Genomic DNA, 72089 nt, shown 5'->3' on the forward strand with positions numbered 1-72089 from the left:
ACCTTAGTCTTGATTCTCATGAAATCAAGTGGCCAAGGTATTTCAATCCGTCCCTTACCTTGGGTATCCGGATGGGGCGCAGGCTTCTGCTCCTCCCCAGGTGTTGCCGCACCGGCTCTAACATTAGGTGGCTCACCACCCTTCGATGCCGTAGAGGCATCCGACGCTTTCTGCTGTGAGCGCTCTGAGCTTTCGCTCAGAATTCTCATCGCAGCAGGCGATTTGACCCCGGTCGTTGGACGACCGGATTGGGCAGAAGATTGTTTCTGGGGAGGAGGGTCCTTCCTGGCGGCCTTGGCAGCCGAAGTTTTTTTCCAGATCGTCTCCTTGCCTTTTGAGCAGCTTGGAGAAGGATCATGGAATTCTCTTGGCGGAGTCCTGAAAAGCAAACAAGGGTAAGTATACCCAACCGGCAAGCAAAATATATATATATATATATATATATATATATATATATATATATATATATATATATATATATGCAAACACATAAAGTCAGGCGGTCTTACCCCGCCTTTCTTGGAGTCTTTGGCTTCGACGGCTGCCTTCTTGGCAAGTGCCGCCTCTTTGCGCAGCAGCGCCGCAGACTTAGCCGGAGTCTTCGCCGGGTCGACCATTCTCAAGGTGTCGGCTGCAAGAACAAGAATTCATGGTTAGAAAAAATTATGGCAAGTTTGCAATAAAAATAAAATAACAATCATTCCGGATGAGAAGTATTCTACCCCTGGGAAACATGGTACTCAGCCCGCAGGCGGACAAGAAACACTCGTCCTTGAAGAAGTCCGGATGGGGGATCCAGTTCTTGGGAACTATGATGTGAGCTTAGTTGAGAGCTTCTCTCTCTAGTTTTAGGGTTAGTTTAGGAGTAGATTTTAGAGAGAGAAAGTGAGGAATTTCAATGGTGATTGAGAGATTAAAGATTCAATGGTGACAATTGTGTTGGAGATCTTCTTTATTATCAATGAGCATTCTTAACTCTATCTCATTTTATTTCTTTGTTTGATTTCATATTTGTTTGGTTTGATTTTGATGTTTGATTGTTGATTAGTGTAATTGTTCTCTATATTTTGATGATTCTTGATTTCTTTAGTTGTTTGTGACTAGATGATGATGTTTGAAGAGTTGTTTGGCTAGGGATAGGGTGAAACTTGTATGATTGATTGATTGTGCTTAATTTGGGGGTTGTGTTGATTAATTGTTGAGATTAAAGTGATTAATGGAAGTTTGCATGTGTGTAATTCGATTAGGCCTTGAGAATTATGCTAGATTGCATTGTAGTTTCTAATGATACAGACCATTGATTTAGGAATTGCAATTATCGATTGAGCTTGATTAGTGATGCTCCTAGTTAGAGTCTCTCGTAGTTGGCGCTAGTTTGACCTCTAGGAGATAGCTTGTTGGCTCTTTTGATTGAGCTTGCCATTAGTCTTCGCAACCATTGATTTGCATATTGTTTCCGAGTTGCTTCAATTGTCATGATTACTTGTAGATCCCCGTTCCTAGTGCTTTATTTGTTTGGTTCTTCATTTTGTTAGTTGGTTATAGTGTTTACCTTTTATCCTTAGACTTCGACCTAGCTTAGGCGCATAATTGAGAGCGCTTAAACATTACCGTTCCTTTGGGTTTGACCCTTGACTTGCCTCTATACTTGTATATAGGTTTGTTAAGTGTTTACAAATTTAGTTTGACCGAGGGAGGATTAGTTTCAACGACCTAGTTCCACCCCTCGTCAACAATGAACTCCATCGAAGTCCATACAAGGGCTATCCGTTTCCAAAAATCGATTAGCAAAGATTTAAAGCGGTTTCCAGAGAACGAATCCCGATAGTATAGAGGAGAGAGAAAGGGGGTAAAATTATTAGTAAATCTAACACAAGACACCTGGATAAAAGATAGCCTCCACGAATACGAGCTCCATTCCAGACATTTATAAAGACTATGTAATGTTCGAAGGAGATTAGTCGTCTTTGACCGTCGCCGGACGCCGGAGATGACCGGGAGAAAAGAGATAGAAAAGGATTAAGCAAACCCTAAGAGAGAGTAATTAGCATCAATAATCTTAAGATCAAATTATTTTTTTTAAGTTTCTAATTATTTCATTTTCTAATATATGTAAATAACAAAATCTAATTTGAAAGTGATTTTCAATATTTTGGAAAATTATACAAATAAATTTTGGAAAATAAAAAAAAAAGGGATTTTTTTTTGTGGCCATGAAGATGACACCTCATTAGGCCCACTTTTGCCTTATGATGATCAAATTTTTTTTTATTACTATAAAATCATGGAAATTTTGTGTAGAACTACCCTAAAGATAGAGTTATTTGTGAACAACTACCCATTTTTTTTTATTTGTTTAGAATTACCCGCAAGTTTGGAAAAGTTTGGGTAGCACTACCCACTAACATTTTTCGTCCAATTAAAATGTTATATTGTCCCAAATTTTCACTTTTTTCAATTATAATGGCCAATTAATGCTAAAATAAGCAAAAACCCCAATTCAATTAAACCCCCAAACCTTAGAAATAAAAATCCCCAAATAATACTAAACTCATGAACCCTAAAATGAATTATAATTCAAACCCTAATTAGGTTAATTAAGGTAAATTAAAACCTTTATATAAATTGGGAGAGTTAATTGGGTGAAAAAGTGAAAAAAGTGGGCTCTGATAACGTCTTAATTGAACGGAACATGTTAATGGGTAGTGCTACCCAAACGTTTTCAAATTTGTGGGTAATTCTATACAAATTTTAAAAAAAATGATAGTTGTTTACAAATGACCCTGTCTTTAGCATAGTTTTACACAAAATTCCCTAAAATCATCCTTTGTCATTTATATATATATATATATATATATATATATATATATATATATATATATATATATATATATATATATATATATATATATATATATATATATATATATATATATATAAAATCATTTCTATAGTAAAAAACCAAAAAAAAAAATCTAATATAAAATTGTAGAGTAAGTGAATGAGGAGCCTCCAAAACCTCATTCCACAACTCATGCTTTTTTTTTTTTTTTTTTTAATTTTTAATTTTTATTTTTTATTTTTAAGGAAAAAATAACTACCAATCCCACTATTTTATTTTTAATCATTTAAAAAAAAAAAAAATCAATAACTACCAATTCACTATTTTTTTTAATGGGACTATTCAATTTTTTTTTTTTTTTTTTTTTTTTTTTTTTTTTTTTTTGTGTACGTAGTATAACATATCACATGCATTAGCACGAGTATACAATTCCTTTATCAACAATTCACTATATCACTCAAGATTCCCAATATTTCACTTTTTTTTAAACACTACGCACTAACATTTCACTTTGTTTTACGAGTATATTTTTTGGTACATAGTATAGTATATGTCATGCATTAGCACGAGTATACAATTCCTTTATCAACATTTCACTAAAGTACTCTAAATCTCCAACCCATCTATTATATGCTTTTTTTTAGGGAGTACCCTTCAAACATTTTCCTCCTCTTTAATCAACAAAAAAAAAAAAAAAAAAAAAAAAAAGAAGTACAACACGTTTTTGTGTAACTGGCCTCAGCGAATAACTACTTGCAACAGAACAAAGTACGTAACTTCTAGAGCAGGACACTAACCCATATGACAGTAACTGAGTAACACGGGTAACCCCAATAACATTGAACGGGTAACCTCTATGACTTTGAAAAATTAAACCCCATAATAGCATTGTGTGGCCACCGACATAAAAGAGTAAGACCCTTTTTTTTGAGCTTCTAAGCAAAGCTTGGAACATCATATTTCAACATAGCACATTAGGTGTCAGCACATTATTAATACGAATATTATTAATACTCAATCCAAAACCGACCATTACAGCTCAAGTCTAAATTACTAACATCAAAATCAACTTTTCATATTTAAAATACGAAATATATTTTTTCAATATTGGAGCCTTTCACGCACCCCTCCCTGCCTCTTTTTTCCACTGAAGAAATTACACTGAATATTCCATTGAAGCGGCATGTGAGATTTCTCTGCTTCACTGAACCATAGGTAAGATGTTTTTCCATTCATCGAATAACATTTTCACAATCTAGGGTTCTTATAAGGTTATGGAACTATTGGTTATATTTTAATCACTAAAATGCTAGAATTTTGGTAATTGTATTTTTGTATTCATAAACAACAATAATTTAGCTGGATTAATTTGTGCTAATTTGTTGCAAAACCCTTGAGTGTTAGAACTGAACTATGATTATGGGCCTGTTTGATGAATTTAGTCTTTTTTTTTTAAAATTATTTTTATTGTTGCAGTGTTTGTTATGAAGAAATTTCTTTGAATTTATCATATCCCTGCTGAATTTGGTATTTGGCATCTGGTTAATGGCAGGCAATGGCCTGCCAACATTGGGCCGCGTAAAGCTTTCTGATCTTGTAGCCAAGGAAGGCATCCCTTCTGATTCCTACAAAGTATCGGTATCGACTTTATGTCAGTCACTAGCCCAGTATTCTGCTGCCATTGTTCAGCTTCCTGTTGGGGATGGTGCTCTATTACGATCTTGTATGGAATCTGCGCATCTTTACTTTCACCATAGACCATCATATCCCTCTGAAGATATGATTCATACCAATGAGTCTAGAGAATGGTGCAAAACATCTGGTTATTATGCAGATCCTCAGCTCTGGCAAGAAAGTTATGACTTTCGACCTGGGTTGACACCGACAGAATTAGGAAACGAAATTGATTTTTCTCCAGCTGGTTTGGTTGATATTTTTGCGCTGCTAGGAAAAGCAGCTAGAGAAATATTAGATGCCATAAGCTTCAATTTGAGCTTGCGCAGCTCACCTTTTACTGAGATTCTTGATAATGTACCTCTGAGAAACAGAGAAGTATCCTCCTCCGTCCTGTCTGTCTGCTGTCAAGCTAGGCCTACATTCCACGGAGCACAACATCATAATTTGACAAGCCAAGAAGATGGTAGTTTGATCATGTTTTCTGAGCATGAACATCCCGCAGATAAGAGTTTAATATCTATTGTGAAGTCAGATAAGGCAGGTTTGCATATAAGGGATTTCCAGGGTCAATGGGTTCTTGTGGATGGAGATCTTGGTCCACAAGAGGCAGTGATTTATCCTGGACTAGCATTGTATCAGGCAACTGCTGGTTACATCAACCCTGCACTTCATAGGATTGAGATCAATAATCCCCAGAGTAACATTCATGGGCGATGCTCTGTAACATTTAAACTTATGCCAAAATCAATGACCAATCTTAGTTGTTCAGAGATGAGAGCTGCTGGTCATGGAGTTGAAGCACAGTTCCAGCTTCCAATACCAGTAGATGATTTTATGCAAAGATCACACCCTACCGATAATCATGTGAACCGACAAAGTGTGCCAAGTTTTAATTTCCCACATGCCCATGACGGTAATTATTCTGATTTAATATCCAGTATATTGCATTCATGATTTCTAGTATATTCGCTTTTCCGAAAGTTTGACTCAATTACTATATAGACTTATTTCCAGCAAAGTTTGAAAAAGTGGTTAATTGAATAAAAAACGTAGTAAATAAGTTAAGAGAGATAGAATAAAAAGTAAGTGGATGTAAGAAATAAAGCCAAATTTTTATTTTGGTAATACATGGGAGTATGTGATGTTTAATCCATGAACAATTAAATCAATATATGTTGAAATTGCACACTTTTAAAGAGTCTATTTTAGGGTTTTTGTGCTATGAGGGGGAAATAAAAAAGTAGAAAATGGGTAAATCTTGCCTCAATTACCACAAAGTTTGAGAGAACAAGGTTAAAATCTCAATAATTATAAATATCACCCAAAATTCAAACCTGATTATAGATTGATTAATCATATTAGGATCTGCTTAGCTCACCTTATTCTTGCTTAATTATTTTTCTATCTGATTTGACCGTTTGACCTTATATATGTTGATCCTTAAGGACAAAAAATATATCAAATGGGGTCTTATTGAATTTTTAATAATGTGTATTATCCAAAGATGTTTTTGTAGAAAACAATTCATTACATAATTAAAGATATTTAGTAATAAAATGTCACACATAAAACGATAAAGTATGACTTGAACTTATATCACTAAGTATCTTTCTTAAATGGAATTGACCTCATTAAGTGACAACTAAACCGTTACACAACATGTCGAATTTGACATAGTTATTGTGAATCATAAAACTTTAATTAACAACTTATATTCATTTAACATATCCACCCACCCAGTTAAATGTCCTAACCACAAACTTGATGAGTGTATCAACCTAGCCACAGTCACCTAGGGAAAGAGACTTCATTGTAGAATCCAAGTAACAAGGATCAATACCATATTCGACTAGATCATAACCAACTTTACATGCATGGGACTGGTTAAACACTACTTGTTTCCATTCTCTCCATAAGAAGTATAAGGACTACTAATGCAACCAAACAAAGAAAGCTACGTAGCATTCAATTTTTTTTTTTTTTTTTTTTATTTGTTATTTGTTTTTTGTTTTTGCGTCACTATCATGCTTTGTTTGGAGCCTAAACACGTTCAAGATCATTGATTGATGCAAGGGAATTAATGATACTTAGTTTGTGGCATACAATCAAAGAAGCTTTGATATTGTCATATGAAACAACAATAAGTGATTGTTCCCGTGATTGATCACAAACTTCCTTGTTACATTCTTTTCTACCCATTGATGTTGTGTCTATAAACAAGGTTGCCTTACTCTTCTTCGTCGACATACTTATGAAAATGAAGAGTAACAGACCCACATTAGCTTAAATGACCGACTCTTCAAAGGGTTCCGGTTTAACCTCTTTCTTAATATCTCGTTGAATACTATCTTTTTTGGCATTAGGGATTTTTGTAGCATTATAATTTCATGGAATCATTTCCTTTGAGACTTAGAGCTATTAAACCCTTTTGTACAACAACTGTGTTAGTCTTATTCTCATATGATGAAGATTCTCCATCCGAAGTGGATTTCTAAGGGGTTTTGATCTTATCATGCTTCAAAATTTAACACATTTTTGCATAATAGGATTAAAAATTTCATGAGCATGAATTTCCACCTTTTGGCTAAGTTTCATCTTATTCCGACCAATATATCTAGTAGTGATCTTTTGGGGTCTCATCAATGTCACATTTAATAGAAATCCTTTCAATCTTCCTATTGTAGCTCATAATTAATTGACCCTTGCAAGGGCATTCAATCTGTTTTGGGTGTTTTTGTCCCTCGGAAGAGTTACGTCACAAAGTCTGGTCCGGCGTGTGTACCTGCAAAACAACGGAGACTTCGGGTGGTTGGAGCTCCGCCTCCGACGATTAAGTTAGTAACTTGAATATGAGTAAAAAGGAACGGAAATTTAGGTGGGTATCTGCTCGGATTCCAAGCTCGAGATGTCTCTTTCAAAGAGTAAATGTGTAATAAATGGTAAAACGTGCCTCTAAATGGAGGAAATCTCCCGATTTATAGGGTCCTTGGGAATTGTGCCCCTGATTAGGTCATCAAGCCCTAATTATTGGTGGGCTGCGCCGCATTGCGGCTTTCTCGGGATTTGGGCCATGAAGGCCGCCTTTTTCCCATTTCTTTGGAATGACATGTGTCAAACAGGTTGGTCCATTTTGGACTAACCCTAGGGTGACACGTGTCACTTTCTGGTTGGACCATGTGGCAGGGTAAAATTACCCCAAACACAATCTATGCAAATAGTATATAGGCACAATTGCACAATAGCCTTATGCTTATGTTTGTCTAAGTTCTTAATAGTCGTGGTCTTTCTTTCATCCTAGGATTTCTTAGGTTATAATAGCATAGAGAAAGTTTTTTATTTATTTATTTTTTATTTTTTTTCCAATGATGGCTATTATCTAGACTCCTAACTGAATGAAGAAATTGATTAAGATCGAGATTACCTTTAAATTTTGGTTGCTTGAACTTGATGTTTTATAATAATGATCACTATGAGGAATCCTTGAAGGGCTTATGGACTGAGGAGAGTAATGGCCTTACTTATCATAGTGTTCACCTTTACTTTGGCTCCCACTTCTTCTAGAGCTTTCCCATAAGCTTTTGTCCTCTATTGCTATAAGAATTTTATCAGCCTTCCTTTCTCTGTTTTGCGCCTTAGGTGGTTCTTTAAGTCATATTGATACACATATCTATCTCTTATATTACTATGGAATTTAGAAATTACAGCTTGGTAGAAAAAGATGAAAGTTGTAAACTTAATGGAACTAAAGGTAAAAGCATTAGGTAAATTTAAGAGGAGAGAAAGAAAAAGAGAAAGAGAAATGAGATAAAGAGAAAACTAAAGAGTGAAATTCAAAGATTTAACAATTAACAAAGGATCTTTTTCTATGTCAATAATCTACTATTTTGATTTGAAATCATCAACAAATTAATTAACATATTACAAAGTGGTTTGGCTTTTGTTTTTAAGTATAAAAGTCATAAAATGATAACATGAACGAGCAAAATTAGGTAAATCTTGACTCATTAATCACAAAGTTTGAAGATAACTAGGTTTCTATAGCTAATCTCACACAAAGTTTGGTTATAAATTGTTTAATTACAAGGGTAAAGTTTGGCTAGGAATCACATAGAATTTTAAGCAAAGCAGAAAGAAAATGACACCCCAAATTGATAGATTGTATTGCAGATGAGAGTAATCAACAATACAACTCCTTTCATTCGAGAGGAAAGGATTCCCTCCCAAGGAATGACTCCTCTATATTTTTTTATGCCTTTCCCTCCCTACAACTTCTCTATTTATTACAAAAAACAAACCAACAAACTTCTTGCTAACAAACTCAGCTCATAAAACAAGTAATAACAAACCAAATAACAAACTAGCCCCTGAATTACTCATTTTCCCCTCCACAGCTAACTTCCAGCTCATTATCAGTTTCCAGACTTCATTTTGGGCCTTCTTTGAGCATATGTGAAACGCACCGGGCTGATATCTTGCAATACCCCCCACCCAAAGAAGAACCTTGTCCTCAAGGTGGATGAGGGGAAATCTGCCGTCAATCTCATCATATTCCTCCAATGTAGACTCAAAATCTTGCAGTTACTCCTCTCTCCCGGTGTTAACAGAAGTGAGCTAATTAGGCAGATGGGTGGGTTGCAGCCCAGTTTCCACTGCCTTTTTCTGTTGAGAAATGTGAAAAACTGGGTGGATTTTAGCATGTGGGGGTAATTGCTTCTTATATCATATTTTCCCAATGAGTTGTAGCTGTGGGTATGGACCTAGAATTGAGGGGACAACTTCTCACCTGCCTCCTAGCTAGGGATTGCTGCCTATAAGGCTGGAACTTGAGGTGGACCAAGTCACCTACCTCAAGTAGCCCATCTCTTCTTGCCTTATTCTCACATTGTTGCATGTACACCTGAGCTTGCAGATGATACTTTAGGTCATCCAAAATAGCATCCCATTCCTGTAACTAATCCTCTAGAGATGAAAGGAAAGTGCTGTCAGCAGTAAACCTGATCAAGTGTGGAGGGTCCCTCCCATAGAGAGCCTTGAATGGAGTGCAGTGTGTTGCCCATGGGTCTAACAAGCCCAGCTGTTGGGTTTTCCATTCACAATACATTGCAAACATGACTCCACCCCTTTGTTAACAACCTCATTTGCCCTTTTGTCTGCGGATGTTAAGCTGTGCTTCTCATGGATTCCCTGACGTCTGAATAACTTTTTCTAGAAAATGCAAGAAAAAATTTATTTGTATCATAGACAATGGAAAAAGGATCCCCCTTTTAGAAAACATTGAGTTACGGTCTAAACTTTCATACATATATTATTATTTTTCTTTCCTACTAACCCCATTGATAAAACTAAAATTAAAATTGAATATTTGCCTTAAATAAATCCTCACTAACTATACTTCATATTATAAAATTCATCCGATAATCCCTACCCTATACATTTCCTAAAGCTTTGTGCAAGGCCTACTATTGCGATTATTACGAAATAGGGAGAGTATAAAACTAAGTTACAAGGAGATAACCTCTTTGATTTCTAGAACACTATGCGTAGTATATACAATTCCTTTATAGGTAATTAGATAAAAAAAAAAGTCAAAGTTCTTCCCCTATTGAGAAAATTGTTGCACCATATTCCTCGTTGGGAATATCATAGTAGTTACATCATTTCTTAAGGAAGTATTTCTTGACAAAAGACCATAATGCCCATAAGCGAACTTAACTAAACTATCACAACCATGGAAAAAAATCGCGGTCGCGTTCGCGGTGACGGACGCGTTGTCGCGGAAGCAGCTGGTAACGGTCAAATAGAATGGATCACGGAATTCGCAACGTGATTTTTTTCAAAAACTTCACATAAGTCATTTTTTGAGCTTTTAAATTCTTTTTTATTTATTTTTACGATATTATTGCCAAAACTACCTTATGTAAAGACCCCAATATATGAGATATGGCATTTATAAATTATTTTAACATTATTTGAGCTTTATTTTTTGTCACACTCAAATAAAATAAGGGCTACAGGCACCATAGTACAGTGTATAGTACTCCAAAGTCCAAACAGTAAGAAAAAGCTAACCTTCAAACCACAAATAAACTTAAAAATAAAAGAAAAGAAAAGAAAGAATTGAGATAAGGCCACGTGATAAGAAAGAAAAAGGTAGAAAAGAGAGAACAAGCAAGGAAGCCAGCTGCATTAGTGAGGAGAGAAAATAGGACCTGCGACTGCAAATAGTCTTCGTCGGGAAAGAAATTTGGCCGAAGTGCAAACTGCTTTCACCTTGTTTCATTCCCACGACTTAAAGCCCTAATATCTTTCTTCCTTTTATGACTAGTCTAGTTGTTAATCAATATATCTAGGGTTTTATTTTCAAACCTTAGATCTGGAAATTGGGCTTAATATGGATCGATTTTCTACATTTAACGGCCGCTACAATTATAGAACGAGTATATAACGCCGTTCTACCGTAACGTAACGGCCGTCGCGGAGAGTTTGGTGTGATTTTTAATGCTTTTTGCGGAACGGTAAGTCCCAAACCCGTTACAAAGCGGCCGTTATAGAACGGAACAGCCGCTTTTTAATTCCATGATCACAACGTTCAAAGAGAATGAGGTTACAATCACTAATCTCACACAAAGCTTGATTACAGGTTGATTAATCACAAATATTTAGTTATTTCATAAAGAAATGCTCACAATGACGTTGTAAAAGAGAGAAAATCTCATCAATTCATAATATATCAAAAAATATACTTCTACAACCTTGAGAGAATCTTATATGAAGAGGTACAAGTGAATAAAGTAAAACCCTAGATAATAAACCCTTGGATTACAAATTAGTGGTCAAGATCAAGTAATTAATACTAGGAAAAGCCGAGAATTCGTAGCTGAACTATATTCGAGCAAAATTGCTTTATTTAGGGGAACAAGTCCCAAATCTTTGCAAGTAAATATCCCTTGAGCCTTCCCAATATTTCATCACATACTTCCTCTTATGCCTCAATCATACTCGTTAGGCTTCATCCATTATCCTTGATTTTCTAAAGACCCCTTTTTCACCAACTTCCTCCCCACATCCCTTATTACCACAAGTTACTAGCGCCAACCTTGTTGCAGCGGTAATGGGGTTGCCAGCCTGGAATCTGCAGTATTGCTCTATTAGTCTACAATGAATATAAATTTGTCTGATCTGCTTAAAAATATTAGACATCTCCATACGATTTTAACAAAAGAAACAAAAGGTATCATGTTAAACTTGAGATGTTCGTCGGAAAATAGCATTCCTCTATATATTCTTTAATGTTATTGCTTCTTGCTTCATGAGAACTTAAACCCCACCCTTCCCCTCCCCTAACACTCCAGATTACCTTTTAGTGAGCAGTTTATAACAGCAGGTTCTTGGATGGATGACATGCTGGTGCAGGATCAATGAAGCCTTTAATTAAGAGAAGGAAGAATGACACAAAGTGCAAACCATTGCCACCTTCTAAGAGGTTAAGGCTTGAGGCACAAAGAGTTCTCAAAGAGAGAGTTCAAGACATTGCAGATAAAAAGGGCATCAAGATGAGATTCTGTAGCCTGAAAGAGTGTGAAAGTCATATTCATTCACTCGACAGTCCTTGTGCTAATATAAGAATGGAGATTGGGTGGCCTCCAGGGGTTCCATTTGTTCATCCTCATGATCTGCCTAACAAAGCAAAGATAGGTTTTCTTGAAGCTTATGAACCTGGTTGGACAATAACGCATGACATGGAGCTGAGTCTCATAGATCCTGGGCAGTCAACTCAACATTCTGGTCACTGTAAGTGCATCAATTATCTCACTTTGACGAGTTCACTGCTTTTGAACAATTTGAATTTTGTTTATATTAAATGCATACGAGTAAAAATAAAATTAGTATATTTAACTTAAGTTATTTTCTTCATACAACAGTCATGTCTAGGGGAGAGCATGGGACGGGTACCCGTTCCAATAACGTTATTGGTTCGGTTACCCGATAATCGCTAAGGATAAAACCGATACCCGAAACCGTTCCGATAAGGTTTGGGTACCTGTTAATTCGGGTACCCAAAAATAGGGGTACCTGAACCAAATATCCGAACTGAACCAATAAGCTTATTTTTTATTTTTTTGGTCTTTTTTATTTATTTAACACCTGCTCTACAATTGTATTTTAGATGCTTTTTACTATTTTTTTTTACTAGCTTTTTTGAACTATAAATATTCAACCTAATACCTGAACAATACCTGAAAAAATCCATAATAATAAATATAACCACCTGATGGCTGATACATAACCTAAAAAATAAAGTACATGAATTTAAAAATTAACAACCTGATGATAGGCTGGTATTGAACCTGAAATACAAACATACAGTTCCTTAAAAAAAGTCCATAGTTTTAAAAATATCAAACTAATACATAAACTTTAAAAAAAAAAGTCTGATTACAAAAAAAAAAAAAAAAAAAAAAAAAAAAAAAAACAGCCTTAGGCTTTATAACAGTTGCTGCCTTTAGTAATCAGAATTCAGAAAAATCTTCCAAGTCTTCAATAACTTCAGCAGTTCAATCACCACCAACCTTCACGCTTTTAACAGATGAAGCCTCTAATCATCATCAACAAAGAGGGATTGTTCCTCACCAAGAGGTAACATTTCTTCAAAAAAATAAAAATAAAAATATAAGGAATAATTAACAGGAACGAAGATAATAAGACTAAAAAAAAGAGAACATATTTAAATGTTACCTGATTCAATTTTTTCCATATCTTCAAGTCTCTCCTCAAGTATAAGAGGACCTTGAGATGTACGTAACCAATCTTGTGCACAAATCAAGGCCTCAACCAGCTTAGTTGAAAGTGAGCTGCTAAATGAATCAAGCACTCGACCACCAGTGCTAAAAGCTAATTTGGAAGCGACTGTTAACACGGGAATGACAAGTACATTTCTAGCCATGAGAGCTATTGTGGGATATCTTTTACCATATTTTTTCCATCACCCCAAACAATCAAAGCTTTTACCGGCAGGATTAACTTCTCTATCATTTTCTAAATACTTGGCCAACTCATTTTTCCCTTGTACTCCAACACATGAACCCACATCCTTTTCAAACTCTAATTTCACAATATCTATATCAGAATCCATATCTTCTACTTCCTCCGCCAAATCAGAATTTTTAGGGGGAATGAACTCATTAAGAGGGTTTTCAGAAACATAAAGTTCATACATGTCATTCAAAGTTTGCATCACTTTAGCACACAAGTACTTAGCTTTTTCAGAATCATATTGTTGTTTAATTGCCCATATAGTATATCCCATTTTCCGCCTAGGATCAAGAATGACAGCAATATACAACAAAAGATTCACATTATCAACATTTTCCTAATACTTGTCATGCTTTTTCTATATTCCACTAGCCATTAAACTCACCCCCGCATCATTACTTAACATTTTTTTTCTTGATTAACACACTAATCCCAACAAGTTCTTGTAAATACACATTAGAGGTGATATACAATGAGCAAGAAACTCGTAGAGTAGCATCATAGAATATTTTAAGAAAAGGAAGAAAAGAGGCAACACGATTCCAATCACTAGGTTCAGGCACCCCATTTGACTTATTTAACTCATACCTAAATTTACCACCATTTACCACCATCTGAACATTCAAGCAAATCAAAAGCCCTACGATATGCCAAAGCACCTTCCAACATTAAATAAATGGAATTCCACCTAGTTTCCACATCTAAACAAAGAAAGCGTTTTGACTCCCACTTTTCTTGTTAAACACAACTCATAAATTTTTGCAATCTAGCACCCGATGATCTTACATACCTAACAGCACAACGAATTCTTTTTATTGACACATCACTTTCTTTCAATCCTTCTTTAACGGTTAAACTTAATATGTGAGCACAACACCTCATGTGTAAAAACCGACCACCCAAAAGTAATGTCTTCCAACTTTCAAACCTCCTTTTCAAATATTGAATGCCGACATCATTTGAACTTGCATTATCCACAGTGACAGTCATAACTCTAGAAATACCCCATTGAAGTAGACACTTTTGGACAGATTTACCAATTGTTTCACCAAAATGACCAGAAATTATACAAAAGTTAATTATTTTTTTGTGCAATTTCCAATTTTGGTCAATAAAATGAGCGGTTAAACACATGTAATTCATGTTTTTGCAAGAAGTCCAAGTATAAGTGGTGAGACTTATACGTGAAGTGCACTTGCTAAAAAAGCTCTTTAAACTTTTTTTCTCATCCAAATAAATCCTAAAACAATCTCTAGTCACTGTCCATCGAGAAGGAATAATGAAAAAGGGTTGTGTTACCTTCATGAAGTTGCGAAAACCTTCATGCTCGACCGTTCTAAAAGACATTTCATCCATAATCACCATCTTTGCCAGAGCTTTCCTACTATCTTCTTGATTGAATTTCCACAACTCAAGTCGACCTTTTTTTTGATCCACCAGATTCGCATCAAGAGTTTGTTGACTAAGGGCCAACAGTTGCTGATTTTGATCAATGTTTGGAGGGTATTCCTTACACCGCTTTATGTGGTTCTTCATGCCGGAGGTACCTTGAATTGATGCACAACCAATATATGTATGACTATAGATACACTCAGCCTTGTTTTCTCCATCCTTCTTTATAAAATGCTCCCAATGAGGAGAGCGTCTTTTTCTTGTCTTTTTTGAAGTTTTGCTTTAGGGGGCAGCAGCATCAACACCTTCAGAAGGTTGGTTTGATTGATTTGTTGCTCAAAGGGGTCATTATTTTCCGTCATTGGACAAGGGTAATACTCCCAAGGCTCGGGAGGAGGACTTGGAATTAGAGTAGCTTGATTTGTAGCCGATGAGTCTTCCATTTCCCCACTACTTCCAAATTCCATACACTCCTACAAATGAAAAAACAAATAAGTTCAATCATGTATACATAAAAAACAAGAAACACATCAATAAGCCACTAAGTTGGTAGATTAAACACATCAATAAGCCACTAAGTTGGCAGATTAAACACATCAATAAGTTGCCAGATTAAACAAGAAATTATTAATGTATATAAAGACCTATAAAAAGCTGCATTTGCACCTAAAGATTGCAAATAGTTGAAATATTGAATGTATACAACTTATAATCTTATGTGCACCTCATTTCCTTAGAGTATAGACAATTAATGAATTAAACACTTACTAGTATAGACAATCTTATGTGCAAAGAAACAAAGAATGCAAATAGTGGCTATATAATCCTCTAGAATTTGTTGAGCTGTTGATGTCAATTCAGATTTTCCTGATTAAACACTTCCAGACAAACACCTAGTTCAGCAACCCTACCATCAAACACATGCTTGCATATATTGCATTTAGCTTTACTACCAAACATAGAGGAAAATATCGCAAGTCAAGCTATGTCCCTATTTTGATATAAATCAAGTTAAGGGAATAACAGTCATAAAGTACATAAACTCATATAAATTATTTATTACTCAATGAATAACAGTCATAATACTCATAAACTCATACTTCGTATAAATTATCACCAAACTTCCATGATTCCTTGTATCCAAAAGTCTAAAACCATGATTAGCACCTTAGCATTACTTGTAAACATTAACTAAAAGAGCACTATCATTGCAAAATAAGTAAGGAAACATCAAGTCAAGAGTATTAAAGTTGGCTTGAAAAATAACAATAACTTCTTCCGGCAAAAAATAAAAATTATAAAAAAAAAAAAATTGAATAGAAAAATTCTAACAACAAATATCGCTGGTTTCAGTTGTTCATAACTTTAGCAATTTACCAATAGTTTAATAATCCACCTTAGGAAATCCCTAAATTGACTACACTGAATTTAATTGACGATAAAGCCTAGAATGCGAAAAGAAAAACATCTTACCTTAGAATGAAGCTGCCTCAAATCTCAATGGAGTAGAGAAAGCTCACAAGCTCCCAAGTCGTTTCAATGGAGACATCAGAGTACGCTTCAATGGAGGAGAAATAGGAACACCACGGTAAACGACGATGAGGCCGTGCGTGAGTCGTGAGGATACTGAGAAACAAAGTTAACAAATAATTAGAGGAAAAATTGAATTCATATATTGCAAATAATTAGAGGAAAATTTGAATTCATATAGTGCAAATAATTAGATCTGGAAAAGGAATCATTACCTCAGATAACCGGAACCGGATAACTGCTGATATAGAATAGACTTAGAGAACCAGAGATTAGAAAAGAAGAAGAGGAGGAGGAGGAGAGAGAGGGGGATGGAGGCTGAGTGAGTGAGAATGAGAAAAGAACGATCGATGAGCATAGGGTTCGTTTGTTTTGTTTGTCTTTTTTTTATTAAAAAAAATGGCATTTTTCCTTTTTTCAAAATTTTTCTGTTTCTATTTTATTAAAAAAAAAGCTGACATTCTTTATTTTCGGGTAATTAGGGTACCCAAAACCTAGGTTGCACAGACTCGGATACGGTTACAAAAACGGGTACGGATACGGGGACGAAAAACGGCAAAATAAAAATTCCATAAAACGGGTACGGCAAAAAAAATTAAAAAAATTAAAATTCAGAAAAATGTTTATAAAAATTAAAATAAAAAAACCATACAATTTTTTTTTTTTCTTTTTGAGGAAATCCATGCAATGTTTATAAAAAGACAAATACTCCTAAATTCTACTGAGTACAAATAAAAGTAATAGAAAAGTAAGACTATAAAAATTATAAAAAAATAAAAGGAGAGTGAAAAAAGTTACAGAATTACAGCTAATTACCTTTTTTTTTCTTCTTACAATTACAACTAATTTACTTTTTACCAATTGAAATGTTAGATAATTAAATAATTTATTTATTTATTTATTTATTTTTAAAAAACCATCTTCTTTCTCTTCTCTCTCGAACGGTTCAATAATGGCTGCCTGGAGATCGCTAGCCGCTAGTGTCACGGTGGTCGCCTCCAAGGAATCGAGGGTTGAAATGTTGTAGGTGACTTCTTCAATTTTTAGGGTTTTCGAGAAATCAAAATCAGATAAGTAAGGGTTCGTTTGGCATTGTTGCGGTTTTCAGTTTTTTGGTTTTTTGTATTTTAAAAGTGTATGATATATGTCATATAATGAATAAAAAATTAGTCAAACTTATTAAAATCATGATAATTTTGAAAACTGACAACAGAAAAGTGAAAACACCTTTTTCTTGTTTCCTGTTTTTGGTTTTTTGTTTTTAAAAAAACTAAAAACTGAAAACAAAAAACAATGCCAAACAAGCCCTAAAATTTTGGGTTTTTTTTTTTAAAAAAAAGTGGGTTGGGCTTCTATTGGGGATGTTGGAAAAGGACATGATCCTAACCCAGCCACCTCTCTGCACTACCACTGTATCCTTGTCCATAATTCCACATCATCTCCTCTCATTTGTCCTTGTTAGATTTCCTGCCTTTATCACCTGGCTTTTCCTCCACCATGAATGACCCAATCTTTTTTTTCTAAAAATAAGTAATAATAATGTTGTGGTTAGTGCTCTGCCCTTTACTCCGCCATGGACGCCCCTTCCTTTTTTTTTTTTTTTAACTTGATGGCAGGAGTGGGTGGTTGCCAGCGTGGGGTGGTTAGATACGAGGGGTCCACAGAGAGAGAGAGATAGAGATTATGGTTGGGTGGTGGTCAAGTGATGTGGAGAGGGGAGAGAGAAGGGAGAAAGAGAGTAAAATAACCTCCCCCTCCGCGTGGGGTGGTTAGATAATGTTGTTGAATTGCTTTGGCAACACCGATAAAAAAAAAATTGCCAGCTTAAAAAGAAGGAAATTTTGTCAGCAACTATCAATTAAAGCACGTGTTTTGAAAACAAATACCTATTAATTTTTTTTTAAAAGAACTACCGCAATGTTTTAAAAAGTTTAAGTAGCGGCTAGAATTTTAAATATTTGGGTCTCACTTTTTATCACTTTTTACCTTTATGAAGGGTAATTTAGTCAATTTAGATGGTGATTTATGAGGTAAAGGGAAAAAGTACGACCTACATGCCAAATATTCTAGATGAAATTATTAGAGAGTGGTAATGCTTTTCAAACTTTTTACAATTTAGTGGTAGTTCTTTTAATTTTTTTTTTAATAGGTAGTTGTTTTCAAAATACGTGCTTTAATTGAAAGTTCTCAACAAAATTTCCTAAAAAGAACGATGTAAATATCAAGTAATTCTTAAAAAAAGATTTTACAAAACAGGGGAAAGATCCATGTGATCGGTTACTAGGTTTCTTCAAATTTAGGGGGATATGGGGTTTCTCTCTCCTCTTGTTTTTAGGTAAATTTAAGTGTTGCAAAGTCATTTGGCATCTAAAAATCATCTTACTCTTAAGCTTTTAACGCCTCACAACACAAGGCACAATATAAGGCGCAAGAAGAAGCCCCGGAAAAAACGCATAGGTGCACTTCTTTTGTAGGTCTTTGTGCAGGCCTAAGGTGCGAACTCTAGTGCCTTTGTAGAGCCACCAGTGCAATATTTGATATAAATGGCATTAACGCATTTCACCGTGTGCCATGTTTGATATAAATGACATTAACACACTTCACTCACATAAAGTGTGTTTTTTTAGGAACATCCCAAACTTAGCCAAATGTCTTACACATTCCTCGCTCCCAAGCTTTCCTCCCTCATTGCAATACACACCTTTCCCCATGCTATATACTCTAGTTTGGAGCTAAAATCAGCTCTCATTATTAGTGGGGTAGCTAAGCAGAAGATGCCATGAAGAATTTCGCATAGGTCAACTCACCTGAGTTTCTTGCCCTATGTAAGTGGGGGGGGGGGGGTAAGAGAATCCCCTTCCCCAAAGTGCTTGTTGGGTTTTACCACTAGACTCGGTTATTTTAAGAACCTTTTTTGGAAATACAAATACCTAAGCCCAGCTTGCATGGATCCTGTTATCAAGTTGCAACCATTATGGAAAGGAAAAATCGTCTAGGACTCCATTATGGATTCTTCCCAGCATCTTATCAATCAATGACAATCAGAGGTTTAAAAAAGATAGGCAGGGTGAAGTTTCCTTCAACTAAACCTAAAAAAACTATAATCTTCTTTACCTGATCATCCTAGCACAATACATAACAAAAATTTGATATTTGCTCTTAGCACAGATTTGGGAGAAAAGCTCGAACCCTTAAAGCAACATATGGATTTTGTAAAAAAATCTCCCTTATTAAATTTGATCATAGCATTAGCAAAGTGTAAAGTTGTAAACAAATAAGCTTAGTTGAACCACATCTTGGATGGCATGTAAATCCATGCATACCCCCACCTTTTTTAGAATCTTAAGTTACTTTATTAAAATTCCCATAATTGGAACCAATTGCAATAGGGTTCTTTAAATCTGAACCGGAATGCCGCTGATTCCAAGCATTTTATATAATTCCTCCATTGTTTTTTATAAGTGCAACATGTAGGGGAAGTACAATCTTTTGTAAAGAATAGAAAGATAAAAAAAGTGGTCCCATGTGATGATGAGAGAGAGAGAGAGAGAAACCATTTCCGTGAGTAGTGATCGTGCACTTATTATGCGACTTCCAAAAAAGGGGAAACACTACATTTATCTTAAAACTAAGTACTTAAACTGATGTTAAATTTCCTTTTTTTTTAATAAAAAATGTATTATATGCTTTGACCTTGGATGGTTTATGATTTTGGCTTTAATTGTTATTCTTCCTTTTTTTTTTCTCTAAAGGGGGATTGGATTGATTTATGATTAGAGCTCAAAAAACATTTTTGCATGGCTAGGTACCTAGTATTGGAACTTTTGTTAACGAAGTACCTTATAGGTTTGAATCGCTTGAGTTTGAAATTTTGAGAACCGAAACTAAAAGTTTTGCAACATGTTCCCAATTGTATTACCCGTTATTAGTAGGCTCGTAGCTACCGTTTCTAAGCACCTTAATTCTTTTCTCACCTCTCATACATACTACAAAGAGTAGCGAGAGATGATCACCTTGTTTAAAACCTCTCTTAAATTCTAAGAATTCGTGGTAGATCCATATATCTTTAGATATAAACTAGTAGTTGTTTTGGGTGTTTTTGTCCCTCAGAAGAGTTACGTCACAAAGTCTGGTTCGGCGTGAGCTGTACCTGCAAAACAACGGAGACTCCGGGTGGTTGGAGCTCCGCCTCCGACGATCAAGTTAGTAACTTGAATAGGAGTAAAAAGGTGCGGAAATTTTGGTGGGTATCTACTCGGATTCCAAGCTCGTGATGTCTCTTTCGAAAAGTAAATGTGTAATAAAAATGGTAAAGCGTGCCTCCAATGGAGGAAATCTCCCTATTTATAGGGTCTTTGGGAATTGTGCCCCTGATTAGGTCATTAAGCCCTAATCATTGGTGGGCTGCGCCGCATTGCGGCTTTCTCGGGATTTGGGCCATGAAGGCCGCCTTTTTTCCCATTTCTTTGGGATGACACGTGTCAAACAGGGGTTGGTCCATTTTGGACTAACCCTAGGGTGACACATGTCACTTTCTGATTGGACCACGTGGCAGGGTAAAATTACCCCAAACATTTGCCCCTCACAGATATGACGTGGCATTCTACGTGGCATCTGGTGTTACTCTTCCATTGGGGGGTGATTTTACCGCTAATTTTTGATTGTTCACCTTCTGCGGAAATTACGGAGGTACCCCTGAATTTACCCCCTATATATAGCCGTTTACCCTCATTATTTTTTACGTTTACCAAAACTTTAAGAGAGATAAACCTAGAGAGAGAGAGAGAGAGAGTCTGCTTTTACGTCTGTGTCAAGCGCAAGCAATCAAGCTCATTCCCGTCTGCCACAGCTAGTTCCGTCTTACCTGTAGATATTAATTCTAAAGGTACCGCCTCTGTCTCTCTCAGCTTTTTTCATTTTTTTCCCGCTTATATATATTTCTTGCAATAAATGGATGCATCACCAACACACACGGCACAACCTAGGTTAGAGTCCAGTCGGTCTCCTGGTACGGCTGAGTCTAGGGCTAGGAGTGCCGCCTCGGGGGTGTTGGGACCACCCTTATGCTTGGAATCCGACCAGCTATGTGTCTGGCAGGACACAATGGCTCGGACAATGCAGACGGCCATAGATCCTGATTATAGGAGCGAGGGCTTGCCCTGAGGAGGAGACGTCCGGTAGGGAAAACCCGACGGCTGCTGAGAGGTCTCCTACGCGTGCCCCTTCAACCCCTGCAGATTCCTTCCTTGATGAATGCGACCAGGGAGACGGTGAGGAGTTCGTCTCTATGCCCTGCTCGCAGGATGAGGAGTCATCCGGAGAGAGATCTGCCTCCAGCAGTGACGAACCTATGTCACCGCTTAAGGATAGTGAGGTGGAGGAGAGGAAAAAATGGAGTGAGAAGGACGACCCCTTCAAGATCCAAGTCTCTGCCAAAGATAGGGCAAACATGGACAAAGACTTACAGAATTTCAAACTTATCCGCCCCCTAGCCGGTAATTATAGCATCCGGGTACCGCCTGCAGAAGGCTCTTGGAAAGATGACTAGAGGAACGCCAATGCCTACTTTGGCTGTTATGAGGCGGCGTTTCTAGTCGGGCTGAGATTTCCACTTCACGAGGCGGTGAAGGCAATTTTGAGAGGCTATGGCCTTGGAGTGTGGCAACTTACCCCCAATTCCTGGGCTAACATCTTGGGGTATGTTGCCGCCTGCGAGTTCCAAGGGCTGCATCCCGGCTGGGAGGCCTTTGCCCATATGCATTACCTGAGTCGCAACCCAGGCGGCTGGAGGGCGTGGTATACGTTGACCACACTCCCTCAGTACATGATAACTTTGGACAAAGTGTCCAAATGTGACGGCTGGAAGCACCGCTTCTATTTGCTGTCTGCACCTAGCCGGCGGGAGAATTTTGAACTGCGCCGGTATAATAAGAAGCCCGAACTTCTGGGCCGGAAGTGTTGTCTTCCCCGGATTCCGGATGAGGACTACGACAAAATAATTGAGACCAACTTTTTTTGTCTTCAGACTGCTACCTTGTCAACCACGGAAACAATAAGAGTTCCAAAGAACTGGATCCCAAAAAGCGCTTGATTCGGAGACGAGGCCTTTTTATCCGCCCGTGGGCTCAGCACAATGTTTACCAAACGTATACGCCTAGCATTTTGTCCGTCTGGGCTATTTTCACTATTTCCATGTCAGATGTGCAAATACTGATATTTTTGCTCGTTTTGCAAAAGAAGCTTTAGCCATGCTCCTAGACGAGAAGACACCCAAAGGGTTCTCAGCCACCATCCGCAGAGATATTGCGGAGAAGTAGGCGTCCGCGATCAAGGCCAAGGTAAGACGCCTGACCCCCTTTTCTTTTACTTCACAAGTTTTATTTCCGGATGCATAACTAACTTGTATCCTCTTTGCTGGGAGGCGAAATCCCAAAAACGTTTGAGAAGTCTCTCAAACGGGCAAGGGATGACTCCGTCTATAGCCCCTCCAAATCCAAGAAGTCTGCCTCCTCTTTGATTCCTGGAGCCAAAGCCGGGAAGACTTAGATGCGCATAGGAGGGAAGATGCAGGAGGTTGGCGACTTCGGCCTTGACCTTGCCAACCCCCTATCTGTAGGCGGAGGTCTTATAGCGTTGCCGGTGGTTCTCGCCACGCCGCCTCTGAAGGTAAGGCAAACCTATTTGAGTCCCCGCCAGAGTTAGGGTGGCCTTTGCGAGTGAAATCCCACTCCAAACAGACTTCTTCCTCGGACGGTCGGCAACAAATTGGTGCCGCCTGTATTTCGCACTCCTCAAATGTTGATTGTGGTGCAGATCACTCTCCTCGCTGCGAGACGTCCAGAAGCATTCCAAGGCCATGCTTGATGCCGTCCGGAAGAGGGATAAAGACAACATCCCTGGGATAGAGACGTTCAATCTGGAACGCATTCTATCCCTTCTGGCTGGGTGAGGTGTAAATAAAGTAAAGAAGATAAACTTCAAATCTTACTCCGCCTGCAATCTAACCTGATTCGTTCTATGCAGGCTTTTTTGCGGGTAGACGGTCTTAAACGTCCCTACTCCCGCAAGCGGGAAGAGGTAAAGAGAGCCAACAAATCAGCCAGAGACGCTGAAAACGTTGCTCTATACTCTTGTACAATAAATGGACCTGAGACTAAAGCCACAATAATGACGTAGGCGTCGAAGATTGAGCAGCTCGAGAAGGACCTGGAGGCGTTCAAGCAGAAAGCCGGGGATGCTGAGACGGAGTTTGACTCTCTCAAGGGGGTCTCCCAAGAGAACACCGACCTCAAGGCCAAGGTCAAAGAGCTGGAGGAGGCGGCTGCCAGGCGCAGCTGAACTTTGCGGCAACCCTGGAGGCGGAACAAGAGCGCCTGGTTGCCGAGAGTGAGGTTGACAACGATGTCCGGATGAAGATTGCCTGGAACGCCTTGTATCCAAATAAGGAGTACGGCGTCTGGCTCACAAATATGCTGAAGAGGTTATATTCTTGAAGGAGAAGGGCGAGCCAGAGCCGGAGTCGTTTGAAGCCTGGTCTAACACTGAGCTGCCGGAACTTGGGCACCCCGTCCAAAGTCAAGCGCATGAGATTCCTTCTGATGAAGAAGATGAAGGGGACAATGACCAGGTGGATCCGTCTGCACCTTAGCAATGATTCTTTGCGGCAGTATGCCATTTTTATTTTTTCTGATTCAGCGGCTGTATGCCAAATTACTTTCTTTCCGGCCTGCGTGCCGAGTATATGTTTTCTTTACCGGCTGAGTAGCCGGGTTAATTAACAATTTGCATCACTTTCCCGAACAGGGTCCGGTTAACAATGGTCTACCACAACTGTTTGGTTGGGTAGTCTTTTAATGAATGTGCCGACTGAGTCGGTTTTGATTATTTTGCGCTTGAGTTTTGCATTTTTAGTTTTTCAAGTATGCATGATTTTTTTGCTTTTGCCTAACTTATAAAAAGCATGCGGCAATTGATAGTCCGAATGCTCTTGCCCCTGGCGGCTGTGTGGTTGGTTTCACCTTAGAATCGATTGATTGGCTTTGAAATGTCTGATACTATAAAGAGCATGATATGTTTGCAAGTCAATCAATCACAACAGTGATTGCCCCAAACCAAGTACATAGCCGCACATATAACAGGCGTTCCGGATTTATCAGACGGAAAAAGGCCGTCTGAGAATCAGATAAAAGGCGAAGAGCCGCCTGCCCTATCATAAGACAGGAGGTAGATGTCCGCCTGGGAGTTTGCAATCCAATTATACATTCCAGTCCTTTATCGCATTGGGTAGACGTATAATTTCGGAGGGTAATTCAGATTACCCAGGTGGCGACAATGAGTTGAACCATGCCGCCTGTATGTGTAGGTGCACTTTTTGGTAGTGCTTGTGATGATTGCACCCGGGGGGGTGTTACCGGTTGCCTTATTACTCATTGGAGCAGGCGAAATTCGAATAACCATCCGGCCATCGGCCTCATATCCTTTAAGGACGGTTGCGTAGCCGTTGCACAACCCTTTTTGCCCAATGGGAGAGTCCGTGCAACTTTGGAATGAAAAGCTTAAGAACTTCGGTCGGTCACCGACTGATGTCTTGAGACATCCGGTATTTCGAAAACTTAATCTTTCTTTAAACTGTTTTAGTCAAACGACTATGAGTTGACCGATTTGGTCGTTCAATCTTTGTCGTCTGCATAGGTACGTAGAGCAAACAGGTAGGCTGCTCTCTGCGATGATCGCACCCGGAGGGGTGTCGCCGGACGCCTTTGTCCATGTTAGGACAGGCGATTTTATAAAACAGACAACCATCCGGCCATTGGCCTTTAGGTGGAGACCGGTCGTATAGACACTAAGCGGTTTTGTGCCTAGTTTAGTTATCTGGCAGTGGCCTCATGTAAAATGAAGGTTGAATTGTCTACTAAGTTTCAAACTTAGAGAGTTCAACAATTGGGCCGTCATTGGATTGCCTAGACGACATTAACGCTTGAAAAAGGAAAAATTTAATTGAAAACAAAAAGCGATTTCTCATTAATAGACTTTTTGCTTACAATATTTTACAACTCGGAAGTAGTACTTTTTCAAATTGTCTACATTCCAAGTCCTAGGCAGGCGCCCAGGGTTTCTAGGCGGTAGGTGCCGTCTCTAATTTCCTCATAGATCCGGTAGGGGCCTTCCCAATTTGGAGTCAGCTTTCCAAGCTCATTGGCCCTACCGGTTGCCTCCATTTTACGTAACACGAAGTCGCCAACTTTGGGTTTTCTGCTCAAAACAATCCTACATTTTCGAAATCCCAAAACAATCCCACCTTTGACCCCCATCTGCTCAAAATGAGTCTTTTACCGGTTTGTCAAATTAGTAACCTATTAAAGAAGGTGACATAACACGTGTCACCTTCTAATTGGTTTTTGTTTTTTTATAATAATTTTCTTAAAAAAAGATAATTAAAAAAAAATTAAAACCCCATTCCCATTCCCACTCCCCCGATCCCCCCCTGCCGGAACTAATCCCCTCATCTCGCCGGAGCCAACTCTATCACCTTTCCTCCTTCCTTATCCTTTACCCCTTCCCTTCCTTCGTCCATTGATTCAAGCCAAGAGGCAGCAACCCACTCTTTCCCTAAAAAACGACCACCACCACCCTAAAACACCCACGACCTGCCACCTCATCCCCGAAACACCCTACCCCACCGACATCCTCCTCGGAAACGAAGTATCCAGCCTAACCCCACCGTAAAACACCCCACTTGGAAATGGCTAACTTGCTAGTGGAGGATGCAAAAGCAATGTTAAGTATCTTGCATATATGAAGCACTTTAGAAAAAATCATCAAATTGAGATTTGATTAAATTGCCTTCCCCTAAGTTGAAAATCCATGCCTCTGATTTTTCAAAATACGTGTCACGTCACGCCATAACCTGCTAATAATTGACTAATTGTTATTTAACAACTTCATGGAGAAAATGTTTGGTAAAGAAAGAGGAAATTTGGAAACTCTAATATGGATTTTTTATTTGTTTACAATTTAAGTCATCACCGCGAACGTGTTTTGTACTTGGAGAAGAGGGGGGGCAGATTCGGGTGGGAATTAGAGAATAGGGTGGTACGCTGGTGGCTGTGGAGGGGGGGTTTCATGGCTGGCTGGGTTGGTCGTGTTTAGGGGGCGAGTTTGAGGCTGACTTGGCTAGTGTGGTCAAGGTTAGGAGAGAGAAAAAAGGTGGTGGGGGTGGCGGTTAAGTGGTGGTGCTTAGGGAAGGATGGTGGTGGTTAAGGTGGGTAGCCATGGTAGAGTGTGCTAAGGTGGGAGATGAGAGATTGAAAAAAAAATAATAAAAATATATTAAAATTTAACCGGTTAAAGAGGTTGTAGGTTGAAAGGCTTGTTTTGAGCAGATGGGGGTTAAAGGTAGGATTGTTTTGGGATTTCGAAAAGGTGGGATTGTTTTGAGCAGAAAACCCAAAGGTGGGATTATTATTTTCCATTTTTCCTATAAAATTTCAGAATTTTTTTGAATTTTTTAGCTATTAATCTGGCAGAATTTTTAAAGCAGCGCAGAAAAGGGGCAAATCCGGGAAGGCATATTTGAACAGAAGTTTTCTCCCTCATACGAAGAGCTTTTGAGGAGTTTCTTTTTTTCAAATTGATTGTTTTGATCTAAATTTTCTGAATTTGTAAGCCTTTGAAAGTCTCGAGGCCATTTTCATTTTGCTTTTTGTCTCAATTTTCAGCGGTTTTTCACTCCTTGTAATTGTAATAGTCTAGCAAAATAGTGGAAAATCATGGCTAGTGAGGAGGTTGCTAGAATGTTGAAAACAATTACTGAAAAATTGGAGATTTGGAGAAAAAAACAGAAGAAAGTGAGGAGGAGAAGGCTAGGCAGAATACTAGGATGGATGCAATTGCCGAAATGGTGTTGCAAACTGATCACGGGTTAGATAGGTCGTTAAGCTATTACCCTAACCAAATTAATCATTTATAATACCTAAACCTACACTAAACTAGTTAGTGGCAAGTAAAGGGTCGAACCACTAGGGAAGCACGCTAGTTCAACATCAAATATCACTAATGCAAGAGTGAAAAGGGGATTGTTTTTGTTGGTTTTGTTGAGTAAGAACACTAAAACTACAAGTGAGCAAGAAAATGATGATTAAAATCAATAGAAAATGACGTTAGGGATACGGGGGTGTCCAATATGATTAGAGAGAGGAGAATAATGGTGATTATCATGAAACATGTGCCAAAGAACACAAGATTCTACCTAAACAATTCATTCTCATGCAATAGTCAAGGCAAATCAATGAAAGAGGTCCACACTAATAAGGATCATTCTCATGCATCCTATTAGTTACAATCAAATCAAGAGAATAAAGGAGCACAATCCATAAAAACTCCACTTTAATAACTCATTCTCATGCAATCATTAAAATAGAGATGATCCTAATCTAGTTCAAATCACTTTCATGCATTTAAACTAGAAAACATCAAATAGAGTGTAACAATAATCCCAAGCTAATAGAAATCATGTCTTTCATCAATATATGGCATAAGTTCAATCCAACCATCATCATTCATCCAATATCAAATCATATCTTCCACCCCCTTCCCCTAGCTAAAAGTTTAGCCTAGAGAAGGGAGATTAAACATAATATCAAAACTAGAAATAAACTCAAGAAACTCAAAACAAAACATGATTAAAATCAATGAAATCAATAACAACTAGATAAGCTAATAAGATTGACAAGAATAAGTAACAATAAAACAAATAAATAATAATAAAGGAAAGGAGAAGAGATTACTAAAGAAAGGATTAATGAAAGATGAAAACTTGGATTCTTTCTTGATTGATGGAAGATTAAAACTTGAGCAAAGCTGAATACAATAAAGGATGCTTGAATAACAATCTATATTCTCTCTCTAGATTAGGCTAATGTTCTATGGAATTAGTACTAAGTTAATCTAAAAACTACATCAAAACGTTCTAAGATGGGACTTATATAGTCCGTACAGAGCCAGCTAAAAAAGAGGAGTGGTTCGACCGAACAATGGGAAGGTTCGGCCGGACTACAGGGTAGGTTCGGCCGAACCATGGGTAGGTTCGGTCGAACCTCCCTGATCCTGGTGTGGTCGAACTTCTGTGGTTCGACCACTCCTGCAAAATTGCCAAATTGCTTCTTGACCCTGCCTCGACGTTCGGCCAAACCACTAAGCAGGTTCGGCCACACCTTCAGAAGGTTCGGCCGAACCTCTTCTGAATCTTGCTTCCTTCAGCTTCCCTTGAGCTTAGCTTCCTCCTCTTGAAAACCCCGATGGTTCCTACAAAGCATAAGCATGGAAATCACAATAAAAACAAAGCGAGAAGACTAAGAAAAGGGAAGATAAAGTAGAAAAGAAAAGAGGAAGCAAAACTAAGTAAAAATGCTTAGAAAAAGGGCCAAACAAGTGCAAACGAAGGGAGAATCCTTAGAAAAAAAGGATAAAAGAGTGGCATAAATGCCACTCATCAAAATCCCCCACACTTGCCTCTTGCTTGTCCTCGAGCAAGGAAAACTGGAACAAAAAGACAAACACAACAAACATAACATGACAAGGTTTTTAGCAAAACCAATCAAGCCTCAAGGTAATGAAATGCTCAATTTGGACTCATTTGCAAATAAATGCACCAAAGAATACTTATCTTTCTCAATTCAAAGAGGGAAAACACGTTCCAAGATGCTCAAGGTTGAAAAAGACAAATTTAAGCTAAGCGTAGAGAACTAATGATTTCATTCTCCGCCCTAGCCCCAACCAAGACGGTCCGCGTTCTCTCCACTAGCTTCAATTCATCCCCTAGCTAGCTCCTTATGGTTCCTCGAGGGAACCGGAAAAAGAAAATTTTATGTGGAATCATAGGGTCATCCCGACATCTCAACTATGCATACTCTCTCCATAGGGTTGAAATCTATCTCCCTCCACCGTTCTTTGACCACGCCTCTCTAGAATCTAAGGGTCTTAAGTAGGGTTGTAATGTCATGGCTAGGGGTTATGGTTGTGAAACAATTTGAAAATTTTGGTGGCAATTCCTAAGTAAAGCGTAAGAGTGGCCATCTCTTAAGAACATCCTAAGAATTGAACCTATTCTCAAACTTACAACCTTTCAAAACAAACCACACCACATTACTTCAATCTTTTTCATTTTTATTTTATATTTTTATTTTATTTTTTTTATTTTTTATTTATTTATTTTATTTTTTTTGCTTGGTTTTCATGAGTTTCAACTATCTTGCCAAACCTTTTTGCGTACTCTTTTCATGAATAATCTTTCAAAACCTTATTTGAACCAAATTACACAACTTTCTTGCTCAATTTCAAAATTATCAAACTCGAACCTCACAGGCCAATGTTTCACTAACTACAAGGGTTGGTAGAACATAGGCCGATAGGTTTGTAATATGGCTAAGTCAAGAAAGGGGAAATAAGGCTCAAATTGGTTAGCAAGTGGGTGAATGTAAAAATGAAAACCAAATTTGTAACAAAACACAAAGAAAACAAAGAAAAATGAGAAGAAATGCCCTCTTCCTCCTCTAGAGTTATATGGTCACGATCTTGGGAGCTAGACGCCAACACAAAGATTAAGACATGCATAGTTAAGGATCCTAAATGCCGCTCACAAGAATTATGAAGGCTAGAACAAATGACGCTCACACGGGATAAGAAATATAGCAAATACTAACCAAGGGAATCCTATCCACCATAGAGAGCAACACCATCTTACCACTTTCCCGTGAACTAGGGGTCCAGACGTCCTCAAAAGTTCTAAACCGGGCTACCTTAGCTTACAATGTGTCTAACTTAACCCAAAGCATTCTCAAACCGTGTAAACCCTCATCAACTAGGAAGATAAGCATTCAAAGACACATCGAGGCAAACCAATCCAAAAGAGTGAGCAAATTACACATCAAAAATCATTTCAAATTGTCATAATTATGCTTGTAACACAAGAAGGCAAAAACAAAACGAAACAAAAGAAAGAGGAAGAGATAAAAAAAAGGTTCACATACGAGGCATATAATTCAATTAAATCCCAATCGTCATACAAGTGATCGTTCGATAACAACATCAACGATCCCAGGTTCCATAGAACCAAAAGCAAACATCCTCGAACCATATAACTTCTTCCTAAGCTAACTTAGACTAAACACTCAAAGAAAGAGCAAATAAAAGAGAGGAAAGGTCTCACCAAATGCCGCATGAAATGGAAGACAAGATAATTCATACAATCTCACTAAGGGAGCTTGTGTTGCTCCTTAACTTCCTTCGTTTCCGCTTTCAAGCTTTAAGAAAGGTGAGCCAAAACAAAAGAAACTATGACAAAACAAGAAAAAGAGAAAAAAGTTAGAAACCAAAGAAAAAGACTAAAGTTATAGATAAAAAGAAAAATAAATAAAAAGTTATCTACAAAGTTTGGATTAAGGGAATTTGGATTATCGGGAATTTTGGATTTTTCCTTGGGAGCATCTTCGCCTACACAAAGCTCAAGAATCATCAAAAATCAGCAAAAATCATCATAAAAATCATCATAAAAACATCACCATCACATCATCATCATCATCATCACATCATCACATCAACATCACAACATCATCAACTACTATAAGGCCAAAATCCTCAATAGTCCTCCTCATGTACAAGCCACTACCCTACCACACTACCCTCCTATGTACACTTCAACCAACCCAAAAGGAACATCCTCCCCCACACTAGTCTTTTGCACGTCCCGAGCAAAAGTTAAAAGTTAGAAGTTCCGGGGGGAAGGAAGGGAACCCTCATCATGGGGTCCTTTCTCCTTGCCCTCTAGGACGAGGGGGGTTCTCAAAATCAAATCCGGGAGTGTCCATAAATGGCTAGAAGGGTTGGTTAAAATGCTCATAGGGCCACCCCTGGTCACCCCAACCACCATCAAAAGGGTTTGGGGTGGATGTGTGAGCCGGATCATAAGCCGGATCACACCTACCCGGGCGATAAGGATCATAAGGTGGGGTGCTAATGCGTTGAGAAGGGTTTATGGGACCTTCCCAATAGGGGTAGACATTGGGGGTAGGGTTGTTGGGGTCATAGGGGTCCCAATGTGGAACCGGACCCTCTTGAGGGGGGTGGTAGGGGTAGTTAACATAGGGCGCTTGGATGCCAGCTTGTACAAGGTTATCATAATTCATCCTCCCGTAGTACCCCCATTGTTCAATGGAAGCTTGGTTATCCCGACGGATATCCTCAAGGGTACTACGGAGGACATTCATATCAAAAGGAGGAAAGGAGGAAGAGGAAGATGCCTCACCTCCCCCGCTAAGGGGGGGAACGGTTTGCTCCTGGCGGTGGACCGGTGGAGGATGAGGAACTGCACCCCGAGCTCTTGTTCTTCTTAATTCATCGGGGATGTGCTGTCGGGGGATCTTCCATTTGAGAGGAGAGGAGTGGTCCACCGTAGTGAGGGATGGGTCCGGAAGGACACACCATTCAACCTCTTTGTCCACTAAGAGGATGAATTTGCGCTTGCTTGTGGAGTAGTTGATGAAGCGGTTGTGACGGAGAGCACTAAGGGAGAGAGAATAGGGAGGAAACTCGTCGGTGACTTCCTCTCGGGTTTGGTGCACAAAGGGGAGCATTTCTATTTGCTCCTTGTAAGCTCCATCTTTCAAGGAAAGGGCAATGATAGTGATCATGCCCCCCATAAAAATGTCGTCACCAAGACGATTGTCCCGAGTATCTAAAAGCCTTTGGATGAAGGTGGAAGAGCATTGGAACTTGAGGCGCTGAGGGTTGTCGGCCAAAAATAGACAAGCTACCTCATCCTTAACCATTGAGCCGAGGTTTGCTTTGAAGAACACGGCATATTGGAGAAGCCGAGCAAAATTTCTCATGGCTATGTGGATGATGTTGTTGACCTTAGATGTGTTAGTTCGAAAACTATCCCCGGTGGATATGCTCCTCCACCATTCTTGCTCGTTGTAGGGGATGCGATGAGTGGAAGTCATCTCGCAAGGATGATCTAGCCCGGTCGCATGCCAATGGAAAATCTCGTTTAGATCACTCTCGGTGAGGGAGTGATCCTCATTGAACATGCGAAAATGTATCACAAGTTGAGGTTCCTCATCGTTGAACTCCGGCTCTATGACTTCCTTGCGGAGAGAGGTAAGGAATTCCAAAGTCACTCGCTCATAGGTGTGAGCGTGAAAGTAGATGAATTCACCCCATCCAAAATTTTGTGCTAACCGGACTACCTCATCCAATATACCGAGCTTTTGCAACGTTGTAGGACAAAAGAACCTTGTTGAGCGGATGGGACGATTGATGAGGGCTTTGTAGACGTCCCAAAAGTGCTCATTCGGAGCAATTATGCTATGATAATTTATGCCGGGAGGAGGCGGGAAACTCGTTGATGAAGATTCACCCACTCTCTTCCTCTTTGACTTGCTCTTTCCGAAAACCATGATTCTACAAAATTACCAAGAGCTATTATTAGGAAAATTTGATAAGAGATGTCATAAGAAGCTAGCCACGGTAAAAGTGTATGCGTGAAAGTAGTTGCCTTGAGTTGTGAAATAAATATAAAGGATGACGACAATACAATTCAAGGCATAAATTGACATGGGCAAGAAACCCTATGACATTCATATATAAGTTCTAACAAAGTCTAGGTGAATTTTGGCATGATGTCTCCTAATTACGTGATAATCATTCACCAAACCATCAAAATCAAACCAAAAACAACAAGAATCATTCTCCAACAACATCCAATTCATGAATTCCTCAATCACCAAATAGTAGCATGAACACCCTAGCATGAAATCAACATTTTAAGGCAAAGACATTGAGATCAAATTAAACCAAGGTATACATGCATAATCATGATAACAACATGTTCTACTATCAATTACCAATTAATTGCAACATGTAAATCCAAAGAACCACAAGAATCAAGCAAGTTATTACTAACAATTTCAAGAATACCACAATTCATATTTAAACATGCAAAACATGGTATAACTATGAGAAATTGAAGAAATGAACTTGCAAAAGTTAAGAAAACCATACGACAATTGATTGTAAGTAAGTAGAAACCCAAAAACACCAAAACACTCAAACCCTAGAAATTGGGGGAAATGAAAAAATGGGATTTTTGTGAGGAATTTTTGGTGGAGATTGTAGAAATGGAGTAGAGGATGGAAAATAAGTGAGAAAAAGAGAAGATTGGAGTGATTTTGATGGAGGTTTGAGGTTGTAGGAGGGGATTGCAATGGAGGTTAGAGTGAGGAGGAGAATAGAGAGATAGGGGGTTGAATGAAATGAATTGGAAAAGAAGAGCAGCCCCCTTTTTTTTTGGAAAATTCGACAAAGGTTCGGCCGAACCATGGGTGAGTTCGGTCAAACTCTTGAAATGGTTCGGCTGAACTTGCTCAAGGTTCGGTCAAACCTTCTCTCTAACTTGAAATTCACAAAAATGGCAGAAAGTTTTCAAGTTTTAATTCCAGAGCAGGTGCGACCAAACACAGCAATGTTTGGGCAAACTAAGGTTCGGTCAAACCTACTCTAGATTATCAATTTCTGCAATTCTGGCAGAATGTTTTCAACTTGAGGTTCCAAAGGAGGTGCAACCGAACTCAAGAAGGTTCTGGCAAACCTTTCAAAAGATTCGACCGAACCTTTAGGGAGTTCGGTCGAACCACCTGGCTTTTTAAAAAAATGCCCATTTTGCAACTCAATATGCACAAACAGCCCTCTTCAAAACACACTAAACACCATACCATCATGCTAAGGCAAAGCATACCAAAAATTCCAACACAATCAAAATTCAAAAATCCAACAATCCAACATTGTAGATAGGAAAATAACAAAGCATCAAGAAAGGAGGAAAGAGAAAAGGGTTAGAGACTCGGGTTGCCTCCCGAGAAGCGCTTCTTTATGAGGTCACTAGCTTGACCATGAGAAAAATTCTTCAAGTGGGAGGCTTGGGATCCAAAGGATACCAACTTCTTCCTTGCAAAAGTAATGCTTTAAACGATGACCATTAACCATAAACTTGTTACCATCCGCATCTAACTCAAAGGAGCCATAAGGAGTAGTCTTTGATATCACAAAAGGACCCGACCACTTTGATTTGAGTTTACCCGGAAACAAACGAAGCCTTGAGTTGAAAAGCAAAACCTTGTCTCCAACCTTAAAGTTCTTGTTTCGAATATGTTGGTCATGCCACTTTTTGGTGTTCTCCTTATATAACCTTGAGCTCTCATAAGCATCATCTCTAAGCTCTTCAAGTTCATTGAACTTAAGCAATCTCTTCTCACCGCCCAATGATAAATCCATATTGAGCTCTTTGATGGCCCACCAAGCCTTGTATTCTAACTCAACCGGCAAGTGACAAGCCTTTCCATAGACCAACCTATAGGGGGTCGTGCCGATTGGAGTCTTGTACGCCGTCCTAAGAGCCCATAGTGTGTCATCAAGTTTGAGAGACCAATCTTTCCTTGATTTGTTCACCATCCTTTCAAGAAGATTTTTTATTTTACGATTCGAGACCTCCACTTGTCCTTGAGTTTGAGGGTGGTAAGGTAATCCAACCTTGTGATGAACGCCATACCTCTTGAGAAGAGGTTCAAATTGCTTTTTGGCGAAATGGGAGCCTCCATCACTAATTAGCACCCTCGGAACTCCAAACCTAGGAAAAATGATCTTTAGAAGCTTAAGCACAACCTTGTGATCATTGGTAGGTGAGGGTATGGCTTCAATTCATTTCGTCACATAATTGACCGCTACCAAGATATATAGATTCCCACAAGAAGAAACGAAAGGCCCCATAAAATCCACCCCCCAAACATCGAAGGGTTCAACTTCTAAAACACTTTGTTGGGGCATTTCGTCCCTCTTGGTAATGCCTCCGACATCTATCACATTGTGCAACGAATTGGTGGGCGTCTCTATGCATTGTCGGCCACCACAATAAAGATTGAGAGATTTTTGCCACTGTTTTGTCAACACCACCATGTCCTCCACATGGTAGTGAGTGGCAATGCTCAAGAACACCTTGAATTTCATGATCTGGAATACACTTCCGATAAAGGCCATCTCCACATTGCTTGAATAGGTATGGGTCATTCCAAAAGTACCTTCTCACTTCCTTGAAAAACTTCTTCTTTTGTTGAGAAGAGTACTCCGGGGGAACGACTCCACACGCAAGATAGTTGGCTATATCCGCGTACCAAGGGGTAGAAGTTGACACCAAAGCCATGAGAGCCTCGAATCCTATCTCATCATTAATCGGTACATCCTCCTTGTTCTCAAAAGGTAGTCTAGACAAATGATCCGCTACATAGTTCTCCGCTCCCTTTTTGTCCCTCATTTCCATGTGAAAGTCTTGGAGAGAGAGAACCCAACGGATCAAGCGAGGCTTTGCTTCTTTCTTGGTCATGAGATACCGCACCGCGATGTGATCCGTGTACACAATAACTTTTGAGCATATAAGATAGGATCGAAACTTATCGAATGCAAACACTACCGCTAACATCTCTTTCTCCGTTGTTGTGTAATTTTTTTGAGCCTCATCTAGAGTCCTACTTGCATAGTAGATGACACATGATTTTCCTTGTTTCTTTTGACCAAGAACGACACCTACTGCAAAGTCACTAGCATCGCACATTAGCTCAAAAGGCAAGCTCCAATCCGGAGCTTGCACAACGGGAGAAGAAATGAGAGCTTCCTTGAGCTTACGAAACGCCTCAAGGCAAGCCTCATTGAAGCTAAAAACAACCTCTTTTTTGAGTAATTTGGTAAAGGTTTGGCGATTGAAGAAAAATCTTTGATAAACCTCCGGTAAAAACCGGCATGCCCAAGAAAAGCCCATACCCCGGTGATGGAAGTAGGAGGGGGCAACTTTTCAATCACCGAAACCTTGGCCGGATCAACCTCAATGCCATTTTTTGAAACCTTATGGCCGAGGACAATGCCCTCCTCGACCATAAAATGGCACTTTTCCCAATTTAAAACCAAACTCGTCTCTTGACACCTTTTCAAAAGTTTTTCAAGGTTAAAAAGACAAGTGTCATAAGATGAGCGACCAACACTAAAATCATCCATGAAAACTTCAATTTCTTTTTCAAGCATCTCAAAGAAAATGGAAGTCATGCATCTTTGAAAAGTAGAGGGAGCATTGCATAATCCGAATGGCATTCTTCGGTATGCAAATGTCCCATATGGACATGTGAAAGTAGTTTTCTCTTGATCACTTGGATGGATAGGGATTTGGAAAAATCCGGAATACCCATCCAAGAAACAAAAGAAAGCATGGTTAGAAAGCCTTTCAAGCATTTGGTCCATGAAAGGGAGAGGAAAATGATCTTTCTTGGTGTTTTTGTTCAATCTCCTATAATCAATGCACATTCTCCACCCGGTCACCGTCTGGGTGGAGATTTCCTCTCCCTTTTCATCCTTGATTATGGTCATTCCACCCTTCTTTGGAACTACATGAACCGGGCTAACCCATTTGCTATCGGAGATAGCATAGATGATGCCCGCCTCACGTAGTTTCAAAATTTCTTTCTTCACAACCTCTTGAAGGTTGGGGTTCAACCTTCTTTGAGGTTCAATGGAGGTGGAATGATCATCTTCAAGATGAATACGATGCATGCATAAAGAAGGGCTAATACCTTTGATATCATCAATGCTATACCCTATCACATCCCTATATTTTCTTAAAACATCAAGAAGTTTTTCCAAATTAAGACCATCTAGGGTAGCATTGACAATAATAGGGTATTTTCCCTCCTTATCAAGAAAAGCATATTTCAAAGAAGGGGGAAGGGGCTTGAGTTCTACCTTGGGGGGAGGCTTAGAACTCTCCTCCAATTTCTCCTCCTTGGACTCAAGCTCGATCTCAACTTGTTCTTCAACTTCCTCTTTTGAGGATTCCTTCATTGCCATGACAAATTCTTTAGCCTCTTGAGAGTGGAACTATTCTTTGCATGTAAGGGCTTCTATCATTGGATCTTGAGGCCTCATCACGACCCTCCCCAAGCGATCTAGCTCTTCATTCACAACATCAACTCTATAACATTTTTCAACCATGGGGGTCTTAAGCAACTTAGAAAATTCAAAGACAATCTTTTCATCGGCCACTTCACATGTGATGGTGTTGTTCTTGCAATTGATGACCGCCCCTAAAGTTTTAAGAGCTTCACATCCCAAAATCAAAGGAGTGTTAACATCTTCCTCCATATCCATCACTACAAAGTCACAAGGTACGTAGATGTGTCCCACTCAATGTTACATGGTACGGGGTTCGATTCGAAACGTGGTACGGAAACGGATACGTGAAACTTTACTTTTAGTGAATCCGGAACGATTGGGTACGAAATAAATAATTAATATTATATTTTTAAGTAATTTTTTATTAACCAATAAGGGATAAGAACAAAATATATTTTAAGATTTTATTTTTTAAAAAATTTTAAAAATAATATTTCAAAGCCTCCAATAAGGCTTTTTGGCCTAATTGACAGCCTTCAGTGATCCAGTCCTATAAAATTCGAATTTCACTAAAAAAATAATATTAAAGTACACTACACAGCTGTATAATACGGAGTACTAAATTAAAAGGTAAGACAAGAGGTCTAGAAAAGTACAGGTGGGGTTGTTTAGGCCCACTCACTATCCCCACCTACCCAAAAGAAGATTATTTAAAAAAAAACCCCTGCCAGCTGAGAACCCATTATCTCTCACCTGCACAATTAGTTTCTCTCTCCTATTTCAAGAACTCTATCAATTTTAATCGAGGTTTCTCCATTTTTTCCCTTTCTTTTTCCCTTAAAAAGCTATGAAATCGGTTCGTGGACTCCGGCGACCCGAATCGCGACCTCCAGCGACCTATGTCGCGTTTGTACTGTGTTCCGGTACGAACGAACCAGATCGCGGTTCGGGCCAACGTACCGCGAACCTTGTAACCCTGGTCCCACTTGAATTGGAACATCCTCAAGCTCTCCACAAGGTAATTTCACCGATCGATCGGCCAATTGAATTGTCTTCCTTGTAGGGATCATCTCTATATTGAGTTGTTGAGCAATAGAGGGATTAAACTAACACTTGCTCCAAGATCGGCTAAGGCGCCCCTAGCTTCCATGTCCTAATTTTCACCGGCAAAGTGAAACTTCCCGGGTCTTTTTCCTTCTTGGGCATCTTATGTTGGACAAGAGCACTCACTTGATGTGGAAGGGTGATAAGCTCATCATTGAGCTTCCTCTTGTTGGTGAGAATATCTTTGAGGAACTTGAAGTAAGATGGCATTTGTGTCACAACTTCAAGAAAAGGGAGGTTGATATGCAAATTCTTCATGACGCTAAGAAATTTTGTGAACTTGTCATTCAACTTCCTCTCCGCAAGCCGACCGGGAAAAAAAAAACCGGTCCATCAAGATTCCTAGCCTCACTAGGAATTGAAGTTGTCTTCTCATTGTCAAGCTTCTTCTTCTCCGGACCTCCTTCTATCTCATCACCCTTTTCTTTCTCACCTCCCTTGTTTTCATTCACACTCTCCTCTCCTCCCTTCTTTTCCTCACTATCCCCTTCATTTGGCCCTTCATAGGATCCCGACCTCAATGTGATCGATCGCCTTGCATGTATCGGGTTTCGGATTGTGAGATGGGTTAGGTTGTGGTTGTCCGGGTAGAGTGGATGGTGAATTGAAAGGAGTTCTCTCGGCCAATTGAGCTAGTTGTGAATCAACCATCTTGTTGTGAGCTCTTATCTCTTGCATTTGTTGCCCAAAAGATTGCATTTGCGCATGCATGGCTTGGAGGAGTTGAGTTTGAGTTAGCTCCGCTTGAGGTGCTTGTTCTTGATGATTTCTTTGAGGTGCTTGGGTTTGATTGTTGTATTGGTTGTTCCTTGGATAGCTTCCTCTTGGATTTTGGGGTTGAGATGGAGGTGGATTTTGATATTGAGGGTTGGAGTTATAGGAAGGTTGAGCTTGTTGGTTCCATTGTTGAGGTTGAGGTACAAACCCGGGTGGTGGTTGTCTCCAAGCTACTCCACCACCGCTTTCTCTAAATCCCTCTTGCCTTGTGTTGTATGCCGCTACATGTTCGGGGCTTAAACCCCACAATAAGATGTATCATGATTCGTTCCTCCACAATTTTGACAAGAGAAAGAGTTAACTTGGGAAGAGCTTGCTCCACCACTTGAACTTGCATTCACACTCGTGTTCAACTTGGAAAGCCCTTTTGTTAGTTGATCAATTTGATGTTGTAATTGATCAACTTTCTCCAATTCGTAAATACCACCTCTCTTTGGAGCGTTTCTTCTTCGGCCCCCCCAAGATTAATTCTTTGCTACCTCTTCTATTGTGGTTTCAACTTGATTTTTAGGGATCTTGATTAATTGACCACCCGCCCCTGCATCCAAATTGGCTCTTGACATGGGCTCCAATCCGTCGTAGAAAAACCGCATGAGCAACCCTTGATTGTACTCATGGTGGGGACATGCTTGTACCAACTCCTTGAATCTCTCCCATGCTTCACCAAGACTTTCATCGGCATCTTGCTCAAATGATGCAATTTTCCTTCTTATTTCGGCGGTCTTCTCCTCGGAGATAAAGCGGTTCAAGAACGCCTTTACCACCTCCCTCCATGTTGTGAGAGTGTTAGGCTTTACTTGCTTTAGCCATTTCTTTGCTCGTCCGGTGAGAGATTGCCGGAAAAGGTGCATACAAATGTAGTCTTGACTCACTTCATTGGTTTGCATCATTGCGCACAATTCAAGGAATCGGTCCAAATGTTCAATAGGGTCCTCACTTGCACTTCCGGAAAATTGCTCTGATTGGACCATCCGAGTATATTGTGGATGGATAAAGAAGTTGGTTTCCGTGACGGGTAGCAATATCCCTCCCGTGAGCTCATAATCCTTCGGATTTCCGAACGCACGAAACAAAACATCATTCTCTTGTCCCGCCATTGATCCGCGTGGTGAACTTGAAGAGTAAGTATCACTCTCACTATCAACTATATCACCAAAACCTCTTCCCTCGTCTTGATAAAGCCTACGGACTTGTCTCAACGTTCGGTTGATTTCGTGGTCAATTTGATGTGAGGGTGCTCCTTGAGACCTCCTAAGCATTCACCAAAGCTAAGCAAACAATTAGCAATGACAAGGATGATAAAACAAAAACACAAAAAGAAAAGAAAGCAAAATGACTCTAACAAAAGCAATAATAGACGCTAAACAAGCCGCTTCCCCGGCAACGGCGCCAAAATTTGATCACGGGTTAGATAGGTCGTTAAACTATTACCCTAACCAAATTAATCATTTATAATACCTAAACCTACACTAAACTAGTTAGTGGCAAGTAAAGGGTCGAACCACTAGGAAAGCACGCTAGTTCAACATCAAATATCACTAATGTAAGAGTGAAAAGGGGATTGTTTTTGTTGGTTTTGTTGAGCAAGAACACTAAAACTACAAGTGAGCAAGAAAATGATGATTAAAATCAATAGAAAATGACGCTAGGGATACGGGGGTGTCCTATATGATTAGAAAGAGGAGAATAATGGTGATTATCATGAAACATATGCCAAAGAACACAAGATTCTACCTAAACAATTCATTCTCATGCAATAGTCTAGGCAAATCAATGAAAGAGGTCCACACTAATAAGGATCATTCTCATGCATCCTATTAGTTACAATCAAATCAAGAGAATAAAGAAGCACAATCCATAAAAACTCCACTTTAATAACTCATTCTCATGCAATCATTAAAATAGAGATGATCCTAATCTAGTTCAAATCACTTTCATGCATTTAAACTAGAAAACATCAAATAGAGTGTAACAATAATCCCAAGCTAATAGAAATCATGTCTTTCATCAATATATGGCATAAGTTCAATCCAACCATCATCATTCATCCAATATCAAATCATATCTTCCACCCCCTTCCCCTAGCTAAAAGTTTAGCCTAGAGAAGGGAGATTAAACATAATATCAAAACTAGAAATAAACTCAAGAAACTCAAAACAAAACATGATTAAAATCAATGAAATCAATAACAACTAGATAAGCTAATAAGATTGACAAGAATAAGTAACAATAAAACAAATAAATAATATTAAAGGAAAGGAGAAGAGATTACTAAAGAAAGGATTAATGAAAGATGAAAACTTGGATTCTTGCTTGATTGATGGAAGATTAAAACTTGAGCAAAGTTGAATACAATAAAGGATGCTTGAATAACAATCTATATTCTCTCTCTAGATTAGGCTAATGTTCTATGGAATTAGTACTAAGTTAATCTAAAAATTACATCAAAAGGTTCTAAGATGGGACTTATATAGTCCGTACAGAGCCAGCTGAAAAAGAGGAGTGGTCCGACTGAACAATGGGAAGGTTCGGCCGGACTACAGGGTAGGTTTGGCCGAACCATGGGTAGGTTCGCTCGAACCTCCCCGATCTTGGTCTGGTCGAACTTCTGTGGTTCGACCACTCTTGCAAAATTGCCAAATTGCTTCTTAACCCTGCCTCGACGTTCGGCTGAACCACTGAGCAGGTTCGGCCACACCCTTGGTTCGGCCGAACCTCTTCTGAATCTTGCTTCCTTCAGCTTCCCTTGAGCTTAGCTTCCTCCTCTTGAAAACTGAGAAGTTGTGTTTGGTGTGTGACTTGCAAGAGAAGGAGACCTTCAAAAATCGCTCGTTTTATAAAAGGTCTTGCGAGGAGTATTAGCCAAAAGTGGAAGTGACTCACTATACCACTTTTAGTGATGTTTGTAAATTGGCTATTCGTTATGAAGTCCAATTGAAGGAAGAAAAGCCCAAAACTTCTTTCAAGAGTCCAATGAAGTTCAGTCCATCTTACTCTAAGGGGGGTACAATACAAAATGAGAAAATGTTTCAAGTCTCATGGAAGAGGACATGTCGCTTCCGAATGCCCTAGCAAAAATGTGTTGACTACCTCACAATGTGCAATGTTTGACGAGGAAGAAAAACACTATAGTTTTGTTACACAAGATGAGAATAAAGAAATTGATGAAGAGTATGATGAGGAAATACCTCCGGAGAGCGAAGTGAATATGATGGTGGTTCGCAAGATTTTTTTTGGTGAACCTAAAATTGATGAGAGTCAAAGAAACAACTTGTTCCACACTAGATGCAAGATAGGTGAAAAGACTTGTAATGTAATTGTGGATAGTGGAGCTCAAATTGATGTGATTTCGTCCGAGGCCGTGAGTAAACTGAAGTTGCCTACTAGGGTTCATAGTGAGCCTTATAAGCTCAATTGGTTGAATAATGGTACGAACATGAGGGTGAAGAAGCAAGCTTTGGTGACTTATTCCATTGGAGGATTCGAAGATGAGCGTTGGTGTGACATTCTCCCTATGGATGCGTGTCATTTGTTGCTTGGAAGACCGTGGCAATTTGATCATGATTCGAAACACCAATGTAAATCTAATGTGTTTATTGTAACTACCAAAGATGGTAGGAAAGTTAGATTGCTGCCTTTACCTCCAACATTGCTAAAAAAGAAAAAGAGAAAAGCAATTGTCTTGTAATTTGTAATGAACTTGGAAAAAAAATGAGAGATGGGGAAAGGGTATGCTTTGGTTGGGAAGGCCAAAGATGAGTTTTGTATTCCTCATAATAACTCATCACCTTTAAATGAGTTGTTAGGAGAGTACAAATTTGTTTTTCCTAATGACTTGCCCAAAGGCTTACCTTCAAATAGGGGTATTGCACATGCCATTCCAAGAGTCCCTTTACTTAACGATGTTATTTACTGCCAAATGAAATTTAGAGAAGGCAACAAGTGGAAACCGACTTTCAAAACCAAGCATGTATGAGTGGTTGAAAAAAGTGTTTAAAAAAGGGTATGTGCAAGTGAATCATAAAACTGATTTAACAAGTGCTACTTGTAATATAAGAAAATTCTTTCTTTTCATGGGGGATCCGAGTTTGAGGTCAAACTCTTTTCAAGAAAGGGAGAATGATCAAAGATCAAGAAGCCCACTTAGGAACTCTATGGATCAAGAACCAGTTGCTCTAGTCTTGGAAACACTTGGGTTTTATCCATTTTCTACAAGGGCCGAATTCAAGTGTTGCATCTCAAGGGTTGATTGACGGTCCAAAGTACAAGTCTAAAAGAAGCTACACGTTTGGCCCATTAAGCTGCTGATTTGGGCGTGTAGATTTCTATCTTATTCCTAGTTTTATTTTTGGTTGTAATAATGCCAAGAGTTACTCTTAAAGTTGCTCTTAATGGCTGGTTATGTAGGAGGTTTATTAGGCCTTATTTTTAGCTGATCATCACTAGCTAATTAAGGAATTCAGTGCTAGCTTAAATTAAGGAGAACTGTTGGCTGTTTGCTTCCCTTTAGGGACGGTTCTCCCTTTGACTTTTGGTGGGTTTTGTCTTTTCATTTGCTGCTCCTTATTATTATATATTGGAGAGCAAACCAGAAATAAAAATCAGTTTTTGGAGTTATTCATAAAAACCGTGAGGTTGCCTAACATTCTTCTTTGTGTTTGTCCAAAGTGTGAGTGTTGTTCCTTGTTGCTTTGAGTTAGTTCTTGAGTGACAAGATTAGGGAGAGATTGAGTGTGTCTTGTCTCTAGCCTAAGAACCCAGAACTTTGAGTGTGTTCTTGAGTTTTGGTTAATTTCACAATTTTAAGTTGTTTCAGGGTGAGTTGTTTTTCATTCGAGTCTAAATACCATTACAACTTGTTGGAGGGGTATATTAGACTTACATCATGTTTTTAATATATTCCATTCTAAATTGCAGGAGATTAGTTATGTTCAGACCCTATCAATTGTTTCAATGTTCACATATCTGACTCTAATGTAATATTAATCATGTACTTGTATCACATTCTTTTTAGGAGTAACAAGTATTTGCAATTATTCTATGTTAAAGCTATTCTGAAAAGTTTTGCTACCATATGACTTCAACTGCATTCCATATCCTATAAAACTATGTTGGCTTTCCTACCTTCGGTAGTATTTTCCAGTCATCAGATGCATGTTGTGCATGCCTATCATATGTCTAAAATACCTATTCTCTAATACTAAACCTGTTAATTACGTAGTAATTAAAATTCGTCCATAGGCTTAGAGACTTTAAATAACTTGAAGAAATTAGCTTGCTAGCTCAGTTTGAGTTCTGCCTAACACTAGATGCTTCAGGGTATAGATCGCAGACCAATACTTGGTGTGGCCTGGCTTGGTTTGTTTACTTAAATTTTTTTTGTAATCCTTATTATTTAGAGGTGGCTACTAGATTGGTTCAGCTTGAGTTCAGGCCAGTCCTGTCCACCCCAGAACAGCCTAGCTGTGTTCCAAAGGTGGAATCAGTACAGAAACTGGCATGGGCCTGACACAGATCCTACAAGTGTTTTTTCTTCCTTTTCCTTTTTTTTTTATTCTCTTTTTTGTTTTTAAATTTTTTTTGAAATAGGCTTGGTTTTAGTCCATGAGTATGGACTGGGCCATGATCAAGTCCTAAATGGTCTACAGGTGACTTGTACCAGCTTGACTTTAAGCCTGTCTCAGACTTAAGCATGTTTTCAGTGTAATTTTTGGGCACCAATAAGTGTCTTTATGATTTGCAGGATTCTCAAAAGGTAGTCTGGTTTGGTCATAGATCATCTCTTTGCATGGAAAAACATCTTCATGTTGTCTACCATGATGTGGCAGCTTATCTTCTTGGCCACTGTTTAACTGGTAAGTGCCTGCTCTGCATCCTCATTCGAATATTTCGTTTTTACTTATTTGTGGTAAGTTGTCTGTTGTATTGAGTCTTGGTGACTGAATGGAGTATTCATCACATGTGTTTTTTGTAGCAAATCTTGGTGGCACTGAATTTGATTAAATCTTCTGATATCTGGCGAATAGCAGCCAACTTCAGATCCCAGCAGATCTTATGCCAGTTTTAGTAGTATCATATCATGCTCCTACTTGCCCTACTCCTGCCTGCTTCAGCGGGATGTAAATGTACAATTATCTGTAAAAGTTGGTAATAGTTTTAAGTTAGCTATTGCTCTCTCACTTGTTCATGATGCAGTGTGTGTGATGGGGATTCTATTGCTATTTCGTTGCATTAGGTATCGAAATGCCTGGTTGTGATAGTTGAAAGTAAATTGTATATACAATGTTTCCATTTTGTAACTCCGTATTAAAATGTTATTTCTAGTAAAAGAAGCTAAACTAACTCTTTGATGACGAAGAATATAGCAATTGCCATAATTGAATCCTATCCTATCTATATATAAGAGGAAGTTTACATGTTTGATGTTAGTGAGTGTCTGTATGACGCGTGCGACTTAGAAAAAGGTGAAAATTCCATGTATTTCTGAATCATAAAATACATAAGTGAGGGTATTTTACTTTCCAATATATATATATAGAGTGAGGGTGTTCTACTTTCTCGCAAAAGAAAAAAAAAATGTGTTTGGATTTCAATAAATTTGGCTAAAAGAAGTTGAGAAATAAAAACTACCCCTTCCTCCTCCCCCTCAGTTTTTTTTTTTATTTTTTTAAAATTAAATAAAGAATAGATAAAGAAAGGATCATCCAACGTAATATAGGGGTGAGCAAAAATTCTGAGTACCGGAATTGGAATCGGCGGGTTTAGAACCGGAATTGGACTCGATGGTTCCAATTTCTGGTAATAAATTAAGGACCCGGTTATAACCAATTCCAATTCTCAACTTTTTGGAACCGAAACCGGTTCGGTATCCGGTTACCTAATATATGCTAAACTAAATAAATTTTAAATAATAAAAATATGTTGAATGTAATTAATTTGTAAATTAAAAAAAAATATTATTAATACCTAACATAAATACAAATAGCTTAATGCATAAATATAAGTATTAAACGCTAAAAATGAACCTAACTAAAATAAGAATTATTATTTGTATTATATTATAACAGTTACATACATAAGTGGGTACCCGAAACCGGTACCTGGTGGTTCCAATACCAATTCCTAAATTTTAGGACCCGGTTGAACAAATTCCAATTCCTGATCCGAATTTTAGGACCTGGTTCCAACCAATTCCAAGTCCAAGTCCTAAAAATTTTACCAGGTACCCGATTTGCTCACCCCTACTACGTATATCTACCAAAAGTGAAAAAATCAAGTAAAAGAAAACTATACCATATAACCTTGTGTTTCATATGATTTTTCTTTGTAATTTTACCCTACTTTCTTAGCTAAACCTAAATTTAAGGGTGAAAATTCATATTTCAATTTGGATTATTGGTGAAATTTCGGATTTTAGGAATCGAATCCCAACCGAGTTGGTTTGGATCCAATCCAAACCGAAACAATTCGGTTTCAAAAACAAATCCAATCCAATCTGAAATTTTGTTGGGCTAACATTTTGGGCCTAAAAAATTTGGCTTATTATTGGACCTATTGTTTAGGCCCTTAAAATATCCTAATATTTGCCAAATTTAGGAGATAGCATAATAAATAAATAAAAAGTCCAGCCATTAGAATAAAATTTCACATTACAAAAGTCTTAAAAATGCAATAAAAGTCCTCAATCAAGATTCAACTAATAAATCAACATGGCTGCTTCAACATAGCAACAAATTCAACATGATGGCAACACTCTTCAACTCTTTAACCTTTAGATTTCATACTGCATAGTACATACACTAAGCCATTAATAATTGAAAGATTTACCATGCTTAACAATAAATATAGAAGTAAAAGAGCTTGAATACATACTACCTCCTGTTTTGGGATTGTTTGTGTCCTGTGGGATAGTTACAACACCAAGACTGGTGTGGGGCTGTCTGTACCTGCAAACCAACGAAAGCTCCGGTCAGCCGGAGTTTCGCCTCCGACTGTCAAGTTAGTGTATACGTTCGGAGTAAAATGGTGCAGAAAGTCTATATCTTCTCGAATTCCGAGATTAGGTGTTTTCTTTATTTTCAGGAGTAATAAATGATGTAATGATTGTAAGGTCCTCCAATAATGGAGTGAATCTCCCTATTTATAGGGTCCTAAGAGTTTGTGCCCTTGTCTTAGGATTTGATGACCTAGAATCATGGGCTGCGTCGTTTTACGGCGGCCTCGGGAATCGGGCCTCGAAGACCGCTAATTCCTAAAGCGGTATTTGCCTGCCACGTGTCGTACCCTGGTTGGTCCATTTGGAGACCTTCCTAGGGTGACACGTGTCACGCTATGAGAAGTTCACGTGGCAAGGTAAAAATAACCAAAACATTTGCCCCTCACAAGGGTGACGTGGCATGTCATGTGGCGCCTGTGACAAGTGTCAGGCAGACATTGGTGCGTAATTTTACTCTTTATCCGAAGTACAAATTAGGGTTTTACCCTAGAATTTTCACCCCTCTATAAATAGAAGTTGACCCCCCCTCATTTCACACAGCAAAAACTTTTGAGAGAGAATGTTTGACTTTTGAGAGCATTTGTCTTTTTCTGAGAAGAACCTCCCGACAGACTGTAATTTGTGTGCCTGTTTTTATAAACGACTAAGAATTTTGTAAGCATCTTTTCTACAACCGGCTACAAGGTAACCGCGTGCTTTCTTCTCTCTTTTTCTTTTTTCTTTTTTATTTTTTCTTTTCGAAAATAGTTTCCCAAACGCGCATGGCACGACCTAGGTTAGTAATCAGTCGGCCACCGAGGACGGTTGAATCTAAAACTAGGATTGCCGACTGCTCCTTATTAGAATTCCCTTTGAGAACTTCCCCAAGTTCGATCGACTCGGTTGTTGTGCAGGACACAATGGCCAGAAAAAAAAAAAAAAAGAACAATCGGTTGGAGGAGTCTAGGGAGGAGTTAGAAGAGAATGTTTCCGGGCCGTTTGATCAGGCTTCGGAAGAGGAGGTTAAGGAGGATGCTTCTGGCCCTAGCCATCGGACCCCTTATTCGGACTTAGAGTCCGAGAGCTCTAAGGACGATTCTGAGCCGTCTACTTCTGATTGAGCTTCCATGGTTTTAGAGGAAGCGCGCTCCCAGCTGGAAACAACGAGGGAGTCCCTGTCAATTGACAGGGGCGAGGGTTGGGCCGAGCATTCGGCCACTCGCCGAATGGAATATGTGGCCTATCACCAGTACATTCTTGAGGGCAGGCGGAAGACCATGGCCGAGAAGATAGGGGAATTTAGGTATAAGCATGTCATAGGCCAAGGAATTATTCTCAGCGTCCCGAATGCTATAGACACGATGGTCTAGCAAGAAGGGTCCAGTTACCGAGACAAATGTTTTGGCTGCTATGAGGCGGCTATTCAAGCTGGTCTTCGTTTTCCTTTCCACCCGGTTGTGGAGAGGATTCTTGATGGATACCAACTTAGTATCAGGCAACTAGCCCCAAACTCTTGGTCAACATCATGGGCTTCATTGTTGCATGTGAGATGCTTAAGGTAGAGCCTAGCTTAAAGGCCATTGCTCATATGCACTACCTCAGTTGGACCCTAAAGTTGAACGGAAGTGGATGGTTCACCCTAACAAGCCACAAGGGCTATATGATGTCTGTAGGGAAGGAGTCTAAATGGAAGGACTAGAGGAGGAAGTTTTACACTATCACCTCCCCTGACCGGATGAGAAACAAAAAATACAACCAGTGGAATCGGAACCCTCCTTTGCTGTATGGAGGTGTTGCTTTGTCGCCTATCCCAAGGAAGGCATAAGAGCAGATATTGGATCAGGGTCTTTTCAGGGTGACTGTTCGGTCCAATGAAGAGACAAAGAAAGAGGAGGTGACCCCCCAAAGTTACATTCCCCACCACGAAAGACTTTCAGATGAGAATTACTTGGCCGCTTGCGGCCTCAATATTGAGAGGTCGAGAGGTAACTAGCCGAATGTTCTTTAATAATTTGCTAAAATAAACATCATTTATTCATTTCTAATAACTTGTTTTCTTTTGTGCAGACAAAGCAATGGAGAAGCTTTAGACCTTTAGAAGCCGACGACCCACTTAACCACATATTACCATTTGTCTCTTGGAAAACAGAAGAATGAAGATTCTGAGTCAGGCAGAACTCCAAAGGTAAGTGAATGGAGATTTTCTCATTTCCGCCGGCTTTCCGATTCATTTATTTTGTGCAGGGCGACTCATCTAAACCATCTCCCTCTTCTCAGCTAGACTCGAAACTTCAGAAGAAGTCGGGTAGTGATGTTGGAATTTCTAGGAAGGTTAGAAAACACATTGCTTACAAGTCTGGTTGGACTAAGGCTGGGGACGACTCCCACCCTCCTTCTAGAAAATCACCTTCAAGTTTCGAAGCCTTCAAGAATCTGGAGTCCATGGGGTGTCAAAGAGTGGCAAGCCACTCCATGCTGCTGGCGACTCAACAATAGGTAGGAGCATACCTCCTGGAGAGGAGGCAGACGTTCAAGGTATAACTGCTTTTAACCCTTTACCCTATCCTTGTAGGGTAAAGTTCAATCAGTAGTGGTCCAGTACCTTAGAAGATACTCAATCATTTAGCCGGATTTACAACATCTATATACAAAGTGTTGAATGGGAAGATGTCCCCAAAGGCTGGACATCTAGCAGCTTGCAAAGATGATGCTGAGGGCGATTGCCCCTAAGGAAAAGGGATCCATCAGAGGAGTTGGATCCCTCAACCTAGATGCCATCTTGGCACTTCTTGCTGAGATACAACACTTGTAATTTTAATTTTTTACCTTATGCAAGTTATGTGATCGTTTAGTTCACGATTTCCACTTTTTTGTCGAATGCATGCTATGATGTGAGTAAATAACCTAAAGGAGCCGATTACTAAGAAGTCAAAAGAGGTAAAGGCTGCGAAAGCTCGAGTTGCCTCTTCTCTAGATATGACCAATTTTTAGACTGCCCAAAACAAACTTCTAACACTGGATATGATGTATTCCCTGACTTTGGCCAACCTATAGGTCAAGATTGATCTGCTGGATGCAGCGAAGAGGCGGATAACCGAGCTTCAGAAAGAGGTTAAGGATCTCAAGGCCAAGCTTGAGCCCCTTCAGAAGGCTAACAAGACGACAGATGGGCTCAAGATTAGGTACCGCAAGCTGAAGAGGAGGCTGGAAAACCAGGAGACCCAACTCAGAAAGAAGTATAAGTCCTAGGACGAGGATGAGAAGGAAGCCTTGGTCAAGCAGATGGTCGAGGACTATGATTCCATCATGTGGTCCACATGGGAGTCCCTCTGCCCCGATACCAACTACAGTCGCTGGAATAGTGAATTTGACTCGGCCTCAAATGAGTTCAATGCCTAGTGTTCCGGGTACATATCCAAGGGTTTTGACTGGCACGGGCTGAGTCCAGTTAATTACCTGCGTAAGTCGACACACGTAAACTGCCTAAGTTAGAAAGTGTTTAGAGAGAGAAAGTGTACTTAGAGAGATAGATGATGTAATAAAATGTATGTCTAACCTCTTTTCAGTTTTACTTTATCCCATATTTATAGGTGTGTGGTCTCCTTTACGTGGAGTCCCACTAGGTTAGCCTGCGAGCTGATTACTGTCAGGCTGGTGAGCCCCTTTGGGTGCTCCTCCAGCGGTGATTGCACACCTCGAGAGTAAAGCTAAGATCCTGGTGATAGCTTAGCAGGAGTTATCCTGTACAATTAGCCCCTCAAGAGGTGGTATGAGGTTACTCATGCCATCTCTTGTTTGGATGTTGATGTCCTCTCCAAATGGGTTCAACTGAGAAGGAATAGATCAACAGGAGCTATTGAATATAACTAGCACCTCAAGAGGTGGTATGAGGTTACTCGCTTATGCCAGCAGTTTTAAACATACGTTTCTGTCAGTGCTGCTCAATAGGTCGTATGACTGAGTCCTTTTACATACCTCTAGCCGCTTAATTATCAGGAATGATCACACAAATTTGAGGCTTAAGGTGATGTTGAAAGTGCCGAGTAGGAGTGTGCTTCTGTGTGATGACGATGCTTGACTTTGCTTGAGGGAGTGTCCATTACTCCCGTTGAAGTCTAAGAATTTACAAGCTTACAGGGAGGAATTTCGATTACTCTTGCTGAAGTCTAAGAAATGACGAGCTTTTAGGGAGGAATTTTGATTACTCCTGCTGAAGTTTGAGAAATAACAAGCTTATATGGAGGAATTTCGATCACTCTCGCTGAAGTCTCAGAAATGACGAGCTTACAGGAAGGAATTTTAATCACTCTCGCTGAAGTTTTAAAAACGGTGAGTTTATAGGGAGGAATTTTGATCAATCCTATAGAAGTTTTAGAAATGACGAGCTTATAAGGAGGAATTTTGATCACTCTCGCTGAAGTGTGAGAAATGGTGAGCTTGTAGGGAGGAATTTTGATCACTCCCACTAAAGTTTGAGAAATGACAAGTTTTTTTTTGGGCAGAAAAAGTTTTTTGCATGAGTAGGACGCGTGTCAGCCATTTTAAGGTCAGTTTGTATTTACTGAAGTGACATGACATTTTGGCCTTATTGTTTGGTTGAACCGCTCATTAACTCTTTCATTTATTTCACTGTCCCCCTTTTTTACTTCCTTATTTTTCATTTCTCACTTTTCACCTTCCTCCCTTGCTTTTTTAACTTTCCATTTTCGCCATTTCTTTGTGTACTTATTTTCTACCATTCTTTGTTCTACATTACATATTTTTTTGCTTTTTTGGTTGTATTTTGTAACCCTGTCTTCTGATTGGCTTCCTGGTGTCGCCATTGTTTTCGTGCCTTTTTAGTTCTATGATTGGGTGAGCCCTCTTTTTGACGGCGCAACTTAGTAGAAAGATCTTTTAACTGATCTTGCAAATATTGCATTCGTTGCTCCATATCTTCTTTCTCTTGTGCAACCTTATTGACATATTCTTGCCAATTAGGGGGTGGGATGTCGGACATGGTTTGTGTTTGGGGTATGTGTTTGGGTATGTGTTTGGGGTATGTGTTTGGGTATTTGTTTTGCTAGAGCCCCCTCCTTCTAGCGCCAAATGTTGTATATTTGGAGTAACACTTGAAATACACAAGGGATAAACCAAGGGATAGATAAGGCTAAGAACCAAAGGCTTCTTAGATAAAGTCACACTGACAAGGGAATAATCGCGTCGTCAAACGACTACACCTAGATCAAATACAATTTATACAACCTAAACAAACCTAATACGAGTATAAGGCAAGCATAGGGGTCGAACCACAGAGAACGGTTAAACACCACCAAATGTTATCAACAATTAAGCTAGTCCGGAATAAGGGAAGGTAAACTAAAGGTCTAAACAAACTAAAACTAGAGATAAAACATTAAGGGAAATAGTCTAGGAGTAGCATTCACTTGAACATAAACAAAAGCATAGAAGTTGAATTAATTATGAACTAAACATGCTTGAATATCGAAGTAAAGTCCAATCTAGCCACCTTCCGGGGTCAATTGGCTTCTCCTAACATAGCCTCTATGCTTCCACATTAGAACCATATACTAGGAGGTACTATCAAATAACAATCGATAATAATGAACCTTAACTAAGTCAACTTCCGTTTCATGTTAGCAAAGAGTCACTCCCAATCAACTAACAACATGCATTTTGCAAGGAGATTGAAGAATATCAAGCATATAAAGACTTTAATCACAAATAAATCAATTCTAAACCTAGAACATGCTCAAGATCCAACTTCACCACAACCATCCCCTTAATGGGGGAATTACTCACTAATCATGATAAAAACAAGATTAATCAACAAATAACCAAGAATCAACATGATTAATAAGCAATACCAACAACTAAAACAATAATAAAAATAAAGCAATAAAAATAGAGGAGAGAGAGTTAGAGATTCTCATTGATTGAAGATGGAAGTCTACAAACAAGATGATCAATCTTCTTCTTCAAAATCCAAGCTACAATCAACAATGGTGAAGCCCTCACTTTCTCTCTCTAAACTACACTAATCCTAAGCTAAACCTAGAGAGAGAAGCTCTCCTAAAACTAGGGAAAAAGATCTAAAAGAATGAAGTTTTCTTTGTGCAAAACAAGCCCCGCAATATATAAAGAATCGCGCAAAAACGCTGAACAGGACTCGCTGCGCGCCCGCGCAAGGCAGCTGCGCGCCCGCGCATTTGAGGGTTGCGCGGCTTGTGCTTTGGTGTGTGCGCCCGCGTTGCTGGCTGCGCGCCCGCGCACTGTAGCTGCGCGCCCGCGCAGTGTCGTTGTGCGCCCGCGCACATGTCGCGCACAGGCCGCGCAAAACTTTCTGCCTTGATTCTGCAATTTTGCCAGTTTTGCGCGGGTTCTCACAGGGCTGCGCGCCCGCACACTCTGGCCTTTCTTCGATTCTTCTCTCATGCTTCCTTGGCTTCTTCTTTGCAATCCAAGACTTTAAATACCTAAGCACAAACACCAAGGAAAGCAACAAGGTATAGGGAACGGTGCAAACACGCAATGAAGGCAAGCATTAAGGAATATACGCGATTTCATTAAAATCACATCGAGACATGTATGCACGCATTATTTGAACAAAACAACTACAAAACACCCTAAGACAAGCTAAAACAAGGCATAAACACTATCCTAGGAGTGACATAAATGTCACTCATCAAATTCCCCCAAGCTAAACCTTTGCTCGTCCTCGAGCAAAGCTAGAGCAAAAGAGAACAAGAGGAAATTATTGAAAGCAAAAGAAACAAAATAGAAAGAAGGAGAAAGAATGTACACTAACTCACTGTCGTAGGAATCACGGTTGTTTTTAGCTACAACAAGCCCTTAAAACCCCAAAGTCGCCTATGAGGACGAGTGAGGTCTCGTGAGGGTTTCCCAAGAGCTTAACCCACAACTCTTGACAAAAACCAAGGCAAGGCAACAAAAACCAAAGGTAAAGAAAAAGAAACACGAAAAGAAAAAGCAAAACACAAGCTCATATACGGACAAGAGATAAGGACAAGTACTAATGAATGCAAACCTTTCTAAATGGACAAATGTATGCACGTTCCAAGATGTCAATGGTTGATTGAAACATAACATATGCTAAGCATAGAGAACTACTTAGGACTCAATCCACCCTAGCCCCAACCAATCGGGCCACGTTCTCTCTACTAGCTTCAAATCAACCCTTAAGCTAGCTTCTCAAGATTCCACGAAGGAACCGGAAAAAGATAAAGAAATGAAAAACTTTGAGAAGGTAATCCCGACGTCTCAACTATGCATACTCTTTCCATAGGTTTGAGGTCTATCTCCCTCCACCGTTCTTTTGACCTAACCCACTAGAGTCTAAGGGTCTTTTTATTGGTTGTAACGTAAGGCTAAGGGTTAAGGCGGGGTAAAAATTTAAAATTTGGTGATATTTCCTAAGTGAAGCAAAAAGTGCGGCCGACACTCAAAAACACTCAAGAATTCACTAAATATCAAACAAAAATACCAATAATGCCATTCCCCAAAGCTTATTCAACACAAACACAATATTCCCCCCAAGCTTGAACAAAGCATTGTCCTCAATGCTTAAACTAAGGAAGGAAATGAAACCATCTAAAATATTTTTGGTGTTTTTGTTTTTTTTTTTTTTTTTTTTCACTTTTTAAAACTTTATTCATTGTCCTTGCCTTTTTTTTTAAATCATGGACGGCTTTTTCTTGAAACTTCATTTGATTTTCATAAATTTGCATATTTCTTTACAAGCTCAACTCTAACCAAATCTCAAAGTGCATCTTGTCTATGATCAACAACTCAAAACTCAAACCTCACATGCCAATGCTTCACTAACTAAAAGGTTGGTAAACATAGGCCATTAGGTTTGTAATGTGGTTTAAACAAGAGCGGGAAACATAAGGCTCAAATTGGTTAGCAAGTAGGTTTATGCAAAGTAGAAAATCAAATTTGTAACAAAATAAAAAGAAGATAAAGAAAAATGAGAAAGAAGTGCCCTTTTCCTCCCCTAGAGTGCTTCGGTCACGATCTTGGGAGCTATAAGTCAAAACAAGGATCAAGACATGCATAGCTAAGGATCCAAATGTGCCACACAACAAAGTGATGAAGGCTAGAACAATGTTACCTCACACGGGATTATAACTAAGTAAAAACCAACTAAGGGTGCCAAATCCACTATAGAGAGCAACACCATCTTACCACATACCCGTGAACTAAGGCTTCATGGCGCCCTAAAAGTTCTTAACCCGGCTACCTTAGCATGTAATATCCTACAGTCAACCAATGACACTCTCAAACCGTGCACACATTAACCACTTAGGAAGAAAGGCAGTCAAGAGTAAACAAATCCAAAAGATATAATGTCCAATTAAGAACAAACAAAACACATTTTGCTAAACTTGCCTTGAAGTAAACAAAAAAAAATTCTTTTGGATTTTCCAAAAGCATGAAAAACATGGAAATGTATATACTCAATGCATGACATATATGAATCAACATCCCACCAAACATGATAGAATACCCTCCCCCAAGCTTGAATGAGGCAACATACTCAAACATTGACCAAATAATCCATGGGAGGGGAAAAGGAAGAGATAAAACCACAAACCAACACATGTCCAACAAGGCATCAACCATTAGAGAAAGAGCAAGGAAAGATGTTACCGGATATTAGGTGGGTGTAAATACCCGCAAATGACCCAAATAAACCTTTCAAGACTAAATTCCTCTAGTATCGAATCTCGCCCTCCATGTGCTAGCAATTGCGGTGCCAATCTTCTTTGATTCATGATCCAAATCAATGCACCAAAGTATACCAAGTCATGTACCTAGCAAAAGGCGCACAAACATTTCCATGAGAGAAAATCTATTCTAAAAAGAAAAGAAAATGAAAGCAATAAAACACGGGTTACTTCCCGCAAAGGCTTGCTTAACGTCCAAGCATGACCAATCTAGTAAATAACCCGACAAAGAACGCAAAAGCTTGTCATATGCACCGGCAAACATATCAAGAAATAGAGCATACGCGATGCTCATATGACAAGCAAACATAAAGTACAAGGAGACTTTATGTTTGAGAGAAGGGGGAAAAGAAAAAGTAAAAGAATCAAAAGAAAAATCAACAAAATAAGACTTGGAAAAATCAAAACTAGAACTAGGAAGAGAAAAGGGGGGAACAAACTCATTTTGTTGCTCTTTGGAAGGTAAAACTCCGTCATTGAGTCCAAAAGAAGGGTAATGGGGAGCTAAAGAGATTAGGGGCCCCTCAATCGGTGGAACTTTGAGGATATATGGAAGTGAGATAGGGCAAGAAGGAAGGTTGGTAAGCTTTCTTAAAAAGGGGGTGGGGATTGAAAGAATTGGAATGGGTACCTCACTCACAACTTCAATCACACCACCTTGCATTGAAACACAAGCCTTTTCCTCCAAAGAATTCCCTTCTAACACATCTTCACTACCCTCAAAGAGTTTGGAAGTGTCCTCAACCACCAATTGGGATTCTTCACTCTCAACAAGAGCATGGTTTTCATTCTCAACATTTCCCAACTTAACATGATCAAACATGAGTATCCCATTATCACCACAACCCATCTTTTCTCTTAACAACCTCAAATTAGTTTCTAGGTCCACCAAAATGGGATCTTCAATGGGTTGCAAAGAGTGTTGAGGTTCAAGTTGGATAAAGGGGGTGGTTTTCAAAATTTCATCAAATGAAGTATCTTCCATACACCCTCTATCGCTTTCAACATCATCATCATAATCATCCTCAACCATGCACTCAAAAGCCCAATTAGGTTCAACCATATGGGAGGGGGAAGAAGAAGGAAGGACATTTGTTTGGGATTGAGCTAGGTGGGAAATTTGGCTCTCAAGTGCCTCTAGCCTAGCTTTCATCTCCTTGTTATATTCTTCTTTCTTTTCCCTCATCTCATTAACCTTCTCCATCATCTCGTTGAGCTTCTCCAACAACTCTCCTTCCTCTCTATGTCCCATTGAATTACCCTCACGAAAATGTTCACTAGATACATGGGAAAACTTATTTGGAATCATGTTGGAAAAGGAAGAGGTAAAGGGAAGATCATGCAAGTGAGGATTAGGGGTATGGGGAGCATCATCAACATCCATGCACGCATTTAAAAAACATTGGGAAAGAGCATGAACATTATCAACATTAGGATGCATCTCATCATAAATAGCACACAAGGGGGAGGGATTTGCATCATGGGGAGCATAGGATTCATCATTAGAGTGCATGCAAGAGCTAGAAAAATCGCAAGAATTAGCATCATTCTCTTGCTCATAACCATCCTTGGCAAACCACATATAGAAATCCCAAGCCTCATCCAAAGATTTGGCTCGAAATTGACCATTACACATGTTTTCAATCACCCCTCGAGTATACTCATTCAAACCCCAATAAATAACTTCACAAGCCTCCCATAAGGAACAACCATGGAAATTAGAGAAGTCTTCAAACCTATTAAAGTAGACCCAAAAGGGTTCATATTCAAATTGAGGCAAAGAGGAGCAAGACATCTCATTTTGGACAAATTGATCCATGACTCAATGAAGACAAACAACAAGCAACCAAACAAGAAAGCTCAAGAATATACACAAACAAAAACAAAAACAAGAAGAGAAGCAAACCAAAAGAAAATTATACAAAATGGACTAGTCTCAATAAGATAACACAACGGTAATGGAAGCCGTTCCCCGGCAACGGCGCCAATTTGACAAGGGAATAATCGCGTCGTCAAACGACTACACCTAGATCAAATACAATTTATACAACCTAAACAAACCTAATACGAGTATAAGGCAAGCATAGGGGTCGAACCACAGAGAACGGTTAAACACCACCAAATGTTATCAACAATTAAGCTAGTCCGGAATAAGGGAAGGTAAACTAAAGGTCTAAACAAACTAAAACTAGAGATAAAACATTAAGGGAAATAGTCTAGGAGTAGCATTCACTTGAACATAAACAAAAGCATAGAAGTTGAATTAATTATGAACTAAACATGCTTGAATATCGAAGTAAAGTCCAATCTAGCCACCTTCCGGGGTCAATTGGCTTCTCCTAACATAGCCTCTATGCTTCCACATTAGAACCATATACTAGGAGGTACTATCAAATAACAATCGATAATAATGAACCTTAACTAAGTCAACTTCCGTTTCATGTTAGCAAAGAGTCACTCCCAATCAACTAACAACATGCATTTTGCAAGGAGATTGAAGAATATCAAGCATATAAAGACTTTAATCACAAATAAATCAATTCTAAACCTAGAACATGCTCAAGATCCAACTTCACCACAACCATCCCCTTAATGGGGGAATTACTCACTAATCATGATAAAAACAAGATTAATCAACAAATAACCAAGAATCAACATGATTAATAAGCAATACCAACAACTAAAACAATAATAAAAATAAAGCAATAAAAATAGAGGAGAGAGAGTTAGAGATTCTCATTGATTGAAGATGGAAGTCTACAAACAAGATGATCAATCTTCTTCTTCAAAATCCAAGCTACAATCAACAATGGTGAAGCCCTCACTTTCTCTCTCTAAACTACACTAATCCTAAGCTAAACCTAGAGAGAGAAGCTCTCCTAAAACTAGGGAAAAAGATCTAAAAGAATGAAGTTTTCTTTGTGCAAAACAAGCCCCGCAATATATAAAGAATCGCGCAAAAACGCTGAACAGGACTCGCTGCGCGCCCGCGCAAGGCAGCTGCGCGCCCGCGCATTTGAGGGTTGCGCGGCTTGTGCTTTGGTGTGTGCGCCCGCGTTGCTGGCTGCGCGCCCGCGCACTGTAGCTGCGCGCCCGCGCAGTGTCGTTGTGCGCCCGCGCACATGTCGCGCACAGGCCGCGCAAAACTTTCTGCCTTGATTCTGCAATTTTGCCAGTTTTGCGCGGGTTCTCACAGGGCTGCGCGCCCGCACACTCTGGCCTTTCTTCGATTCTTCTCTCATGCTTCCTTGGCTTCTTCTTTGCAATCCAAGACTTTAAATACCTAAGCACAAACACCAAGGAAAGCAACAAGGTATAGGGAACGGTGCAAACACGCAATGAAGGCAAGCATTAAGGAATATACGCGATTTCATTAAAATCACATCGAGACATGTATGCACGCATTATTTGAACAAAACAACTACAAAACACCCTAAGACAAGCTAAAACAAGGCATAAACACTATCCTAGGAGTGACATAAATGTCACTCATCACACACCACTAAGAAACGTTTTGGATTCCTAAGATCACAAGCCAACTAGTAGCCTAAACTAGCTAACTAAGCAAAGGAAACGAAATTCTAAATCCAAGAATTTCAGGTTTTGTTTCTAATCCAAGAAACGAATGTAAGACAAGTTTTTTTTATGTTTGAATAATCTGATTTTCTCATTCACATTTGCTTGCTATTTATAGTAAACAAGCATCCTTAAGTACAAGCTAAACTAAGTGAAATTTCAGCTCACTTGTTACATGCCTAAGCTAAGCATCAAAAACAGATTTTGTGTCTAGATACATCAATAAAAGAAGCTATGCTTAACTAGATACATAAGCTTAAAAAGTGGCGGCCACAACCTCCTCAATTAAGCCTCATCAAATCTGAAATAAAGAGCATAACTCTCCCTTGATTCACGCCCATCAAAGCAGCAAGTAAGAGCATAACCTTCCCCAGAATCACGCCTCAACCAAGCAGCAAGTAAGAAGCAAAACAGCCCCTTAATTCACGCCCAATTCAAACAGCAAAAAGAAGTGTAACTCCTCCTTGATTCAAGCCTTGGATCAAGCTTGAATGTATGTAGACAAGAGTGTATTTGGACGCCTTTTGATGCTCAAATGCTGACTGAAATGACGCTCACTTAAAGGCTCAATTGACAGCTTGCAACTCCTCATTGAAACTGATTGTAACACCCAAGTTAAAGCCTTTGAAACTCCTCCAAAAGGAATTTTCAGATTCTATGTTTTTCCCAAGCTAAACAGATGCCTTCTTGTTGTATCTTGTACTTGTACTTCATGTGAATGTGACACTATATTTTCGAACTTTAATAAGCTAAAGAAAACTAAAGAAAATGAAACTAATTTGCAAACTTAAAATAAGACTAAAGTTTACAATTTATTCAAAGCATAAAATGAACTAGAATGAACTAGTTAATAAGAACAACAAGAAACTCAAAGGATTGAATATCTTGCTGCACATGGTTAGAACGCATAGCACCAATGCATGATGCTACGTCTTGAACTAAAGAAACGTCCATAACCAATTTGTTAGGCTTGGCTACAACATTCCGGCTAGGTAGACCATCCCACCCCCAAAACCAACCAAGGGGTGGGTGACCGGATGCATGCTGCTGACATTGTATTTCAGCTTTTGCAGGCACCGTAGGCTGATGATGTCTGATGAGCTGCCGGTGTCAATAAGGATCCGTCCAACCAGCTGGTTGGCAACCTTACATTCAATGACGACCGGGTCATCATGCGGACGGCGGACGCTGTCCCTGTCCTTCTCAGTGATTAGGACGTCTGGGAAGGAGGAGCTTGCAGACGCCTGTTCATCGTCATCTTTGTCCATCTTTCGAAGATGGCTCTTGGTGCCTCGAATGGTGGGGCCACCACATGAGAACCCGCCTGCTATTGTGTAGACCGGCTCCTTGTCGGTATCCGAGCTACTAGCAGGCTGGAGGGTAGTCTTGGAGGACTGACCCTTGTTCTTCTTCTTTGCCCCGGCTGCGGACTTAGAAATGTAGGACTTTAACATCCCCTTATCAGCTAAACGGTCCAACGCCCGTTGAAGGCTGAAGCAGTCGTTGGTGTCATGGCCAACTTCCACATGATATTGGCAGAATTTATTTTTGTTCCTTGATTGAATGAAACTTTTCATTGGATTCGACTTCTCTAGGGACAGCCGGTCCTTAATTTCCATGAGGATGGAGTTGAAGTCCTTGTTAAACTCGTACTTAGGGACGTACGGTTTAAACTCTTTCTTTTTCTTCTGGGACGGCTGATCAGAGTCACTAACCGCCCAGATTTCTTTTCTTTTCTTGCTCTCTTCTTTATTTTTGGCCGGCTGAGCAGGCCGGTTGTCTTTGTGTTTATCAGACTTCTTGGAGTCCGACTGATTACCAGGCGAGCAGAGGTCGGTTGCTTGAATATAGCTTTCCGCCTCCCTCAGGGCCGCCTGTAAGGTGAAAGCCCCTTTTCTGACTAGGTCGAACTTAAAGGTCGACCCGTCTCTCAGACCCTTAAAAAGTCTGTAAAAGCTACCTCATCAGACAGTCCTTGAATCTGAATTCTGATCAGATTGAACCGCCTGACATAGGAGCGCTTCCCTTCTCTCTCTCCCTGCTTAATGGTGCTCAAGTCAAGACTTGTTTTCTTAGTAGGGATGTTCATTGAGAAGTTTGATGCAAACAGGAAGGCGAGCTTCCTGAAACTGTCAATGGACCCGGCTGGCAAATTGCCAAACCATTGTTGGGCAATGCCCTTCAATGTAGCCGGGAAGCATCGACATCAAGTGGCATCATCCAACCCCTGTAAGTACATGAGGTTGGTGTAAGCCATGAGGTGATCTTCCGGGTTGGTGGTACCATCATAGGTACCTACCAATACATTCTTAACCTTGGCCGGCTGTGCCGCCTTGGTTATCTCCCGGATAAACGCAGAAGGTTGTTCACCCAGGCGAAGCAGACGGAGCTGCCAGTCCAGTGGCTGGACAGTGTGATATGCCGCCTGACCTCCGAAAAGGGCCGGTTGCATGAAGTGAGGGGGATACTGACCGTATACCTGAGATGGTACATACAGTACAGTTCGATCATCTAAGGGCCAGAATGGACGATATTACCGCCTGTCTGGCTCTCATGCAGGGAAAGTGCATTCCCTGCAGAGGTGTTGTTGAAGCTGTCAGGAAAGTTCGACGTGGAAGCCGACTCAGACAACTGTTGATTTCTCTTCCGGTTAATGATTTCCCGGGCATCAAGAGTTGATTTCTTACTTCCCACCGGCTGTTGAGTCCGGCGGGTATCGTTGGTATTCCTCTTAGGTAGAAGAATTTTGGACCAAGCAATGGTCCCGGCTGCCTTCTCCTTTGGATGAGGAGTAGGCTGCCGATCTCTGACTGACTTCCCCTTTTCTAGAGGAGTCTTCTTGGCCGTCTGACCCCTACTTAGGCTAGCCCAGCTCTGACTGATCAGTTCTTTAATTTCACCCTTGAAACTTGTCATGAATCTCATGAGTTCGTCTCGGGTGACAGGTGCTGATCCAGCTGCCGTATGGGTTTCCCCTTCCGGCTGCCCAGGGGGTCGATTTGGACCCGTCTGGGAGGCACCCCGCTCCAGAGTCTCTCTGGGCCGGATGCGCTTGGTTATCAGAGAGCCATCATCGGCTGTATAGGTCTCGACCTGAGGATCTTCATCCTCCTGGTCTGTAAAAACTTCTGGGTCATCGCCCAGACGGTTAGGAGGTGGTACAGACTCTTGAACCATCTTCGAGGTACTCTTCCCACAGACGGCGCCAAATGTTTTGGGTGCTTTTGTCCCTCGGGAGAGTTACAACACGAAGACTGATCCGGCGTGAGCTGTACCTGCAAAACAAACGGAGACACCGGTTGGGTGCTGCTCCGCCTCCGACGAACAAGTTAGTAACTTGAAAGGAGAGAAAAAGGTGCGGAAATTTAGGTGGGTATCTGCTCTGATTCCAAGCTCAGATGTCTCTATCACAGGGACAATTTGTAATAAATGGTAAAACTTGTCCTCCAAAAGAGGGGAATCTCCCTATTTATAGGGTCCTCGGGATTTGTGCCCCTGATTAGGTCAACGAACCCTAATCATTGGTGGGCTGCGCCGCATTGCGGCTTTCTCGGGATTTGGGCCTAAAGGCCGCCATTCCTCCCAGGTTTCTGGGGTGACACGTGTCAAGCAGGGAAAGGTCCACCTTGGGCTATCCTGGGGCTGACACGTGTCATCCTCTGATTGGACCACATGGCGGGGTAAAATTACCCTAAACAACTAGTATTAAATCTCATCTCTCGAATCTCGACTTAACCATTTATAAATCAGTCCGCCTATTGAAACTAAGCCTAAATATCAATTCTCATCTCTCGAATCTCGAATCAATATTGCTAAACTCATATGTAAAATATCTACGCAAATCAAGTTGAATAGCAATTAAATCAATCAATAGGAAATTAATCAAGTATTGAAAATCAACAACAATAAATTATCCCTTCATATTATTTATGGATCCCCATAAACCCTAAAAAGAAAACTACTTACGCATAATTAAATCTAAACTAATCAAAGCAATTAAACAAAACATGATGGAATAGAGAAATAGAATTACTAATATTAATAGAGAAGAAATTGTTACCAAAGTTAACGGAAATAATAAGTTGAATCAAGAACAAAGTGTAAAGTTGTAGAGAGGGAAAATAAGAGAGAAAATAAAACTAAGTAGAGAGAGAAAGTTTAAGAGAAGAGGTCACTAGTACCAAAAACACTAAATCGTACTTATGCAAAAACTCCTAACAAATCCTAAAAAGAACTAAGTAAATCGCCGAAAACACCATATCAGAAACACGCGCATGATCGGGCAAATAGCCGCCCGATCGGGCCCGCCTTTTTCTTCATTTTCTGATTCTAGGTGTTTCGGGGGTTTTTGTCCCTTGGGAGAGTTACAATACTGAGACTAGATTCAGCAAAGGACGCATGTACCTGCAAAGCAAACGGACCGCCGGATGGTCGGTGGTTCGCCTCCGAAGATTAAGTTAGTAAGCGTTCGGTAATAAAACATACGGAAGTAAAGTTATCTGCTCGGATTCCAAGCTCAGGTAAAGGGCTGTCTGTTCTTTGAAAATGACAGCTCTGTAGTAAGTGACGGATTGTCTCGTATTGCGTGTATATTCCTGTCCTATCATAAATGCGAGAATGTCCCTATTTATAGGGTCCTTCTGGATAGTGTGCCCTCCCTAGGATCTGGTGACCTAGGGATTAGGTCACGCCGCAAAACATCGCCTCAAGGTTTGGGCCCTTGAAGGCCGCCATTCTAGAGGCAATGCCCGAGTGACATGTGTCACTGAGCCCAAAAGGCCTTTGGGCATCTTTTAGGATGACACGCGTCGCCTTCCGATTGGTCCATGCTGGATCATCACTCTGTTTAGGGCAGAGGAATGTCCGCCCTCCACGTGTCATCATCTCATAGGTCCAAATGGCACCTTTACTAAGGACGTGTGGCATTTACTGATTGGGCCACCTGGCCGGGTAAAAATACCCAAATCACTAGGTAGTCGCCCGATCGAGACAAAGGTTGCCCGATCGGGCCCGGCTTTACTTGGACTTGAATTGGGCTTCACTTCTTAGCCCATTCCAAATTTCCACTTTAGGGCTTGAACACTCGGTGTCCAATGCTCAGTATTTCATATGTCGAGCCCTTAATCACTGGCATTTTCTGATTGGGCCACCTGGCCGGGTAAAAATACCCAAATTATTTGCCCCTCACAGGGGTCACGTGCATTGCACGTGGCACCTGTGACAAGTGTCTTCCTATGACTGGTTGGATTTTCAAATTGCTTTTGGGCATAAACCCTAAAAAGAAAACTACTTACGCATAATTAAATCTAAACTAATCAAAGCAATTAAACAAAACATGATGGAATAGAGAAGCCCGAGCGAAAATAGAGACTGCAAGGGAATCCTTGTCAGTAGAAAAAGGGGAAGGCTAGGCGGAGCCTAGTGCTTCCAGGCGCTTAGAACGCGCCCCCTACTGTCACCATGTTCCGCAAAGCAAGCGGACATCCATGACATCCGGTCTTGCCAATTTCAGGCGCAAGACCGTAATGGGGCATGGCTTTTCCTTGTCTTTCCCCAACAAGGAGGATATTGTAACCTGGCCCTCCCTGGCCAGTTATAAGGACAAAGCCTTCGGCTGCTACGAGGCGGTCCTTCAGGCTTGTTTACGCTTCCCTCTCCATCCGGCCGTGGAGAGGATACTGGACGGATACCAACTTGGTATCTGGCAACTTGTCCCGAATTCATGGATAAATATCATCGGGTACGTTGCCGCCTTTGAAATGTTGGAGGTGGATCCCAGCTTTGAGGCATTCGCTCACATGCACTATCTCAGCCGAGCGCCTGCCAAGGGCGGCGAAGGCTGATACACCTTGTCCACCTGCAAGGGGTACATGATGGCAGTCGGCAAAGAGAACAAATGGAAGGACTGGAGAACAAAGTTCTACATTGTCCATTCCTCTGAAAGCCGACTGAACCAAAAATACAATCGGTGGAACAAGGATGCGCCCCTCCTGGCTGGCAAGAGTGCCTTGCCCCCTCTCCCTAGGCGGGCCTAGGAGAAAATTTTTGACCGGGGTCTGTTTAAAGTGTCCGTTCGGACAAACAAGCATGGGGAGAAAATAGTCGTCCCCCAGAGCTACATTCCCCTTTACAAGTGGCTAGAAGATGGGGTGTTCTTGGCCGCTTGTGGTCTAAGCTCTGAGATGCTGAGAGGTAGTCGGCCGTCTGATTTTAAGCAAACTTTAAATTGTTTTCAGTGTATGTTTATAAAGCCTAACTCCTTCTTTTTGGTGCAGACAAAGCAATGGAAAAGCTCTCGGCAACAAAGAAGTCATCTGCCGTCTCTACAGCAAAGTACCGCTACAATGTCCTTAACAGGGCGAATGACGAGCAGAAAGCGGCCGGAACTCCCAAGGTAGCTGTTTATGACACTTGGTATATTTTTTCAAAAGAGGTTAAATTTTGCCCGCCTGCTTTTCTGACGCCTTTCTTTTTGTTCAAACAGAGTGGCTCCATCGGGCCTTCTCCCTCCAAACAATCCCAACCCAAAATTCAAAAGACTAGGGCGGGTGATGTGAGTGCATCCGGCAAAAACCGGAAACACATTGCTCAAAAGCCCAAGAGAGGGGACGGCTCTGCTCTCAAAGCTGACAGGGAGGTCAGCAAACCGGATGCTACTCAGGCATCGAAGGGTGGCTTTAAGCAACCCAGCACTACTGTCGGCTTAGCAGGAGAGAAGAGACGTCATGGGAAGGAGGAGGAGGTTCAGCCGGACGGTATGAGCCTCATCTCCATTGAATTCCAGTATCAAGATAGTTTCTTAGATCCTGACTAACTTATAATTTTGCAGCTCCTGTGCAAAGGCCGACCGTCGTCCAGATGGCCAAGGAGATGCTGCGGTCGCTCGATCCAGAGGACAAGGCGTCCGTGAGAGGAGTCGGCACCCTTAACTTGGATGCCATCTTGGGGAACCTCTGTGAGGTAAAAAAGTTAGCTAAATTTCCCTTAATATTTAAGCACATATCCGACTGGTTTTGACCATTCGGCTCTTTTCTCATTTCCAGGCCATGCTGCGCGTCCAGGGGCTAAGAAGGCCAATCTAGGAAAAGTCTAAAGAGGTAACAGCCGCTAAAGCTCGAGCCGAGTCCGCCTTAGACCGAGCTCAATTTGAAATTGCTCAGAATGAGCTTCTGACCCTTGATATGATGTATTCCCAGGCGGACGCCAACCTGCAGGTGAAGAAGGACCTGGATTCGGCCCGCTCCAAAATTAATGACCTTAAGGCCGAAGTTAAAGGCCTTAAGGAAAAGCTTGAGCCTCTTCAAGAGGCCAAGAAAGAGGCTGAGAGGGCCAAGGAGCGGGTTGGCCGCCTAGAGGGGTGCCTGGCGAACCAGCAGCAGCAGCTGAAGGCCAAGTTCCAGTCCCGGGTTGAGGAGGAAAAGCAGGCCCTTGTCAAACAAATGATGGAGGACTACGATACCATCATGCGGACGGCATGGGAGGCGGTACAGCCGGGTGCTGATTTTGGCATTTGGAAATCTAAGTTTGATCAAGCAAACGAGGATTTCAATGTTGAACTCCTTCGGCAGGCTGAAGAGGAAGCAAACAAGGATGACGCCGATGGCGATGAGGCCGACTCCTCTTCAGGCTCCTCTGGGGACGAAGACGGGGAAGAGGAGGATGATGAAAATGAAGAGCAGCCGACAACTGATGATGCGGCTACCAATGCCAATAATCCTTCTGCCCCTTAAAGCTTTTTAGTTGTTATTTCTGCGGCCGAATGGCCATACATTTCATCTTCCGGCCTGCGTGCCGAGTATCCATGTATCTTTACCGACCGAGGGGTCGGGTAATTTGACAATTTTCTCTGGCGTGGCCAGCAAACAATCTTACCCAGTCGTCTAGTGGCGATTGGGTCTATTAATCTAGAATCATTCGGCCGTTTGGCTGAGTTTATTCATATTCTCTTTTTTTTTTTTTTTGCATGTTTTTTGGCCAAGTATTATAACCTATATACCATGAAAATGTTCTTGCCCCTGGACGGATGTCAAGTGGTTTCGGTTGAGTGGTTTGATTGACTTAGAAATTATGGATACCTAGAAGAGTATGCATGGTTTCTAAGTCAATCAATCTCTATGGAGATTGCCCCAAACCACGCGACAGACGGCCATCCGGAGCGAGCGAATAATTATTTTCACTCGGCCATTGGCTCGAACGAAATACAAGATGACTTAGCAAATTTGCTAAAAAGAAATCCCTCGCTTGTTTTGCCCCAGGAGCTAAAAACAGGCGCATCCGGCCCAAGGTCTTTGACAAGATAAGATGCTAAGTTTTAACTTAGTCTTAATTTTACTTTAGAATAATCCGCCTGTCTTGCCCCAGAGCAAAAACAGGCGCATCTGGCCTAATGCCTCCATAGCCTCTACTTATGAAATGGTGACCTTTTGGCCTTTTAGATTTCACTTTCGATTAAACCAAACGACTGCGAATGCTGCCTTAGCATTCAGTAGGGCCGCTTGATGCATTTGTAAAGCAATGTGCCACCCAAATGGGAGATGCTTCTCCTCGACAAATTCGCCCGAATGGGCGTCGCTGGTTATCTGACTCATGTTGGAGCAGACGCTCATACTCATGTTGGAGCAGATTGTGACCATTCGGTCTCTATCTGTTTAATATCCGGCCATTGTCCTCAAAATGATTTTATCTGGCCTTAGGCCTTTTAAGCAGTTACTCATTAAGTGTTAGCATAATACTCGAAGAATTTCGTAAAAACGACTGCTCTAAGGCAGTCAGCTCCTTCATAGGGGTTGGGGCGTCTGTTATTGGGACAGACGTTACCCAAATACATTGGCCGCCTGTATTTTGTACAGGCGATACTAATAATAAAAAGACAAGTTGGAAATGAAGGCATATTCTCATTAGCAAAGTTTTAAAAGACAAAGTTTGAGGTATTTACATTTGTACTTAGAAATAGTACTTTTTCAAGTTGTCCACATTCCAAGTTCTAGGCAGCTTCCTGCCGTCTGGTTCTTCTAGGCGGTAGGTGCCGTCTCTTACTTCCTCATATATTCGGTAGGGGCCTTCCCAATTTGGGGTTAGCTTTCCCTGATCATTTGCCCTACCGATTGCCTCCATTTTCCGTAGTACAAAGTCCCCCACTTTGAGAGGACGCTTGTGTACTCTTTTGTTGTAAGCCTGTGTCATTCTCAGACGGTAAATCTCATGGCGCAAGGTAGCATTGCCCCTGTGCTCTAGTAGTGAATCCAACGCCAGCCGCATGGCCTCCCAGTTAGCTTCTTTGTCATATAACATGACTCGGAGAGTCGGCTCATAGTGATCAATGAGCAGGACAACTTCTGCACCGTACACCATGAGGAACGGGGTTTCTCCAGTTGCCCCTTTAACAGTCGTTCTGATGGACCAGAGGACGTGTAGTAATTCATCCGCCCAAAGACCACCAGCCCGTTCAATTTTCTTTTTAATCCCGTCTGAGATTAGTTTGTTGAAGGCTTCAACCTGGCCGTTTGCTTGGGGCCGGCCGACTGATGCAAAGAAGCTTGAGACCCCTTGTTCTCCCAGCCAAGTCTTGAGTTGAGGCGTTTCAAATTGAGGACCATTGTCAAAAACCATAGACATGGGCACCCCGAAGCGAGTGATAATATTCCTCCAGATGAAGGAAATAACGTCCTTTGTCTTAATGTTTTTAACCGCCTCTGTTGTAGCCAAGCCTAACAACTTGGTTATGGACATTTCTTTGGTTCAAGATGTAGCATCATGTATTGGTGCTATGCATTCTATCCTTGGGCAGCAAGATATTCAACCCCTTGAATTTCTTGTTGTTCTTATTAACTAGTTAATTCTAGTTCATTTTATACTTTGAATAAATTGTAAACTTTAGTCATATTTTAAGTTTGCAAATTAGTTATATTTTTCTTAGTTCTTTTGAACTGATTTTAGTTCGAAAAATATTGTCACATTCACACCAAAAGTACAAGTGCAAAGATACATCAAAATGGCAGCCATTTAAGCTTGGAATCCGAAATTCCTTTACAAGGAATTTCAAAGCTTTTACTTGGGAGTTATAATCAGTTTTCAAAGAGGAATCACAAGCCTTAACTTCAGCCTTCAAGTGGCCATTGATATCAGTCAACATTGGAGCATCTAAAGCCATAATTTCAGCCTTCAATTGGCTGTTTAATTTAGCCAGCTTTGGAGCAACTAAAGGGCGTCCAAGTACACCCTTGTCCACATACATTCAAGTTAATTTCAAGGCTTGAACCAAGGAGGAGTTACACTTCTTTGCTGTTTGAATTTGGGCGTGAATATTGGAGGAAATACATCTCCAACTTGCTGCTTGGATGGGCGTGAATCAAGGGGAGTTACACTCTCTTAATTTTGATTTTATTTCAGCCTTAATTTGGAGGTTATAAACCACCATTTTCTCTTTGATGTATCTAGTTAAATAAGGCTTCTTTTATTAATGTATCTAGACAATAAAAAGCTGATTTATACTTAGCTTTAGCTTAGGCGTGTAACAAGTGAGCTGAACAACCACTTAAGTTAGCTTGTACTTAAGGATGCTTGTTTACTATAAAAAGCAAGCAAATGTGAATGAAAAAATCAGATTATTCAAACAAAAAACTTGTCTTACATACATTCGTTTCTTGGATTAGAAACAAAACCTGAAATTCTTGGATTTGGAATTTCGTTTCCTTTGCTTAGTTAGCTAGTTTAGGCTACTAGTTGGCTTGTGATCTTAGGAATCCAAACAATTTCTTAGTGGTGTGACTTTATCTAAGAAGCCTTTGGTTCTTTAGCCTTAACTATCCCTTGGTTTATCCCTTGTGTATTTCGAGTGTTACTCCAAATATACAACAGCCTCCGCCTCTACCCACTTGGTAAAGTAATCCACAGCTACCAATATGTAGCGCTTGCCGCCTGGTGCCGCGGTGTAAGGCCCAAGTATGTCCATGCCCCATTTGGCAAAGGGTATTGGGCTGTGGATGGCCGTCAGGTCTGTGGCCGGACAATGGATGAGCTTGCCAAACTTTTGACACTTGTCACACTTTTTGACCATTTCCGTAGCATCCGACTCCAGAGTTGGCCAAAAATAGAGTCACCTGGCCTTGGTAGCCAGAGACCTGCCGCCTATATGGGAGGTGCAGAACCCCGCATGCAAATCTTCGAGGACCTCTTTACCTTTCTCAGGGGTAACACACTTCAACAAGGGTTTCAAGAAACCCGTTTTAAAGAGTTCTCCTTGTCTCAACTCGAAGTTTGCCGCTTTCTTCTTCAGAACAGCCGCCTCCTGGGGTGAATTAGGGAGCTTGCCGTCTGCAAGATAAGCCCGGATGCTGTCCATCCAGGTAGAGCTCCGGTCGAGAATTCCAATGGGGTCTTCATTAGATATACTTCTCTTTTCCATGACCTCCCAGAAGACCGACCGAGGCGTTTCACAGAAGGCGGATGATGCTAGCTTTGACAGAGCATCCACCTGATTATTTGAAGATCTGGTCACCTGAGTTAGATGGAACTCCTCAAGTGTCCCAACTTCACTCTTGACCGCCTGCAAGTATTTTATCATGGCCGGATGAGTGGCCTCGTACGTTCCATTGACCTGGAGTACGACTAGTTGAGACTCAGAGCAGGCGTCAATCTTTTTTGCCCCTGCCGCCTTGCAGTATCGAACGCCGGCCAGCAGGGCCTCATACTCGGCCTCATTGTTAGAGACCTGGAACTTGAACCGTAGTGCATATTCGTACTTATCTCCTTCAGGAGATTGACAGATAATTCCTGCACCACAGCCGTTCACAGTGGAGCTCCCATCCACATTCACTTTCCAAACCTGGTTAGTATTATCCGGTACAACAGGCCTTGTCATTTCGACAATAAAGTCGGCAAATGCTTGCCCCTTTATTGCCTTCCTAGGTTCGTAAGTGATCTCTAATCCTTGCATTTCAATTGCCCATTTAAGCATTCGTCCAGAAGACTCCAAGGTTGTGAGTGGCCGCTTGATCGGTTGGTCAGTATAGACCTCTACCGCATGTGCCAAGAAGTAGGGTTTTAGTTTCTTGATGGACATGTAAAGAGCAAGGCCGAATTTCTCAACCATAGGGTACCGAAGCTCCGCGTTCCTCAGAACATGGCTAATGAAATACACCGGGAGCTGGATGTCGTCTCTTTCAGCTAAGAGAACGGCACTGAGGGCATGATCAGAGACGGCTAAGTACATGAAGAGCTTCTCTTTGGGCAAAGGGCTGACAAGCCTTGGCAAAGAGTGCAAATGAGTTTTCAGCTTTTGAAAGGCCGCCTCTGCATCATCCCCCCATTCAAAGTTGGTCCTCTTTTTGATTGCCTGGAAGAAGTAAAGACACTTGTCGCCTGACCGACTGAGGAATCTCCCCAAGGCCGCTAGACAACCTGTTAGCTTTTGCACTTCCTTCACAGTACGGGGCGACTGCATGTCGATTAC

At 40.3% G+C, this 72089-nt stretch overlaps 1 protein-coding gene, 1 long non-coding RNA gene and 1 other non-coding gene across 3 annotated transcripts; 2 read left to right on the top strand and 1 right to left on the bottom strand.

Annotated features, from left to right (window-relative positions):
* Positions 1 to 4299: 4299 nt before the first annotated feature.
* On the top strand, positions 4300 to 45765 carry LOC145626984 (uncharacterized). Its single transcript, XM_081679401.1, has 4 exons — positions 4300 to 5432; positions 11933 to 12310; positions 45081 to 45192; positions 45312 to 45765. Coding segments are annotated over exons 1-3 (1425 nt in total). The 5' UTR covers positions 4300 to 4387; the 3' UTR covers positions 45083 to 45192; positions 45312 to 45765.
* On the bottom strand, positions 12508 to 16816 carry LOC145626983 (uncharacterized). The gene is made up of 4 exons (XR_014111237.1): positions 16690 to 16816; positions 16418 to 16570; positions 13256 to 15417; positions 12508 to 13165 (listed from the first exon to the last, which is right to left on the bottom strand). It is a non-coding gene; the product is annotated as an uncharacterized LOC145626983 (long non-coding RNA).
* On the top strand, positions 39946 to 40053 carry LOC145629859 (small nucleolar RNA R71). The gene has a single exon (XR_014111986.1). It is a non-coding gene; the product is annotated as a small nucleolar RNA R71 (small nucleolar RNA).
* Positions 45766 to 72089: the final 26324 nt, after the last annotated feature.

Source organism: Chenopodium album, chromosome 4, assembly GCF_948465745.1.
Source record: "Chenopodium album chromosome 4, dcCheAlbu1.1, whole genome shotgun sequence".
NCBI lineage: Eukaryota > Viridiplantae > Streptophyta > Magnoliopsida > Caryophyllales > Amaranthaceae > Chenopodium > Chenopodium album.

Coding starts and splice junctions, on each gene's coding strand:
- LOC145626984 (XM_081679401.1), top strand. CDS start 4,388: ATGGCAGGCAATGGCCTGCCAACATTGGGCCGCGTAAAGCTTTCTGAT. Junction 5,433..11,932: donor TTTCCCACATGCCCATGACG/GTAATTATTCTG, acceptor ATGCTGGTGCAG/GATCAATGAAGCCTTTAATT.